General features: G+C 45.9%; 5 protein-coding genes, 1 long non-coding RNA gene and 1 pseudogene across 6 annotated transcripts; 4 read left to right on the forward strand and 3 right to left on the reverse strand.

Annotated features, from left to right (window-relative positions):
* The first annotated feature begins 3,076 nt into the window (after nucleotides 1-3,076).
* Nucleotides 3,077-8,469, forward strand: LOC101782924. Its single transcript, XM_022829449.1, has 3 exons — nucleotides 3,077-3,997; nucleotides 7,958-8,072; nucleotides 8,180-8,469. Exons 1-3 carry the CDS (start codon nucleotides 3,542-3,544, stop codon nucleotides 8,224-8,226), a joined length of 618 nt encoding a protein of 205 aa, XP_022685184.1. The 5' UTR covers nucleotides 3,077-3,541; the 3' UTR covers nucleotides 8,227-8,469.
* Nucleotides 8,470-10,097: 1,628 nt separating this feature from the next.
* On the reverse strand, nucleotides 10,098-11,024 carry LOC111258254. The gene is made up of 2 exons (XR_002678903.1): nucleotides 10,729-11,024; nucleotides 10,098-10,561 (listed from the first exon to the last, which is right to left on the reverse strand). It is a non-coding gene; the product is annotated as an uncharacterized LOC111258254 (long non-coding RNA).
* A 2,968-nt stretch (nucleotides 11,025-13,992) lies between these two features.
* On the forward strand, nucleotides 13,993-16,902 carry LOC101783603 (disease resistance protein RPM1). Its single transcript, XM_004979967.2, has one exon. It carries the CDS (start codon nucleotides 13,993-13,995, stop codon nucleotides 16,900-16,902), a length of 2,910 nt encoding a protein of 969 aa, XP_004980024.1.
* A 12,705-nt stretch (nucleotides 16,903-29,607) lies between these two features.
* Nucleotides 29,608-30,954, forward strand: LOC101752811 (serpin-Z1). Its single transcript, XM_004980852.2, has 2 exons — nucleotides 29,608-29,961; nucleotides 30,050-30,954. The coding sequence occupies exons 1-2, from the start codon at nucleotides 29,608-29,610 to the stop codon at nucleotides 30,842-30,844; spliced, it is 1,149 nt and encodes a 382-aa protein (XP_004980909.1). The 3' UTR covers nucleotides 30,845-30,954.
* Nucleotides 30,955-40,884: 9,930 nt separating this feature from the next.
* Nucleotides 40,885-48,240, reverse strand: LOC101784000. The gene is made up of 20 exons (XM_004979968.4): nucleotides 48,012-48,240; nucleotides 47,059-47,231; nucleotides 46,791-46,961; nucleotides 45,985-46,095; nucleotides 45,822-45,899; nucleotides 45,236-45,426; nucleotides 45,106-45,166; nucleotides 44,859-44,933; nucleotides 44,699-44,776; nucleotides 44,558-44,620; nucleotides 44,402-44,485; nucleotides 43,975-44,135; nucleotides 43,830-43,869; nucleotides 43,599-43,739; nucleotides 43,350-43,469; nucleotides 43,047-43,265; nucleotides 41,906-42,752; nucleotides 41,598-41,803; nucleotides 41,374-41,509; nucleotides 40,885-41,275 (listed from the first exon to the last, which is right to left on the reverse strand). Exons 1-20 carry the CDS (start codon nucleotides 48,184-48,186, stop codon nucleotides 41,118-41,120), a joined length of 3,288 nt encoding a protein of 1,095 aa, XP_004980025.1. The 5' UTR covers nucleotides 48,187-48,240; the 3' UTR covers nucleotides 40,885-41,117.
* A 3,821-nt stretch (nucleotides 48,241-52,061) lies between these two features.
* On the forward strand, nucleotides 52,062-55,479 carry LOC101784412 (ATP-citrate synthase alpha chain protein 2). Its single transcript, XM_004979969.2, has 11 exons — nucleotides 52,062-52,263; nucleotides 52,914-53,090; nucleotides 53,185-53,427; nucleotides 53,536-53,587; nucleotides 53,695-53,809; nucleotides 53,892-53,973; nucleotides 54,134-54,229; nucleotides 54,357-54,458; nucleotides 54,565-54,681; nucleotides 54,762-54,878; nucleotides 55,057-55,479. The coding sequence occupies exons 1-11, from the start codon at nucleotides 52,165-52,167 to the stop codon at nucleotides 55,126-55,128; spliced, it is 1,272 nt and encodes a 423-aa protein (XP_004980026.1). The 5' UTR covers nucleotides 52,062-52,164; the 3' UTR covers nucleotides 55,129-55,479.
* A 3,603-nt stretch (nucleotides 55,480-59,082) lies between these two features.
* On the reverse strand, nucleotides 59,083-59,590 carry LOC111258200 (annotated as a pseudogene).
* Between the last annotated feature and the right edge of the window lie 7,698 nt (nucleotides 59,591-67,288).

Here is a 67,288-nt window from a genome sequence, read left to right on the forward strand (position 1 = left end):
GGCTTTATAGATTCGTCTCGCCGTTTAGCCCTCCACTTATGTAATGGGTTTTGTAAATAGTCTACATTTAATACTCCTAATTAGTATCTAAACATTTGATGAGACACGTGCTAAAAATAACCAAAGGGAACCAAACGCCTAGTAAAGAAGATTATAAAGGACTACGCCAATTCTGCAGCAACCTCATAGCAGAGTGCAGCCAAGTGAGTAGTCATTACCAATTCTGTTAACTTGTGCAAGAGATGTATACTAAAAAAGATTATAAAGGACTTCGCCAAATCTGCATCAACCCCAAAGCAGAGTGCAGCCTAGTGAGTAGTCATTACCAATTTCCCCTGTATTTGTATACATGTGCTCTGTTAACTTGTGCAAGAGATGAATAGCATCAGCCATCTCTTATTTCATTTTTCTCCACTAGTTATTTGTATCCTATATAAGATTTCTGAACAGAAACTGTCATATGTAATATAAGTTTCTTCTATTGGAGTTTCTTTTTTGAACGAACAACTGTCAAATGTCGTTGAGTATCCACTTGGTATGCTCTGTATCCCACTATGTTTGGAATTGCTAGAGTGATGTCAATGAGAGATGTGAATGAGTATCCAAAGTCCAAAGGATGTCAATGAGAGATGTGATGGTGGCACTGAAAAAAAGGTTATAAAGCATTATGCCGAACCGGCATCAGCCACAATGCAGAGTGCCGCCCAATGTTCAGATGTGCTCGCTCAAGTTATACATCTGCTGTGTTCACTTCTGCAAAGTAGAACAGCACCAGCTATCTTGTACTTCATATTTCTTCACTAGTTATTTGCTCAAATGGTGAAATGGAGTTCACTTCGTATCCTCTGTCTTTCCCTATTGAGTATTGTCAGTATGAATAACGAGTAATGTCAGAGAGCGCACCTGCCACTGAATAACTGAGAATATTGTTTGCCCTAGCCCTTGTTCTCTTCCTACAAAACTCCCAACTTTGGCACTATGCAAAAAGAAGATTCCCCATCACATCAAACTTGCGGTACATGCATGGAGTACTAAATGTAGACGAAATCAAAAACTAATTGCACAGTTTTATTGTACTTTGCGAGACGAATCTTTTGAGCCTAATTAGTCAATATTTGGACAATAATTCACAAATACAAACGAAACGCTACAGTGTTGCTACAGTAATTTGGCACCTCCCAAATTCGCAAAGTAAACAAGGGCCTAGACTTGAATCGGGTCCAAGCTCCACGATTCTGACCGGGGCGGCGGCGGCGGCGGACAGAAACGAGCCGGAAGTGCCGACCAAGACCAAGCAGGGGCCCATATTTGGATCGCGATCCAATTTAGTAGGTATTTGTAAAATAAAGGGGTCTCTATGAAAATATTCGATCCAAACTAGGGAGGTATATGTAAAATACGGGAACCAAATTGAGAATAAGTGGATCGCGAACCGGGGACTCTTCTGCACTGCAGAGCATTCGGGGGCGGTGGACTTGGCATCCGGCGCCGCCACGCCGCCGGCCACCGCTGACCTTGCCGCCGTGCGTACCGCGCTCCCATCCATCGATACAATGCCAGCATGCCGAGTCCTCGATCCGCTCGCTCGGCTCCGGCCACCATCCTCTGACTAGGATCGCTCATTGCACTTGCAAGGTACCCTCCAGCCCCTTACTCTCCCTCCCATGAATGCCGTCGTCTCTCTCGCCGGTTTGTATGTGCGCTGATGACTGCTGCCGGCATCAGGCGGCACTCCAGGTGCTCGATGCTTTGCCCACAGGGCACACTGAGTCCGGTTCTGACCAATCCTAGAATGAAGAAGGGGGAGACAGAGACCCTACCTGGGGCTTACCTGTCACCCTAACCACCGCCAGCCCTCCATCGATGCCGCACGGGTAGCAAGGGCAAGCCGCTGGCTCGCTAGGATCTCGGCGGTCAGTCGCTGTGGGGGTCCAAGGGCACCGTCGCAAGGCCGTTCGACGGCGCCGCACTCACCCTCGGGTGAGCGCGTGCGCCGGCGAAGGGCCCTGCGGCGGCGCCACCATCCTCTCCGGCCACCATGGCCAACCCGGTCGCAAGAACGGCCACCATCTCTGTCTCACTGAATCTCGTTGCTACGGGGCTCGAACGGAGAGAGGCAGAGGGGAAAGAAAAAGAAAGGGAATAAAGAGGAGATCCCCACCGGCATCGCACCCTCGCCGTCACCAGCGGCCGCCGCCGCCTGCCAAGGGCCTCGCTGCCGCAGATTGCAGCGTTCAGAGAAAAAGCAGGGGAGAAATGGGGAGGAGGCCGGCGCCCGGCTTTGTGCGGGCGAAATCACCGGCCAGCCGTCCGATCCATCGGACGGCCAGGATCGCGCCGCGGGGTGAAGAAACCCTAGGGGACGCACCAAGATGGGCTAGCCTGTGGCGGCCTACGGCGCAAGGCGGACTGGATAGATGGGCCGGCCTGCGATGGCCTGCCACATGGGCGCCGCGCGCAAGCGCAGCTGCTGGGCGCGCGAGAGCGGGCGCAGCGCCCTGCCTGGGCCGCGAGGACCTCGTCCAGGCAAGATGGGCCGCACAGGTGGCGACAGAAAGCCACGGGCCGCGCGAAAGCGAGCGCGCAGAGTCATGCTGGGCCGCGATGCATGCGTGCGCAAGAATTGGCCCTCGGGTCAAAAGAACAGCAGACTTTTTTTTGTTTTAGTTCATTATTTTCAGAAGTGTATTTTGAAGTTTTTTAGCCTAATTTTATTTAGTTTTCATCTCTATCCAATTTGAACCAACGATATAATTGTTTAAAGAGTAGATGAGTACAGTAATACTCTACTTCTGAATAATATTATTTTTCATGAAATTATTCATTTTTCCGCTGCAAAGTTAAGTTTATTATCTTCTAGTTAAATTCAAACCAACGGGAGAATTATTATCTTCTCCCGTTAAATTCAAATCTTCTAGTTAAATTCAAACCAAATTTAAGTTTATTATCTTCTAGTTAAATTAATCATGAAGAGTAGTTGAGTTTTTCAGAAAATTTAGTATTATTATTTTCTGACCAAAGTTGATGATAGCAATATTATAATTTTTATTCATGAGTTTTTTATGCATTAGTTCTATTTCTGCCCAACGGTCATATAGAATTATTATAGAAGATCATTATATGTTTTAATTTTGACCAATGTTAAATTAAAGCACGCAAGATTTATTTTATAATATTCTCACACATTCTGAATTTTATTTTCAGGAGCAAATGCTTTAACTTATATCTCATCCATCAGGCCCCTCGGTGGACGAAATTGCAGCTCATGGAGAGAGATGGCGCTTGCGTTGTCCGAGATAGACTCCTGCACTGACGACTCCGTGCCCCGTTGCACCACCTAAGCCTGTCAGGGGAGAGAGTGAGAGTGCTGATGATTTCACTATTCAACAGAATAATCACGCTCCACTTGTTTCAGTTTATCAGCTTGAGAAGGCAAAAAGGGACAAGTCGAACAGAAAATGCATGATGGTGATCTAGTTATCCATAGTGGAAACCATTAGGGGAGCAATCCCAGAGTGCAGCTCTGCCACTTGAGTATCTCATGAGAGTGGAGGGTCAGTTTACTGGTTCTTCAAAGGCTTACGTAAATACTCTGATAAAGAGGTTAGTGTCTGAGAAGTATACTGGTGGAGAAGTTAGAGAGCACATTCTGAGGCTGACTAACATAGCAGCCAAGTTGAAGCCCATGGAGATGGCACTTCCAGAGGCCTTCGTAGTCCATGTGATTTTTGCATCATGTCCCAAAGAGTTTGAGACATTTACTGTGAATTATAATTCACAGCTAGAGTACTGGGGCATTGAGAAGCTCATTGCTATGTGCGTCCAGGAAGAGGATAGGATCAAGGCTGCATGTGGTGATTCTATCAATCACGTGAAGCAGGGCAAAAAAAGGAGTTTCTACACCAAGAAGTCCAAACCACCAGTGAAACCTCACTGGGATAGCTCCTCCTCTTCTAGGTCACATGGAAAGGCTCCAATGGATGATAACCATGATCACTGTGGCGGAACCGCCTAAATTAACTTGGCTAAAGCACACTTAAGTCGCCTAAACGCGATCATGTACTTTAAACAAGTCAACTTGGTCGTCCGTCGGATTTCCTCCGATAAAACCACGTAACGCAGGATCGAGAAAGCAAAACTCACACGATGGTGAGTGGTTACAGAGATTACAACAGTCCATCCAGATTAAACAAAGTGCATCGATTTATTACAACATAAAGTTCAGAAATTCAAACATAGTTTGTAGAGTGTTCAAGCAGCGGAAATAAAACGAACGGAAACTAAACGTCGATGCACGATATCATGAAGAAGCCGATCATGACATCACTGACCCCTGTCCTCGCCGTCCGAGGAGGGATCCCACTCGACCGTCCAACCCGGAGGGAGCTGGGTAGACCAAGCAGAACTAGCAGCGAACTCAGGAACATCATCCTCACCTGAAAAGAGGTGCCACAACAAGGCTGAGCAACTATGCTCAACAAGACTTAACCGACCTGTGGTACTAATCCACTAACACCTAGACATGCAAGCTTTTTGGCTCTGGGTTTTGTTTTGCCAAAAGCGACTAGTGTAGGTCCTTACTTTCAACATTTTAGCCACCAGTTCTACTGTTGTTCATCATTCTAAGTTAGCAGCTATACTAAACAAGCATAGTTTTCCAAGCAATTAATAACAAGTAACAATATTATATCATCATCATCTTTCATTCTTACTCAGTGTAGCATAGCGATCAAGTAGTCCCACACTGTGAGAGGCAGACGAATCGATTCGAATTTATTAACCATGCATGGCGAACCTAATCCCACGACATCCGCGCACCACGAAGGGTCGCTTCACTTGTCAGCCGTCCCCATCGATCCCTAGGTACGTGTCAGGTCCAAACTTCCTTTGGCATGCAATGCTCCACAGTCCCGGTCTCTACCGTACTATGACCGCCATTGCACCCACATGATGCACCATGGGAACGACGTTCCAAGGACAGCAGGGGTATAAGCCACGTCCCAGTTCAATCAGGTACTAGGCTTCCCCATCCCATACTAGGTATGAGATTAGTACTTTCAAACACTTGATCACGAACACCATCACCTTTCGACCTTAGTCCAATTTCAAGTAGACAGACGGGGCAAACCACCGAGTACCAACATAAGCCCAGCCCCGTCCATCATCCTTATAGTTGCAACGAAAAGAAAATCATTCAACTCCTATAACTCGCGAGTGACAGGAAATCACTCGACTTTTACCGAGTCCTATTTAGCATTGCAACTACTCGACTTCTTATACTAGTGTTCAGATCAAGGGGCACTATATTCATGCATCTATGGTTTCAATCAATTCCTATAAACGTAAATGCATAATCAAAACAACCAATATATTGCAAGTATTTAAACATAGGAATTTATGATCCGGGGCTTGCCTTCACACTCGGAGTTAGCGAACTGGTCCTCGGCTTGCTCTAGCACGGGCTCGACTTCGGCGTGGTGTAGATCCGCTACAACTTCCTCTTCGGGCGTCGGGTGCAGCTCGTATGTACCGTCGGCGATGTTAACTTCTACATGAAATGCAGGTGCAAAAGATTCAATCATGCAAAACCAAGAGTCTGAAAGGCATTTCATATATTATTCCTTTTTATCTTTCTCTAAAAAGGAAAGAGGTTTTCATTAACTTTCAAACCAAGTCTCATAATTTTCCTGTGAACTACACCTCATTCCTGAATTATTCCAAGTGGTTTCATATTTTTATCATCTCTGGATTTATCATTATGCAAAAAGAAAAATCTACCCGTAGATTTCAATTAATAAACTAAAACAGTAACTTAAATGTCTAAGCTAGGCTCTAAACCATTTTTCTAAGCTTTTATTCTCTGAAACAAACACTTGAGAGTTGGATTTACCTTTTTAGCATTTTTCTGTGATTTGCTATGATTTAAACTAGCTTAAACAAGGATTAAATCATATAACATTAATTCTAACAGAGACATGTGTAAACTTATTTTTATATGAAACTACACAGAATATTGAGTCTAACAAAATTTATCTTGCATTTTTAGCATTTTTCTACACTTTTCTATGCCTTTTTAAACTTTCAGCCTTTTTAGATCTAGGAAAAAAAAGAAAACCGAGGCAATCTTCAAATCTAGCCCTCCAGTCTATGGGTTAAATGCGTAGGGGCCCCTGGATCTTGCGCCTACACCCCTGGACAAAAACCCACCTCAAACATAAATCCCACGATTTTCCCCATAACCCCCTGACTTTCTTTTCCACTCGCAACTAGACCCCTGGCCTTCTTCTTCCTCTGGAACAGAACGCACAGCACAGCAAAATAGACAGGCTTGGCCGGCGTTCGGGATTGGGCCAGCGGCGGTAGGGGGAGGGCAGCGGGGCAGCTTGGGGGCGAGGAGGGGCTGCGCAGCAGGGCCAACGGCTCCCAGAAGCAGGTCCAGAGACGCGGATCGGGGCGGCGCAGAAGGGGCTCCGCGGGCGGCGAGGAACGCCGTCGACATGAGCGGGAACGAGCGCGGAAAGTTGACCCCAGAGGAAATCGAGCGCGAGCATGATGATCAGTGTCTTACCGCGGTTCCGTTTGAGTGGTTGGTTGACGACGAGGATGACTGGAAGATGGTGTTCCGCGGTGAGGCAGTGGGGGTGGCGGGTGGAGTTCCTGGAGTTGGGGAAAGTGGGATTCCGGGCGATGGGGTGGATGGCAGGCGACGAGGAGTGTCCGAGGGTGTGGCTGAGGAAGTGGAGGAGCCTCAGGCGTGGGCTATTAGACAGAGGCGGAGGGAGCTGGCCAGATTTCGTCGGGGAACGGGAACCTCTCGAGCTGCCGGTTTGGGGCAAGAACTTTCTGTTGGAGGGCACGGGGGCTTGGAAAGGAGGCAGGAGACTTGAGGAGGGTGGTTTGGAGGATGGGGCGCTAGTACGCTGCTGCGGGGTGGACCGGCCACGGCGGGCACCATTGGCGGATAGGGGAGGCGACTTGGCGGGCGTGCTTGCAGGCGGGCGCCGCAGGCGAAGCAGGCATGCACGGGTGAACGGCTCCATCAGGGCGCTGCAGGCGAGGCCGAGGAGCTGTTGCGTCTTGTCTCGGGCGTACGTTGGCGAGCACGGCGGCGGTGGCGTGCCAGAGCGTCGCAGGGCGCGTGCGGATAGAGCAGCGGCAGGGGGGCAACTTGACGGGGCAGCGACGAGGAGCACGTGCCACGGGGCGGCCGGCGAGGGGAGCGCGGCGCACGCGTGCTCGGCGTGAGCTCTGGTGCGGGATTTGCAGGATCGGACGATAGGGCAATCTTCGAGCGCGATCTTCTCCAGATTTTTGAACTGCACAACCCCTACTCCTTTTACAAAAGTTGTAGGCCTAGGACCTAAGTTCAATTCTTGTAATTGTCTTGATTTCAAATTCGAAGCCGAATTGAAGATAAAACGCTTCAAAGTTTGGCAAAATCCGAAACTTTCAGACTTGAACACTTCAGCCATTTTTGACAGTGTTGACCATTTTAGCTGCGTTTGACCTCATTTTTGAAAACCTTTTGTGCAGATTTTGGCCTAAGCCCAAAAATCAAAGTTGTTAAGGACTCGTAGCACTAAAACTTTCATAAAAGGTTTGTCGTGAGCATACATTCGAAAATGTGAGAAAAAGGGCTCCAAAGTTCTGACTTTCTTTGATCTGCACCTTTCGGCCCAGATTTGTAATTCGATATTTTGACCCTTTTTCCGATCAGTTTCAAGCAAAATGCTAATTACAAAAGTTGTTAGAATTTGTGAGTTATACAACCCTTAGTTAGGCATATTTTTAAGTTCTTAAGACAAAAATTGAGTTATGGCTTAAACACATGTTTAGCTCGTGAGGGGCAAAAGGGGTCATTTTACTTGGGTGCAAGGCTGTTCATTGGTTCCATTAAGCTCTAATGACTTCACTTAAGCTCAAAGAAGGTAAATTTTGGCTCATTTGCTACAATCACCATCAGAAAGCAAGTCAGAAGAAGCAAGTAGATAAGCACACTTGCTTTTGGTGCCATCAGAAGGGATACTATCAAAAGGACTGTGTGATTTTTCTGAGGCATCTAGCTAAGAATGGTGAGGATCTTATTACATTTGTAGATGAATTCTTGTATTTAAGTTATGCAAAATCAACTCGGTGGATTGACTCAGGTGCAACTATTCATGTTGCAAATTCATTACAGGGATTCCATACGAGGAGGATCTTGCAAAGAGGAGAAAGAACCATTAGAGTTGCTAATGGTGTTGAAGCTGAAGTTGAAACCATAGGAGAACTCCCATTAGAATTACTTAATGGTTTTGTACTTCATCTTCAAGATGTTCTATTTGTACCCTCGTTGCGAAAAAACTTGATTAGCGTCTCTCGCTTAGATAGCGATGGATTTTCATGTCATTTTGGTGATGGACAATGTTAGATTCAATATAATAATGTGTGTTGGTCTTGTCTTCTAACAAGACAAGCTTTATTTGTTATCACCTTGTGACAGTGAAAATGTTGTAAGCATTGAGAATATGAGTGACTCCTCGTATAAGAATAAGCGAAAGAGAATTGAAAAAGCCTTATCGAAATTATGGCACTGTCATTTAGACCATATTTTGAGGGGAGAATAGAACGATTGATTAAAGAATCAATTCTTCTGCCGTTAGAATTTTTCGATTTAGAGCAATGCATTGATTGCATTAAAGGAAAATATGTCAAGAAAATTATGAAAGATGCCAAATGAAGCACAGAAATTTTAGAGATAATTCACACAGACATCTGTGGATCATTTCCTGTGACATCTTATGATTCATTCATAACATTCACATATGATTATTCATGTTATGGCTACATTTATCCAAATAAAGAATGCTCAAAGGCGTTGGATAAATTCAAGATATTTAAAGTTGAAGTTGAGAATTAACTTAATTTAAAGATTAAAGTAGTAAGATCCGACCGTGTGGGGGGGAGTACTACAATCGACATACCCCATATGGCTAAGTCCCTGGACCTTTTGCGAGGTTCCTGTAGGAAAATGGCATAGTTGCCCAGTATTCTACATCGGGCGAGCCTTAGCAGAACGGAGTAGCTGAGAGATGCAACTGTACCCTGATGGATATGGTGAGAAGCATGATGAGTTACTCCAGATTACCGATTAATTTGTGGATGGAGGCATTAAAAAGCACCATTCATATTCTTAATCGAGTTCCGAGTAAGTCGGTGTCTAGGACACTGTAAGAGTTGTGGACTGGAAGAGAACCCTCACTAAACTACATGCGCGTGTGAGGGTGCCCAACTGAGGCTAAAGTATTTAACCCAAGTCTTGGGAAACTATATCCAAAGACAATCATTTGCCATTTTATTGGCTACCCAGAAAAGTCAAAGGGTTTTCGTTTCTACTGTCCAGACAAACACACAAAATTTGTAGAAACAAGACACGCTGTCTATTTAGAGGACAAGATGGTTAGGGGGAGCAAGGTAGCCTTGAGGAGAAGTGGGTATATATGCCCAATCAAGAAATCGAGCGATGACCTTCACGTACTAACACACGAAACCTGAGAGATCTGCTTCGCTCAAGTATAGGTTATAGCCCTCTCGATCCGTGGCGTACCAGTCAATTTGACCTGCTAATTGACAAGGATAATCAAATCGTTAAATTCGAGAGCGAATCGCCTGGTATTCCGATTAGCTCTATAGAGTTGTGACGGTCGGGTAGCCGATACAGTAAAAGACAATCGTCTAGATCAGCCGATGTATGCGTAACTAATGCAGAGGAAACGATAAAACGTAACCTAAATAGTGCTACACAGACAACACCTGAAACAGATCTAATTGGCTATATAATAGTTGATCAATAGAAGAACAGGGTAAGGAGCCGATCTAAACTTATTTTAAGCTGGATAACTGTGATAAAAGCTAAAACAACAAAATTTAAATGAATAAACTTGCAGATCTAGCGAATATCGATAACTTGACGAATAAATCTAGATGAAACAACAGTGATGCGCCGGAAGTTAAAGCCTAGAAATTACTCGAAAACTCGTAACTTACAACTCGGTCGGAGATCAAGATGATGCAACCCTACTGACTTGAAAAAACTCGTGAAGAAAAGAGCTTTGGCGAAGTCGTCGACTTGAAAGTAAATTGCAAATAAAGTAGATTTGTTTTGATTATGCATGTACATTTTCTTTGAGACCTTGCAGGGCCTCTATTTATATCCTAAACTCATAACTCCTAGTCCTAGTTGATTATGGCAAAATACAAGACTTGACGCCAAAGAGATAAACTTTCTAAATACAACAACTCGTACAAGAATCGGAAACGAATCTGGTCTCCCTTAACCAATTCTACATCCATCTGCATGTAATGTGTTGCCAACCAAGACTCCTTTAACTTTTAAACGGCCGAACTTGAATCGGCCAAAACCTTTCTGCCCTCATCGGCTAGATCTCCACTGCCTCCATCGGCAGGACCCTTCTACTCTCATCGGCTAGATCTCTCTGCTCTCATCGGCTGGATTCTTCTGCCCTCATCAGCTGATTTCACTAGCCGTTGCTCCTTTACCATGTACTGGTGCCTCTACTTCCTTTTAACATCAGTTTTGACGCATGCAAAAAAAACGGTGTCAACACTCTTATCATGATCATGTCTTGTGCCATCTCCTCAAGCGGAGATGACGTAGAAGGTACGCATGCTCGCATCTGTCCCTAGACAAAGAAGCAATTGAAATGATGGAATTATTATCAGGCATACCCGGCATCATGTTGGCCGGAGAAGAAGGTGACTGTAGTGACACACAGCTGTCGACCACCATCCTGTTCTCCTTCAGTGCATCCAAGTTACATACCGCCGCCCGATTCATTGCCTTCATCATCGTATCTTCATCTGCTGCAGCAATAGCATCAACACAAGATACAACATTAGCGCGAAGACTACGACGCTTACCATCAATAGTAGTAATACATTGCAAAGTATAAGTTGAGGGTAAGTGTGTTCATCACACAAGAATGGGCTTGATATCTGCATATATATTCGGATGCTTAGCAAATAGGTCCTTTTGTAATGGCCATCACTTTAGGTATATATGCCATTCCACCACTTTATATATAGTGGTTGGGCATCTACAATACGGACCGAAGGCCATCCCTTCAGGAATATATGCTCTTCCACTTTAGATAATGGCAGGGAATCGGCTAATGAACAAAATTCCATAAGGGGAGTTCTTCAATCTCACGTTTTCCTAGTTCTGTACGTTGATAGCAATCAGCACCTAAAGTTGGTAGGTAGCATTCCTAGTACTAGTAAATTCTAATACAAGATACAAGGAAAAACTACATATCATTGTCAAGAAACATGTCATGTTGGAGTTGCTACATAGTACCTTATATTTCACCATGACATATTTTTAATTTAGTGGTACTACCCGGCTAGCAAAATCTAGAGTTCCTGAAGATCTATCAAGTCTTGTACTGATAAGTTGTAACTACATTACTACTAAAATTTGTTCATTGTTTTAATATGTTCTGCAGTTTACTAGTTATGTTACACATATATATGTCAAGTATATTTTCTCCACACAGTAAGTTTTGTGCAGGTTACTACTATGCTTTATTATTATTGGTAGTGACTCCACACTGTACTAGTTTATTTGTTATATATAGGGAGGATAATTAGCACATAAACTAGTCCATCAACCCGTGCTCCTAGGCCGAAATCCTAGGAGACATAAGTATTAGCTGTTCATTGGTAAATTTAGAACATACAACTATTCAAAATTATTTATCTTTGCTCTCTCTCTATCTCTCTTTATCTTTGTTCCCTCTCCCTCCCCATTTGCAATCTAGGAAAATTGTAAGCACTCCATCTTTATGAAAAACTACTACTACAAAGATAATTGTTTACAAGGGAAAATTGACCGTAGTGGTGCAGGCTGAGATTGCTGTTTACGCCATTGTACTAACTAAAAGTGCAATCTAGGATCTACAATCCTTTTTCTGATGAAATACAAAAGGAGAGTTAATAAGAATTAGAGTTTCAACGTAATTGTATGGATGAAAAAAATTGCAGCAACTAATAAAAAGTTAAAAGCCAAAATTTAGATTCATACCGACGACGCACAGGCTGCAACAAGAGCTGGTATAATTTAAGCAAAGGTTTCAGCTAAACATATATGATGATACACGAAGGTGCGATTCATAGGGCAACGGCGAAGGCAGAGCAGCAGCAGCGCAAGGACGGCAGCAGAGCCGAGCCGCCTCTAGCACTCGCGTGGAGAAAGAATACTGGATAAGGGCGTGGTGGACTAGCGTGGAGAAAGGATAATGATGCGTGAGACCGGAACAGATAAGCAAGTAATAAAAGAGAAAAAAAAAGAAGGGAGAAAGAAAAGTAGAGGAAGTGAAGGGAAAAAGAATAGAGAAATTATTAGTTTGATATATAATTAAATTCATTAGTCATTTTGTTTTAAAAATTCTAATTAATTCAAATTTATAAGCAAATGTCAAGCATTCAATTCATCTATTCAAACAATCCACATAGTCAACAACATATAGGACATTTGGTCTCTCACAGCCATCTGTAAAGATACATGAGAAGCTATTTTAGCAAACATTTTCCAAAATAGCTTCAACTCCACCAGAGAAGCTGCTCCACCAGAACAGCCATATCCGCAACCGTTTCAGCCACAGCCACAGTCCTGCTAAACGAGCCTTGATATACTTAGGGCCTGTTTGTTTCCACCCTCCTAAAACCTTAGCTCCTAAAAAGTGACTAAAAACTGCCTAAAGTGCCAAACACTCCTCCTAAAAAGTGACTAAAATCTTTTAGGAGCCTCAAAAATTTTAGTCCCCCCACCCCCTCCTAAAGCCTCCTAAAACCAGATCTGACTCCCACTACCCCTCATTTATTACCCTCTCTCTCCCGCCCGACTCCTGCCCGCTGCCGCCGCCGCCCATCTCCTGCCACCCGACTCCCGCCCGCCGCCGCCGCCCATCTCCTACCGCCCGACTCCCGCCTGCCGCCGCCGCCGCCCATCTCCTGCCAACCGCCGCCACCGCCCGCCGCCGCCGCCCATCTCCCGCCGCCGCCCAGCACCCTCAACACACCCACGCACACAGGCACGAGCCGGCAACGCATGGCTGGCCGTGGCCTTGGCCGGCGGCGGGGAATGGCAAGGCGCGGCCGGTGATGGGCGTAGGAGCACCGGGGCTTCACCACGACCCCGTTTTGGCTGCTTATTGGGGACGAGGAGGCCGGGGAGGTGGTGTTCGGCGGCGGCGGCCGAGCTTGGGCCGGCGACAATGGCGGCCGCAGGATCTGACATCCCCGGCGTCAGGAGCTACGGCGGCGGACAAGGAGTGGTCGAGGGGGGAGAGGAGGGGGTCAGGAAGCCGTGGGAGGCGGCGATTTGAAGATGGTGGAGCGGAGGTCGGGGATTTGGCCGGCGGACGGGCTCTGCTCAGCTCGGTGTTTCCTCGGCTGGAGGAGGAAGAAGAGATGAGTGAGAGAGAGAGAGAGAGAGAGAGGAACAGGGGTAGCGGGTTGGCCGGGATTCGAGGGGAGGGGATGGCGCCAGCGGGAGGAGGGGAGGGGCAGTCCGGGGCCGGTGGCGGGCGGGCCAAGCGCCAACAACAGGGGCATGCAGGGGCATGGGGAAGGGCATCTTGGGTATTTTACCACTTTATTATTGCCTTTAGTCACTTTTAGGAGGTGGAACCAAACATACTTTTAGGAGATGCCTAAAAACTGCCTAAAATCTTTTAGGAGCTAAAACTTTAGGAGGGTGGAAACAAAACAGGCCCTTAGAGAGGACGTTGAGATACATGGTATCAGATGGCTAAAATCTAAGCTGGGGCCTTGAAAGGTGCGGCACGATACCATTTTAGGCTATAAATACTTGACATAGCTACAATGCCAATCCGTAGTTAAGGTCATATAGTCCCTTTTGAGTAAATAAATCAATATCTATCACACAGTGCATGCGCATTAGCTTGCAACTCAATTAAGTTGTCGGCAGCTATGGAGGCAACGGCGCTGAGTTTGGCCAAGCTCACCCTCGATACGCTGCTGCCGGTGGCCAAGAACGCCCTGGCCGATGAAGCCGTACTCCTGCTCGGCGTCCACGAGGAGGTGTCCTTCATCACCAACGAGCTGGAGATGATGCAAGCCTTCCTGCGGGCGGCTGGCGCAGATCACCGGGCCAGCAACGAGGTCGCCAAGATATGGGTGAAGCAGGTCCGTGACCTGGCGTACGACGTTGAGGATTGCCTCCAGGAGTACCTTGCCCTCGACCTCGGCTCTGTGGGATGCGACATGCCGCCTTGTGCACGGTGGCTCAGGGCGTGTGCAGTACCGTCTCCCGGTCGGATGAGAACTCAGCACCAAATCGCCGTCCGGATAAAGCAAGTAAAAGGCAGGGTGGAAGAGATTAGCAAAAGAAACCTCCGCTACAGTATCGTCGTCCAGCCGGCCGGCCCTGCTGCCGTCCACGACATCACCATCGAGCACCAAGTTCTGGATGCCGAGAAATTTGCGGCCGGCATCGCCACCGAGGAGTCGGACCTCGTAGGGCGTGACCAGCATCGGGCGGAGCTGGTTGACCGCCTCGTGAGCTTGCCCAGCAGCGAGCCGCTCCAGGTGTTCGCTCTCTGGGGTAGTGGTGGCGTCGGCAAGACGGTGCTCGCCAGGGATGTGCTGAGAAGCCCGAAACTCAGGCAGGCATTCCAGCTCCGACCTTGGGTCACCGTGCCACACCCCTTCATCATGGCTGAGTTCATCTCGAGCTTGGCCAGCCAGCTAGAAATAATGGAGGAGTCGCGCTCACTGGTGTTCACCAAAGTCGTGCGCCACCTTCGTGACAGGAAGTACGCGATGGTTGTGGACGACGTGTTGACCATTGCCGAGTGGGAGAAGATGAAGCAGGCTTTCCCGGACAGCAGCACGGGGAGCTGTATCGTCGTGACAACGAGGGACGAGGTTGTCGCCAAGCACTGTTCGACGTCGTCCAGGCATGTGCGCAAGCTCGACTGTCTCTCACACACGGAGTCTTTCCAGCTCCTCTGCAAGAAGGTGCAACTACAGGAGGCCGGGCCATTGATGCCCATGGTGGATGCCATCCTCAAGAGATGCTGTGGGCTGCCTCTTGCGGTCGCCGCCGTTGGGAAGCTGCTGGCTACAATGAAGACGCCGGCGGAGTGGAAGAAGCTGCATGACCACCTCGGGTCAGAGCTGAAGGGCAACCCGCGCCTTGAAGAGATAACTAATGTCCTCACATCCAGCTATGAGGGGCTGCCGTATCACCTCAAGTCATGCTTCCTCTACCTCAGCATCTTTCCCAAGTATCGTGAGCTTCGCCAAACCCGGGTGTCATGGCGATGGATGGCCGAGGGGCTCGTGCCGGAGAGTAGTTCAGGCGGCATGGACCCCGAGGACAACGGGGAGAACTACTTCAACCAGCTTATCAGCAGGAGCATGATCCAACCAGCCACCACCTGGGTCAACCTCAACGACAGGATCAACACGGCCCAGGTTCATGACATGATGCGAGAGATCATCCTGGCTAAGGCCGCTGAGGAGAACCAGCTGTTCGTTCTCAACGCCCGCCTTCCGTCGAGGCTCCCACGGGAGAAGATCCGGCACTTGGTACTTACCAGCGACTGCCGCTGGCCGGCTGGCAGCGACGTTCTAGAGGGCATTAGCAACATGTGGCAAGTCCGGTCACTGACCGTTAATGGAGAGTGCCCACCGCGCCTAATTATTCCCTCCAAGATGAAGATGCTCCGAGTCCTCGACCTGGAGGACAGCATCAATGCCACGGATGAGCACCTCTCGGGTATCGGCGAGCTTCGCCAACTCAAGTATCTGGGGCTCAAAAAGACAGCCATCACCAAGCTACCGGAGTCGGTGGGAAGGCTCAAGTTCTTACAGTCACTGGACCTCCGAGGCACCAAGGTCACCACAATCCCACAAGGGGTTACGAAGCTTGAGAGGTTGCGGCACCTTATGGCCGGAAACGGCATGCTGCATGATGACGACAACACCATCAGCTCCTTGCCATCCAGGCCATCATGCTTCGCCTGGAGGGCAATCAGCAGCATTGATGCCAGAAAATTAGCCTCGACGACGACATTTTGGCCACAAGTAGTCGGGAGTACGGCCGTGACTATCGGGCAACACAGCGGTGTAAGGCTTCCTGATGGCTTTGGAAGGCTAAAAAGCATGCATAATCTTGGCACGGTGGATGTCGGGAAAGATGGCCACCGCATATTCAAGGAGATAAGCAAGTTGGCTGGCCTGTGGAGCCTTGAAATAACTGAGCTCACCAACAGAGATGGCCCCGAATTCTGCCACATGATCGATGAGCTCGTCAGTCTTAGAGACCTGGAAGTGCGCTCTAGGGCAGGCAGGAGCGGGTTACTTCATTGCCTAAGCATGATAGAATCGCCCCCGCTGAATCTGATCACTCTTCGCCTATGTGGTCATCTTGGCAGGCTTCCCTCGTGGATTGGGCACCTCCAATACGTCACCAAGATCAAGCTGTTGGCCACAGAGCTGGAGCAAGATGCGATTGAGATGCTCGGTGATCTCCCAAACCTGACTGGTCTACATCTGTGGAGGATGTCCTACATAGGGCAAGAACTGCGCCTTGGCACTGGAAAATTTGCCAAGCTCAAGCTCATTGACATCAACCGCCTGGAAGACCTGGTGTCATTGGTAATCGAAGGAGCATCGACGCCGCAGCTCGAATGGCTGTGGCTCAAACAGTGCTGTAGGTTGAGTGACGATGAGAACGGCGTTGTTGGCGTGCCACTCCTGCACCGATTGAGAGAACTTCAGATCATGTTCTGTGGTGACAAGCCCAAGCTTGTGGACCTGCTACAGAAACAGCTAGGAGACCACCAAAATCGCCCACTCTTTGAGTGTTTTTGATATGTAAAGAACTAGCAAGGTGCCCCGCGCTATTGCGCGGGTAGCTAGTTTTTTTTATATACTACATTTAGCTCGAATCTTACTTGAACTGAATTTATTCAAACAATCTTATTTTAATTCTTATTGCTTGGTCTACATCGTTTAGACCAAGTATCAACTTCTTTTATCAACATATTTTTTGTGGTGCAAATATATATTCATGATGAAAGGGATTTTTTTAGATTAAGAAAAAATATCCGGCCTCGATCATCCACAGGTGGATGTCTATAGCCAAAACATACCCCAACTTACATAACTCACAGCCCTAGGCTAACACCAATGCCATAAGCGTCAAAACACGAAAAGTTTCTAACTGAAGCAGCCAAACAGAGTTCGCGATGGAGCCTGGCTGAGTCCGGTTGTATCTGGAGCAAACTTCAAACTCCAGATCGACTCCACCTTGACCTCTCACTAAATAGACCCAGCAGACCTACTGTTTCACAACCGACACAATCTGAAACAGAACAAAACTCATGTTGCACATCCAACAGAACTGGACACAAGCTTCATTCGCCACCCTTGCAAAACAGAAACAGTCTGGACTCTTAAAAAACCGTCTGTAGATGGGCACCTAGCAGAACCTGTCAAACACCAATTATTGTCCCAGATTTGCTGCCCTTCAACAACTTTTTCAAAATGCTGACCAGGAACATTCGGAAGCAATCATTTTATGCTGGAAGTCTTCTTCTGAAATTCCAACCATACTTGTTGAAAAATTCCAGTACAGTAGCCTCCAACCTTCTACAATTATTCTTCAGAGCAGTTTTCTCCTCCTCTTTAGAGAGCATTGACCATGCCCTTGTCCAGAAGGTCCCCCTGAAAAGTACCTGCAAAAATGAGTTAGAACTGGTTCCTTTAAAAACCACATCATTTCTACTCAACCAAATTGCCCAACAAAGAGCCAAAGCTCCTACAAGTATATGTTTCCTATATGTTAGAGGAAACCCTCTAATCCAAGAACCCAGCATGTTAGGCACATTAATAGGTGGTTGAATTCCAAAAGCAAAATATACTGTATTCCATATGCATCTAGCCATATGACAGTCAAAAAATAAATGTTGCACTGTCTCCTCAGAATTACAAAAGGAGCACCTTGTACTTCCTTGCTAGTTTCTTTTAGCAAGATTAACCTTTGTTAGAATGACTCCCTTTTTCAGATACCATAAGAACACCTTGATCTTAAGTGGTATTTTTAACTTCCAGGCTACACTCAAATGGGGTGATCCTTCCCTTTTCATGATCAACTTGTACATTGACTTAACTGTGAATTCATAGTTTTTATTGAGATTTGAGATTCCAAAGGAACCTATCTTTTTGTTCATCTAAACTATACAATGCCACTTCAGCCACTAACTATAGCCACTCTGTTAGTTTGTCCCCCGTCAAAGCTCTTCTAAAGGCGATGTTCAGAGGTACCGTACTACAAACTCTGGCAACTGTATCATTCTTTCTTCTAACAATATTATACAGGGATGGAAATCTTTCTTTCAAAGGTACACTTCCCACCCACTTGTCCTCCCAGAATCTAGTTTGTTTCCCATTGTGAATTTTAAAATTTCCCATTGACAAGAATTGATCTTTAATCTCTATGAGACCAGCCCAGAAATGTGAATCTCCCTGCGTTTTTGAGACTTGTGTTAGGGATTTATTGGTTAAATATTTCCTTCTTAATAACCTTTGACACACCCCATCCCCATTCAGAAGTTTAAATAACCACTTGTTTAACAAGCATTTATTTTATACTTCTAGATTAGAAATTCCCAACCTTCCCATATCTTTTGGTACACATAATATACTTCATTTGGTTAATCTATATTTCTTCTTATGCTCATCACATTGTCAAAAAAATCTAGATCTGTAGTAGTTCAGTCTCTTTAGAACACCTTTAGGTATTCTGAAAAAAGACATCATAAACATTGGTAAGCTAGAGAGAACCGAGTTTATCAGCACTAACCTACCACCTACAGACAGGAGTTTGCTCTTCCAACTAGCTAGTTTTTTCTAAAATCTCTCTTCCACCATGTTCCAATCCTTATTAGAGATTCTATGTTGGTTCATAGGAATTCCAAGATATTTAAAAGGTAGGGATCCCTCCTTACACCCAAAGATTTGTACATATTCCCTCACCTTGTCCTTTGCTTCTCCAAAGCAATATAATTCACTCTTATGGAAGTTAATTTTAAGACTAGATAGCTTTTCAAAGGTACTTAGTACCAACTTCAAGTTTTTCGCCTATTCTATACTATTTTCCATGAAGAGAATTGTATCATCTGCATATTGGAGGATAGATAATCCCCCATCAACTAGATGGGGCACTAGGCCCTTTATCTGCTCATGTTCTCTAGCCCTTGAAATTAGAACTATTAACATATCAACCACCAAATTAAAAAGGACCGGGGATAAAGGATCCCCTTGCCTTAATCCTTTTTTTGTTTGAAAGAAGTGTCCTATATCCTCATTCACTTTAACCCCTACACTTCCTCCACTAACTATGATCTCGATCCAATTGCACCATCTAGATGAGAAACCTTTCATTCTTAGAGATGTTGAAGGAATGACCAGTTAACCTTATCATTGGCTTTCTCGAAATCCAGTTTGAGAATAATCCCATCATGGTTTTTCCTATGCAGTTCATGCATTGTTTCATACAAGATAACCACTCCTTCCATTATATATCTCCCCAGCAAGAAGGCCGTCTGTGATGGACTGATAACTTTATTAGCCACCATGGTGAGTCTGTTAGCAATCACCTTTGTAAAGATATTGAAACTAACATTTAGCAAATAAATTAGTCTATATTGTTGGATCATTTTAACTTCCTTTAGTTTTGGGATTGGAGTAATGCATGCTCATTGACTTATGCCTTTTCGAGCAATACATACTCTGTTCTTCTGGGATGTTAATTCCATGTCCATTTCACTATATTCTCATTGGGATTATCGCTTCTTTGTGCATGCAGTTCAAACAGGGTTCTGTAGGCCTGATCCAGACTGCGAGACCGCGGGGTGCAAGATTAAGTGTGCTCTCCCAAACGTACAGTTTTGCCGATATGATTGAGGCTCAGCATTCAGTCCTTTTTTCTTCATGTTTTAAGACATTTCCTTATTATGGTGTTTGTAGTCTATGTACTACCTTGTACACTGTGAGGTTGTATACATCCATGATCCATGGGTGTAGAAGCTGGAATTTTTCCCTTATCTAAAAAAAAACTGGCATCGCCGGCGGCGGCGCACGGTGGTGTCTAAGGGGGTGTTTGGATACAAGGTACTAAACTTTAGGAGGGGTCACATCGGATGTTCGGATGCTAATTAGGAGGACTAAACATGAGCTAATTATAAAACTAACTGCAGAACCCCTATACTAATTCGCGAGATGAATCTATTAAGCCTAATTAATCCATCATTAGCAAATGGTTACTGTAGCACCACATTGTCAAATCATGGACTAATTAGGCTTAATAGATTCATCTCTCAAATTAGACTCCATCTGTGTAATTAGTTTTGTAATTAGATTATATTTAATACTTCTAATCAGTATCTAAACATCCGATGTGACATGTCATAAATTTTATGACCTCGCGTCCAAACAGGCCCTAAGGCTCGCCGGACGCCGTGGTCAGAGTCCACGACGGTGAGTGGCTGCTCGTCCGCCTGCTACTGCATTTTCCGTCACATCCAATCTACTGTTCGTTGCGAAGGGACGACCAACAAGTCGCCAGTGCTGGACGCTAGCTTTGGCTAATCCCAGTGGTGGATTTCGATGTTTCCAAGACAGCCACGTCATCGAGAAGAAGATGAAAATCATGCAATGCATGCATATATGGAACTTAATTCTTGTTCGTTCATTGTTGCGCAATGAAGCCGTTATATATAGGCAGGTACCTACCTACAGAAAGAACGACACTGCTGAGAGATTGCCATGCGCAATCCAAATGCCACCTCTGCAAGTTGAGGTGATCGATCAGCAGTACTGTAGGCCATTTCTCTGTCAGCTCTAGCAACTGGTTTTCATCGATCTGTAGTCCATGCAAGAGCAACTCTAGTAACACTTTCAAGTTCGCTGTAGTGCTACTGGCTTTTGAAAGCAATCTCAGAATTGGGATGCCAAATCATTAATTTGGCAGAGGAGGCATTCATGACCAGAAGAGAGATATCGAACGATTAAGGTGAATACGTACATGATACATGAATGAGAGAGATAATAGAAGATATATAGTGTCATATTTATTTATTTGGCTTAATCTATTCTACGTGATATCGTTGGATGAGTGTTACACTCGGCGAACGCTTTGCCGAGTGCTTTTTGCCTTTGCCGAGTGCCCCTGGAACCCTGGCACATGTGTCCGGTAGTGAACCATGGCACATGTCAAGAAGCAGCGCACAGGTCTTGTTCTGGTTGCAGCTCTCCTCGTGGCCATGGTCTTCTTGTCTTGCAAAGCAGCAGGTCATTACACTGGAGCCAATCTCCCAAAAATCAATCGAAACAAAAGGGAGGAGGGTCTTACTAGATGTGTTGTTGATCCTACTTTGCTCCTTGAGTAGTTCTGAGGCCAAGCAAGCAGGTTAATTTTGTAGAGGCACAAGGGAGGTACGAAATCGAACCAGATGTCTCGTTTACTAGGATACCCTTTTAACCTTCCATGAGAAGTAAATCGATACCTTGACCCCAGTATTATAATGAAAAGATGCCAAATATATTATACCTTGAACATACACTACAGGATACAGGAGCTTTACCGAGTGCCCGGGATACAGGAGCTTTACCGAGTGCCAGAAACACTCGACAAGTTTAAGGTTTTCGGTAGTGATAGCGTACATGCCAACTTTTGACAGATTATTAATTCTTGCGATGCTCCCTAGACGACTAAAAAGCCCATGCATAGCTAGAGCAGCGAGGCACATACACGACCGAGTTTATGGCTGCCCAGCGAAACCCAAGAGCAACCCGTCGCTGCCGCCGCCGCCGCTATTTATCCCATGGCCGCCGGCGGGGGTGGGAAATAGAAGGTGCAGCAGCACTCGTGAGGTGTGACATGGTTTTCGCAGGTGCCGCGGAAATATTTGTACCCTTGCTTCTTGCCCTCGCGGGCGCACATGAACTTGCACTCAACCTTGTCCCTGGTCTCCTTGCATCGTCGCACAGGATGGCACAACGACTCGGCTGCACACAACACACATGCATGCCAGCAAGCTCTCAAGATTTCAACATATCATTAATTTTTAACACATCATTACATTGCATTATATACGCGTACCTTCGTCTCCGCTGCAAGACGTGATCATGATTAAGAGCAATATAATGCAAATAGCAGCAGCAGCAGCAGCTGCTGCTGTGTCCATCATCTTCAACGGAGACGCCATGGCGACCTCGATCGGTCGGAGAAGAAGAAGAAGAAGTTAATAGCAATGAGCTAGCCTCGCTCTATCTTGTGTGTGTATATAGCCTAGGCACTGCCTGCCACATCCCATCAAGTATCAATATACATTCTTTGGCTCTCAGCAGATTTGAATGAAATAGATATCATATCCAAGAGAATAGATTTTGGATGCATATAAATATCGCAATGCGAATTAAACGAAATATGAGGATATCCGGTAGAATAGATTGAGCCAAATAAATACACTATATATCTTCTATTATCTCTCCCATATATGTATCATCTACGTATTTATGTCAATCTCTTTCATGGGTGTGTCATGTTTATCCTGGTTGGTAGGGAACAAATTTCCCGAAAAATCATCCGGGGTAAAGCAATCGAGATAAAAGGGGGTTCTTCAGTCCTGGTTGATTCAACCGGGACTAAAACCCCCATTTTATCCCTGTTGATAAAACCAGCTGGGACTAAAGGGGTTTACCAACCAGGACTAAAACTCAATTCTTAGGAAATCGCGAATCAGATCAACCAAGACTAAAGGGGGCCCTTAAGTCCCGGTTGATTTTTCCAACAAGGACTAAAGTCCTACTTAAAATTTTAGGCACGCGCCCCTTTAGTTAGCCTGCATAGCACCTGTAATTTCATGCATCACGTGTGTACCCCTTTAGTTAACCTTTAATAGTTGAGACTTTTTTATAATGAAATCAAACTAGTATTTATACAATTACTATATATACAATTCTTAGCATACTATATATACAAATCTTAGCGTATTATATATACATAAATCAAACTATGTCTATGATCTTCCCATCGAGGTGTTGCTCGGAGCGTCTAATTTTCATCCATCATAATAAAATTCTCCTCGTAGATTTACCACCTCGTCCACCAGGAATCCAATGAAAGATTCACATATTGCCGTTACTCTTTCCTTCCTCAGGAGTCTCTATTGAATATTCATCATCTGTAATTTAGAAATATACATGCGAATTTTAGACAAACAATTAAATATTAATAGTTTTATTTTACATACTTTATATTCATGCAGCGTCATCTTGGAGGTCTTGGGTCCTACAAAAGTGTGCCTGTGCTCACAGACGTAATAGCTACATAGATTATTCCCAAGTTTTTATCTTAAGCACTTCATTGGGGAAAAACAAGTTATGAAATATTCGTGCTATAGAATATTGTACAAAATGTGCAAACCTTATACGTACTGGAAATCTGTGTTCCATGTAAATTTTTCTTTGTATGGATCTTTATGTGTCTTGATGAATTCTCTCCATGCGCTGCAGATTAAAATAATGAAAGATATAGTGTTAGGTAAAAACTTAGGACATAAACTTTTGCATAGAGATAAAGGTCCAAAATTATTACAAGTCTGGCATGTCTTGCATGTCTTGGTACGCTGCCAGATCTTTCCTCAACGAATCAAAGACAATGATGTGGCTTCCTTCAGAATCAATTATAATGATGATCTAGTGGTAACTATGTACGTAAATGTTCATATATATTAGAGCTAACTTTCATTAATCAGGTAAGAAAAAAGAAAAAAATAGACAGTATACACACACTTACCCTAGGCACTCGGCGAAATCCCAAAAACACTCGGCAAAGTCTTTGCCGAGTGTAATACTCGACACACCGCACACGGCAAAAATTCTCTCGGCAAACAAAACTTTGCCGATTGTTTTTTGTCAGGCACTCGGCAAAATGTTTGACGAGTGCCCAAAAAACACTCAGCAACATTTTTCTGAAAAAAATAAAAAAAAGCACGTCGCCGGCCACCACCAGCCGCCGGCCGGCACCACCACCACCACAGCACCACAGCCCCACACCGGCCACCACCACCACCACCACGACAGCCCCACAGCCCCAAGCCGGCCTCGACCGTGCTGCCGGCCACTTGAAGACCGCTGCCGCTCCCGGCCTTGACCGCACCACCACCACCAGCAACGCCACCGGCAGGAGCTCGGTCGGTTCTCCGTCGCCCAGCTCGACCTCGGAGGCAGCGGATCTGGGAGGCACCACCGGCTGGCCCACCATGGAAGCCGCCACCCAGCAACGTCCTGCTCCACTTCCTGCCACCGGTGGCCCGTCCAGATCTAGGGATGGGGGACGCGGTGGAGGCCGAATCCGGGAGGAGGGGCACGGTGGCGGCCGAATCCGGGGAGGGTCGGGGTGGGGCGGCAGAGATGGAGGGGAGGGGGCTGGATCCGGGAAGAGGCCGGGGCCGGGGCGGTGCCGGTGATGGGAGGGGGCCGGGGCGGCGCCGGGATAACAGAGGGGGCGGCGGGAGAAGGTGGGGAGGGAGGAGGGAGAAGGAGGACGCCACCGGAGGGGGCAGCGGGAGGGAGGAGGAAGGAAGGAGAAGGAGGACGCTCCTCAGCTGACGCAGGGTGGCGTGTTGGTGATGTGAATATGTGATGACGTTCGTTGTCTTTGATAATACACTTGTTGTAATCATCAAGCAACGTGTATGCGTACTCCGTCCAAAAAAGAATGCAAAACTCTCGCGCTTCATGAGAAGCCAAATAGTTTCATGAGAAGCCAAATAGTTTCAAATTTGATCAAATTCCATTAAAAGTAGCAGCCGAAACTCACTCTTGAAAAAGTGGCATCAAATAGTACGTGACATCCAATTTGCACACGAAGATTGTCACGGGTGTATCGATTCAAATCACGATCTGTGGTTACCGGATTTATGCCTCCCTTGCACCATTATATAACCCGGGCCAATGGATTAGCCATGCATGAACTAAGATCTCCATGGCGATTGTCAAGAAGCGTAGTGCTCTGTCGTCGCTAGCGGTTCTCATGGTGATGGCCATGGTCATGGCCTTCTTCTTCTCATCTTGTCGTGCCGCAGGTACTTGATGCTCTGATGACAATGATGTGTATGTTCATTTGGGTGTGCCGTCAGACCACTGACACGCCATCGTGCCGTGCGATGAGACGACGTGCTTCGAGTACTGCCAGAAGTACAATTACAAGAGCTTCCAGACCGCCCTTGTTCACTTCCTACAAAACTTCCAACTTTAGCACTATGCAAAAAGAAGATTCCCCATCACATCAAACTTGCGGTACATGCATGGAGTACTAAATGTAGACGAAATCAAAAACTAATTGCACAGTTTTATTGTACTTTGCGAGACGAATCTTTTGAGCCTAATTAGTCAATATTTGGACAATAATTCACAAATACAAACAAAACGCTACAGTGTTGCTACAGTAATTTGGCACCTCCTAAATTCGCTAAGTAAACAAGGGCCTACTGCACTCCCGGGAAGGTCTACCCCATCTGCTGCTGCAGAGTGCCGGATGCATGAACCACGTCACTCTGCCGCCGCTGCCATCGCCATGAGCAGGAGAAAATGGTCTGATGTCTGGTCTCATTTCAAGGCATCGATTTGTATCGTGCTAGATAGCTTCTTATCTCGATCTTTCCATTGATGAGCAAAACAATAACGGAGAGGATTATTATATAGTGATTTAGTTAGTCCATGGAAGCATGTGTGATGATGTGATGGTATCTGCAATGTTTCTACCAACTTTTTTTTTCCCCTTGTTCGTTCTTATTCGTTGGCATGTGGTTGCTCTGAATTCCGGACATATTACTGCCGAGTGTAAACTAAGGGCCTGTTTGGTTTCACTTGCTTATGCATAAGCAACTTAAAATAAGTAAATAAGTTGCTTATGAAACCAATCACTCTTGCTTATGAAGTTGCTTATGGGGTTGCTTATGCATAAGCAAATAAGCAACTCTTGGGTTGCTTATGGTTGCTTATGGGGACTAAAAGGTGCACTTTACACCTCCTGCCCTCATTCAATGCACCATACCCCTCTCTCTCTCTCCCCTCTCCCGTTACCACTCGGGCATGGCGCCGCTCCCGCCCGCCGGCTGCCTCTGCGCCTGCCGCCGCCGCTCCCGCCCGCCGGCTGCCTCTGCGCCTGCCGCCGCCGCTCCCGCCCGCCACTGCCTCTGCGCCGCCCGCCTCCGCACCCGCCCGCCGCCGCTCTCGGCCGCGGCCCGCCCGCCCGCCGCCCGCCTCCGCGCCGCTTGCCACCCCGCGCTCCGTTGGGCGCTCTCTGGCGCCGCCGACCCCTGGGTCGCCGCGCATGGGAACCTGGAACGCCGGGATCGGGTGTGTGCAGGAAGAAGAAGGGTGGGGAGGCAAATTGGAGGGGTAGCAACACAAGGGGCAAATATGACAATGTACATCTCATTCAATGCTCATAAGCAAGGGTATCCAAACAGCTTAGACTAAAAATAAGCAACTTCAAATAAGTAACTTTAAGCAACTTTAAGTTGCTTATAATAAGCAACTCAAACCAAACAGGCCTTTAGTTTTTCCTGGTACGCATTCATAAAGATGAATGACTGGTCTGTCTGATGGAAGGATCGTTTCAAATGTAATTTTAATGCGAAATCTTATCTTATTTGCAGTCAAAACTGAGTCTCTCAAAAGTAGTAACCAGTAAATCACATCCAAACATGGTATGGCTTTAGTATGGTATCAATGCATTTTTGACGCGGAGGGATAAGATATAGAATTAAATCAGGGATCTTGATTGATTTCGTGCCTGCCTTGTATTGTACCTCTATTTCTATATAACCGATGCAACCTGGGCCACAGGAGGAGCAAATGCATCCAAATCCAAAACACCAGAACAAAGGCTTCGTATCGCTTGGTCACCATGGCACCTGTCAAGAAGGGCACCGGTGTCCCGATGTTCATGGCTCTTGTCATCGTCATGGCCATGGTCTTCTCATCTGCTTGTCATGCTGCAACTGCAAGTAATGCATGCTCATTGACTTATGCCTCTTCGAGCAATACATACTCTGTTCTTCTGGGATGTTAATTCCATGTCCATTTCACTATATTCACATTGGGATTATCGCTTCTTTGTGCATGCAGTTCAAACAGGGTTCTGTAGGCCTGATCCATACTGCGAGACCGCGGGGTGCAAGATTAAGTGTGCTCTCCCAAACGTACAGTTTTGCCGATCTGATGGTCAGGGGATGTACTGCTGCTGCGGTGATGGTGGTACACCCTTGGCGGTGAATACTGAATAGTAGCAACCATGAGTAGTAGTAGCTCCTGCATGTAATGATTTGGTAATGAACAAAGTGCATATGCATGCATTATTGGTGTCATGCTTAATGCAAAATTGCAAACCCAATAATAAACTTGCATTGTGTCATTTGGAGCGGTCCCAAACCAGGATCTCCACACAGTCACCAACACGTTTTATTTGGAACTTTTCCTCCATGGACCCAGAATAAATTCTTACATTTCTCTCCACTCTATCCTCTTCTAGTCTTCTCCTTTCTCTCTCGAACGCTCAGAATTGGGGGGCGGGGGGCGTCCTGGTGCGGCTGGCGGGGCACGGGGTGTAATCAGGGGCGGATCCAAAACGGAGCTGCACCTCGGGCTAAGTTGCTGAATCAGCACCAAAACAGTCTAATCTTACCTCATAAACCTCCTTTTATGAGGCTAAATACCACATATGTTAAAGGGACTACATGGGCTCGCCCCGGGCTACAGCCCGGGCAGCCCGGGCCCTAGATCCGCCCCTGGGTGTAATGTAAGCCGCGTATGAGCTTTGGGCGTGTGCTACCACGGTGAGGTTGAGGGGCAGTGCGGGGAAGTCGGGAGGCGAGGCCTGGGCCAGCCACGGCGAGCTTGAGGTGTGGCGCGGGGAGAGGTCGGGGCCGGTGTGGTGCAGCCATGGCGAGTTCTGGTGCGGCGGTCTGTGTGATGAAGAAACAGACATAGAGGAGACTACGGGCGGCGTCTCTTCTTCTATGCCCAGACATCATCCTCAGCTCTAAGCCTCTAGCTGTGAGTTAACTGACGGAATCAACGTGAGGGGCGTAGAGGGGATGGAAGAATTAAAACAGTGGCACTGAAGGGATTACTATAATTTTGATGACATATAAGGGATCCTTATTAAAGTTTTAATGGCATTGAAGAAATCTTCTCTAGATTATTTTGGATACACAAGAATTTAAGAACCATGCTTCCGAAGAATTAAGGATCTGCATTAACATATCTGAATCCAAAAAGGGATATGAAAGTTTAGCGTTGAGATACCAAAGCATTAAACAGCACAGCCGCCTACTGCATCCTCCAGGACTTGATCTGGTTGCTACATAAACAGCACAGCCGCGGCATCAGAGTAACACAACAAAGCAGAAAGGGAACATCATATCTAGCCCCCGGCCGCAGCAATGGTACTTGTCAGTAGGAGGGTTTTGTACCCTATGGCTCTTGTACACATGGCTGCTATGGCCATGTCTACATTGTTCTTCACCTCTGATGCGGGTATGCATTCAACTTTCATTTTGTAATCCTTATTTAATTACCTGCGAAAAATGGGCACACGGTGGTAATCGAACATGCAAATTCAATTAAAATATTTTGGAACAATTTTTTTAGAACATGTATATGCATCATTGTTCAATATGTGGGTGGTACTAACATGGATTATTACAATGTGCAGCTGAGGAGAGCTTGCTCTGTTTCAAAGACGAAAACTGCATCGACAAGTGCCGTGACTGGACTCCGGCTCCGGAGCAATCTTACTGCAATTTCACAGATGGAACGACGCGGTGCTGCTGCGGCCAGCAAGCAGATATCCGCAGCAGTGGCGGCATCAGGCGGCGCGGCAGCGAGATCACAATTACTGGTGGCGGCGGACGTGGTGGCCAACTCCCTGGCCGCGGCCATGGCCGTGGTGGTCGTTTTCCCCGGAGGTGGCCAAGGAAACGGCGGCATCGGTGCCCCAAGTGGTGGCGGCCGTGGTGGCCGACTGCCCGGTCTCGTGGCCATGGCAGTGGTGGTGTTCCCGGAAGTGGCCGCGGTGGTGGAGGGGGCAGCCGTGGCGGAGGCGTTGGGCCGCGGCCGCGGTGGCGGCGGTCGATAAAAATGTTCACCACTGACCTATGACAGTTGATAAAAATGATAAGTTATTAATTTCAAACACTCAATGGAAAAAAAAAAGCCAAATAGAAAAGATTTTTGTTGCCCTATAGCCTATGGGCCTTTAGTGCGGAAGGTACACGTCATGACTCGAGCTTATCGATGACGAACTCAACCATCGACGCGGAGTCTTGCGATGAATTTTGGCATCAAGAAACCCCATATATAGCGTCACATCAACGCGACGCGGCACAACTCGAGGTGTCCAACGCATCGCGACCCGGCCGGCGCGTCACGGTCTCACGCGCATCACATTCGCCACCATCCCAAGCCAGCGCGCCGCCGCCGCCGCCGCCGCCGCCCGCCATGGCGGCCGCCTTCTCCCTGCGCGTGCTCAGCCACATCGCCTCCAACGGCGGCTCCCGCGCCAACCTGGCTGTCTCCCCGCTCTCCCTCCACGCGGCGCTGGTGCTCCTCGGCGCGGGCGCGCGGGGCGCCACGCTCGACCAGATCGTCGGCTTCCTCGGCCCCGCCGGCGCCGCGCTCGCGTCGCACGCCGCGCTGCACATGCTCGCTGCTGATCACAGTGCCGGCGGGCCCACGGTGCGGTTCGCCAACGGCATCTGGGTCGATGCGGCGCTGCGGCTCAAGGACGCCTACGCCCGCGCCGCCGTCGAGCACTACCGCGCCGAAGCACGCCCGGCGCCCTTCAAGTCCATGGTGAGCTCACCCAGCAATTGGCAAGTGCCTTCTCTCTCTGCCACTGCTACGTCGGAAATCTTCATAATCGTCTGGTTTATTGGTCCAGCCAGAGGACGTGAGACTCCAGATCAACCAGTGGGTCGCGAGCGCGACGGCCGGCCGGATCAAGGACCTCCTCCCCCCAGGCTCCATCGACAGTGGCACGCCGGCGGTTCTCGCCAACGCGCTCTACTTCAAGGGTGCCTGGGAACGCAAGTTCGACACCTCGCTCACGCAGGACGGCGCCTTCTACCTGCTCACCGGCGGCCACGTCCGCGTTCCGTTCATGTCGAGCACCAGCAAGCAGCGCATCGTCAGCCGCCCCGGCTACAAGGTCCTGCGGCTCCCCTACGCGCGTGGCCGCGACCACCGGGCGTTCTCCATGTACGTCTACCTCCCCGACGCGCACGACGGCCTTCCGGGCCTGCTGCACAAGCTGAGCTCCGACCCGGCGGCGTCGCTCGAGAGCTCCGCGTCTCTGATGGCCAAGGTCCCCGTGCGCGCGCTCAGGGTGCCCAGGTTCACCGTGTCGTACAAGACTAAGGCCGCGGCGATGCTGCAGGACCTCGGGCTGGCCCTGCCGTTTGACCCCATCCGCGCCGACTTCGGCGACATGGTGGAGTCGCCGCCGGAGCCCCTCTTCGTGTCGGAAGTCTACCACGAGTGCTTCGTCGAGGTGAACGAGGAGGGCACCGAGGCCGCCGCGGCGACCGCCGCCGTTATGGCCTGTCGTTGTTGCGCGCGCCCGCCTCCGCCGGAGGACTTCGTCGCCGACCACCCGTTCATGTTTTTGATCCAGGAGGACTTCACCGGCGTGGTGGTGTTCGCCGGGCAAGTGGTCGACCCTTCGCTTTCACGCTAAATTTTCGACACGGAAATAAAGTGTTCGTTCTTGCAATTTGTAGTTGGCTCCTCCAAACTTTTAGAAAATGTTAGCATGAGCTAGAGGTTGGGTCATGTTGGATTATTGTAAACCAGGTGCACTAGTATTCTACCAAAGTATACATAATTTATTTTTTTCCCATCGATAAATATGCACACCAAATAGACAAATTAATGCATAAATATGTACACTTGATAGAATACTTGATTTTTATAGACATTTTTCCATGGATAAATATGTATACTAGATTTTTTTGCAAGCATAAACATGTATACTTGATTTTGATCGGCATGAATTTTTTGAAACTACTTTTGAATACAAAATCTACTCCGTATCATTTTCATGCCACCGGAAAAGCTATAGACACCGCATTGGAATTAAGAGCCCTGCGAATTGGATATGATCAAATCACATTATTAAATTTAGTATTTGGGGTTTAGGAGCCAGAATATGATCAAATCCTGGCAGGCGAGATATGCCAACATTGATGTGTGGAAGGACATTAATCCTAAACGATTTCACTCTATACAAAACTAGCACCCGAAACAGAAGAGTTGCAGGCCCAAGTACGGTTGACATGTTGAGGGTTGTGCGTGCCTTCAATCTGATATCTTGTGCGGTTCGTTCAAAAAAATTAATAAGAAAGATGATCCAAATCTTATAAAAATGCTGCAGGTGCAAGTACTTTTGACACTATCCTGGACTGTGAACAATCTTTGAGCTTGGATATCAAAATCCGGCAAGTGAGAGGACATGCATGAATATAATCCTGAATAATTATTGACTTGGCAGCAGCGATTTTTTTTATTTCATTCTATATATAAACATGCGGTCTCACGATCATCCGAAGCAGAAGAGCTATAGGTTGTACAGGCACAAGGAAATCTCCTCCTCCTCGTGGTGTCAAGAAGACACTAGTACTAGTGTTGATACGATGAGGGCCATGAACTCGATAGCCGTCTGCATCATTCTCCTGGTCATGTCTTGCGCCCTGACATGCACCTATGGCGCCGGTACACCCTGAAGAAGAAGAAGCTACACTCTATTTTATTTTACTACTCTGTATTTTCTTTCTGTTCCCCAAATTGATGACTAACAACAATTCGTCTGCCGACTTGCATGTGTAGGTGAAGAATCGCCGATATGCATCCGTACGACTATATTTTGTGGTGTCAAGAAGTGTATGAAATCATGCCAATCCATGTACGGCGACAGGTTCATCAGGGCCGAGTGCCAACGGGTTATGACATTTTTTCAGGCTTGCTGCTGCCACTTGGACGCCCCCGGCGGCAGCGGCGGCCCGCCTACCCAGCCCATGCCGCCCAAGCCACCCAGTAGGGGGTGACCGCGGCATGCTTGAGCCTGCGATTGAACCATATAAAGATGGTTAAAAATTAAGAGCTTCGTGAATGTTACCGATCGACTTTCTATAGCTCTTGCATGTAATAATTCGCGCCATCAGCTTGATGCAACTCGAATTCAAGAACATGTTTGTAATATCTCATAGATCATGTGACTTGTGGTGTCTATTAATTCCATGCCCATATATACTTGCAGACAAGTATATATTCCGTATGGTATTTGCACGGGCCATTTACTTAATTTGTCTTTGAAATTACAATTTCACGGCTTAATTTGTCTGAAACCTAGGACAAACTTGCCAGATATAGGATATCTTGACTTATGACAAACTTAGTAATGATTTTTTTTATGGAAGGGGTATAGAGTATGTTGCAATGGGTGAGATTTTGGTCTTAGTTGATGTCAAAGTTTAAAATTGTTGGAGGAACAAAAGGTTTGACATGTGGAGGAGAGGTATGTGTTTTTCCCATTGAATGCACACGTATATGTACAATCCCTAAACATAATAACAGCAGAAGAAGCAAGTCTACGAGCTAATCCCGATGGTGTGAAAGGCGCAACCATTCGAGTGTTCACGGCCTAGAAAAAAATTCAACCATTCGAGTGTTCACGGCCTAGAAAAACACAACTTTGTGTAAAGGGAAACTATAGGTCCCATTTGATAGGGCTTCTCAAAATGCTTCTCCACCAATTTTTTGTGAAATCCTACCAAAGAGGCAATTTTAAAACGGCTTCACCATCAAAGTCGGGGAGAAGCCGCAAAATGGCTTACACTAAAGAGAAGAAGCTAAAAAAAGTGGCTTCACCAGCTTCTCCTCTTTCTCCAAGCATTAAGTGATCATAAAATTACCCATATTGCCATTAAGAAGCTGTTTTACCAAACATTTTGCAAAACAACCTCAGCTCCACTAGAGAAGTCACTCCACCAAAGAAGGTGGAGCCAAAGCCGTTTTGGAAGCAGCCGAAGCTCTACCAAACGGTATGTACACTACTACAAATCATTATAGTCTCAGAAGCCAAAGCATGACGATCCAATTTTTAGATTTCTTACATGTTTTTTTTCCACACCATTTATTATTTGGATCATCTTCCACATGAAGCGCTCCATTTCTATGGTCGCATTGCATCAAGGAAGAAGAATGTAGATATAGATACAGATACAGATACAGATATAGAAGTAGAGAAAAAGACAAGTAGACATAGAAGTAGAGACGGAGAAGATATAGAGAATTTTATAGATATGGAAGTAGAAATGGAGATGAGATAGATTTTTTGAACTATATTAGAGATAGTGTCCTACGATGATTTTGCGCTTAGTGCTAACAATTTTATCATTTTGTCATAGTCGCATAATATGTCCATATCAATGAGAAATAGTGTTAAATAGGGTATGAATTTAGGCATCCAATGCTTGCAAAATTACACAGGTTCAAATGTGTAGACACCGATCATATTAATTTCCCCTGTGAATGAACGTAGTACGCATTGATTTTTCCTCTTTTCCAAAGAAAGCTTATTTGTCTAACTGACTCATCACACTCAATAAACTAATAAAGGTTAATCTCATGCTTTAAATTTCCGTGAATTGCTTGGAGGATGTAATGACAAAAGTCTCCATGTATATATCTCTCTAAGGTAGGCCCAATCAATCAAAATCTTTAATAAGCTGCCAGTATCCTCTCATAGTACAGGAGTGACATACAAAGCAGCAATTGAAAGATACCTAAAATTCTATGTGAGATGAACTCATAACAAGGTTTAGCTTCAATTCTTCACTGTACTTGGGACAACAATACAAAGCAAACTAACATTAATTAATTCGTTACTAGCAGTGAAAGAGTTGTCTGGATTAATACCCTACCAGATTTTCTTCAACGTAACGTCCACTACGCATACTATATAAGTCAGTATGCGAAGCAGCAAAAGGACATGCTCAAGTAATCTCCTCGTCTGAGGCACCCATGAAGAGTACTAGTGTTGATACGATGAGTGCCACCATGCACTCGATCCTTGCTTCTGCCTGCATCATTCTCGTGATCATGTCTTGCGCCCTGACGACATCCACCTATGCTGGTACACACCTGAACATCAAGCTACTTCATTTCATTTTTGCTCCTCAGATTCAGTAATTGTTTGTTCTTCTACCGACATTGTAGCTATAGGAGAGACGTGCTATGGTACAAGATGCGTAAAAGAGACGTGCGATCTGTCGTGCCGAACCAGATTCGATGAGACGTACGCCGGATCCGCCTGCAAGAGTACCATTCATCCTTTCCAGGAATGCTGCTGCTACTATGAGGAGACCCCCTTCGGCCCCCCTCCTCCCCTGACACCAAACCCTACCTGGCAGCAGGGATGACTGCAGCAGTTGCTGGTGAAGGATTTCTGGCATGCTTATTCCGCCTTATTACTGCGATCGAATCATGTGCGGATGGTTAAAATTCAAGAATTTCCTTCTTGTAAACGAACAACTTTTGCTAGCTCTTGCATGTAAGAATAATGCACGCATCAGTCTGATGCAACTCCAGTTCATGAACATGCTATATCATGTCTCATGGATCATAGACTTGCAGACAAGTATATATGGTGTTTGCATGGGCCATCTACTTGATTTGCCTATAAAATTACAGTTTCGTAGCTTCCTGAATTTGTTTGTGTCCTAGAACAAACTTAGGATCTTCTCAAAAAAAAAATATAGAACAAACTGAGGATTGTTTTACTTCGGACAAACATAGAAATGCTTACATTTTGGGACAGAGGGGGTATATCTAGTATATTGTGACACGGACCTTGTTGAAATATAAAAGCAAAAGCAAATAAAGGGTGATATTCTGGCCTTAGTTATGTTGATGTTGAAGTGAAATTGCTGGAGGCAAAAAAGATCTGACAAAAAAGATCTGACGTGAAAGTTGATATAGATACATATATATATAGATATAGAAGGGATATAGATATTTTTTTTAATAGTAGAGATAGAGAGATAAAGATATAGAATTAGAGATATATAGTTTTAAATAGTAGAGATAGAGATATATAAATAGATATAGAAGGGATATATATTTTTAAATAGTAGAGATAGAGAAGAGAAAAACAGACAAGAATCTGTCAGAATGAAACGCTAGCAATATAATTAATGTATAGGAAACATAATGAATTCGAGAATCTTTCAGATTATTTTGTCCTGCTTCTGTATAAAGAACCAACGACTGATGAGCCTGTAAAGGAACACTACACTACACACATCTCATATAGCTAGCTATGGCACGCAACACAAGAAGCATTGTGCACTCGATGGCTGCCGCTGTTCTCAATGCTCCCGTGTTGGTCGTAAGGAATCTGTGCTCGTAGCCTAAGAGAAGGAATATTACCCAGATACGTGAAGCGCAATGTACTAGCAAGGTAAAAAACCCTAACATACGCTGCCTTCCTGCCGATCCACCCTACCACTGTATTATGACAGGTGCTGCTGCCAATGACAAAAACATAGGCGCCCGGCCGGCCATTCCTGTATAAAAATAATGGTGTATTATTCTGTTTCATGCATGATATTTAAAAGGGATACCGATATTGTATTGCAAAATCTTGGATGTTAATTCATCCAGGAATAATAAGTTTTTATGCTGGTGATTTTTGTTAACATTACTTCCGCGGGATAACAACAGTGAAAAATATGAAGCTATGTAAAAACTAAAAATGGCAATTTGTTTGCCTAGGTTTCATGAAGTGAGGCCTGCAACACCCAAATCTGTTATCGAGTAAGATCTATATATCTTTATATCTATCTATATTCATACAGATACAGGAGTGGAGCCTTTATCGTCTAGCCTGTGTCGCCGTCGCCTCTTCTCGCGGCTCCCTGCGCCCATCGGCGCCCTCGCTGTGCCCCTATCGTCTCCGCCCTCGACTCCAAGCGTTGGCCGACCGGGCACCTGTGCCCCTGTCGTCTCCGCGCTGGCCGACCGTGTGTGTATGGGGTCCTGCCTCACCGTCGTCGTCCTGATACTGGCTGCCTTGCTGCGGGCTCACATGAGAACATTGTGGAGCCACAAGGAGCCACTTCTTTTTACTGCCGCTCCATCAAGCGGCTCCTCTCAGCGTATTTTCCGAAGCTTCCCGGTCGGAGCCCTTTCCTGCTTTCCCGTTTGGTAGGACTCAGCAGAAGCCGCTAAAGGATCCCGAGCTGGAGCGCTCCAAAAGAGACCCTAAATGAAGTACAGGTGCGGTGTCGCGTGAGTTGGATACACAGTGTCATACTTATTCGCATCTTACAAGATGTCGAGCCTTTGCCATTGAGATATGAAAGCATTAATGCAAGGGAGCTAGATTACCATGCCTCACACCGTACTGATACAAGACAAATTGCACATAGCAACTGTTTTGCAAACATAGTTTATTTGCACAGTCGATTAATTCAACAATTAACTGATGGTGAAATTAGCATTATTGATGCACGCTGACGCTTCAACTCACATGCCTGCTTCATCTGCGCGCCTTTTAACTTGCTTAAGCTCCTCCAGCACCTCTGCCATGTTGGGTCTCTCCTCCACGTCCTCCATGAGGCACCTGACAGCAAGCTCCCCAATCCTGTCGAGGCACTCCATGTAAACTTGAGACTGAGCACTGCCATGATCAGCTGGCAAGATGTCACTGTCGTACATCCCTCTCTTGTTCCCGCCGTCGCGCTTCCAGGGCTTGACGAACTCTATAGGGAGGCTCTTATCACCATCATACCTCGCCGTCTTCCGGGTGATGAGCTCCACGAGCACCACGCCGAAGCTGTAGACGTCGCTCGTCTCCGTGAAACGCCCAGTCTTCATGTACACCGGGTCTAGGTAGCTGATATCCGCTACCACGGACCTGGAGTACATTCCCATGGCCAACAGCTTGGACGACCCGAAGTCGGAGACCTTGGGCTTGAGGTCGTTGTCGAGGAGGATGTTGGCAGACTTGACGTCGCCGACGTGGTCCCCAACGGAAGCCTCTACGACGTGCCCCATTTATGAAATTATTAATTTCCTTTTTACAAGAGGTATTACCAAATTGTAACTAGAGAGGTACCAAATTTTGCTACCTCCCTAAGTAAAAAAAGGACACTGCTTTGAAAGATGAGGAAACTATATGTTTGTAGGCATCATCATGCTTGTGAGGTTTAATTAAGAAAAATAAACCTAAATAGAGATGCATGCGTCATAGATATTTCAGCAAAAAAAAAATAGAAACATCTTCATTTTAGTAACTAAACTGAAATACCAATTGATAAGAACTTGGGAGACGAAAGTTAATTAGTAGTTAATTACTCGCCAACTATCGCGACTGCATATCCTGGAATTATGGGCTGACATCCCTTTTCACTTTTACCATCACCTCTGTGCCCAAATTTGCATTTGCACGTGTAATTACCTTCCGTGTCGTGGCAAATACTACCACTGCCGCAATGATATTTTTTCTCGTACAATGAAGAATTGTTTTTCCGAAGTTCGCACTCGTTAATATCTGCATAATATGGATATATATACACACACTGTTAAAAGTTTGTCCCTCGGAACGTTCAAAGCAATTGCTTTTGTCAGCCATTTACAGCGATACTATTTTACCATTCATTAATCATCCATGTTGTCCAAGATTATTAGTAATATCATTAATTATACTCACTCCATTAGTAGTTCGATTTAGGTTCATCATTCCTTTGAACCTCAGTGTCAATTTGATCTCTAATTTTTAAAGTAGATTTCCAAAATATCCTTGGTGGTGTCACAGCTGGGAAACCCCTTTAGTACCGGTTCCCAACCCCCTTTAGTACTGGTTGTGCAACCGGCATTGCTACTTTAGTACTAAAGGGAGGGCCGTTTAGTACCGGGTGAAATAACTAGTACTAAATGGGTATTAAAAAAATAAATCACCCCACCCGAGCCCGAGCCCTGTCGGCTCGAGTTTGGCCCCCGCCGCCCCTCTCGCCCAGACCCCGCTGCCCTCCCGCCACCACCACCCTCCCACTGCCCTCCCGCCCGGGCCCCACCGCCGCTCCTTGCCCAGCCCCGCCGCCCTCCCGCAGACGCTCCTTGCCCGGCCCCGCCACCCTCCCACCGACGCACCACGGCGCCTTCGGCCACTAGCGCCTTACCTCCCCGCACCCGCAGATGGGTATCTCGCCTTCGGGCCGTCAGGTGTGAGGCTCACTCGCCGGCACAAGGCTGAGAGTGAGAGTGGGAGGGAGGGAGTGAGAGAGGAGGGAGATCGGCGGGCCAAGAGTGAGAGAGGGAGGGGGAGCGGATAAGGAGAAAGGGGAGCGGGAATGGGCCGGAGGAGTGGATGGAGCTCCTTTAGTACCGGTTAGGAGCTTCAACCAATATTAAAGGTCATTATTTAGTACCAAGTGGAGCCTCCACCCGGTACTAAAGGGGATCACGGGGCGCACCTTGGGAACTAACCGTTAAACCTATTAGGTCAAAAATCAACTGGTACTATGAGCTAGGACCAATGCTTAGTTTTCTAGTAGGGTGTTTTGATATTGCTTAGACGATTAGCATCGTGTTCCAATTCAAGGCGGCGATCTATCTCAATTTTAGATAGATTATAGATGTTTTAGATTTTCCATAGTGAGTAATCTAGAATGAACTAGACTTCTACTTTTTGAAGTATATTGCAATTGCCTCGTTGTAGATGTTTCATGCTAACTGAATGAATTGTGGAGTTGATCGAAAACTGCATGAATCTATGATTTGGAATGTGTACGGTAAGCTATTGTCGGATAACCTCTCCGAGCTGTCAACAACAGGTAAAATAGATGCAAAGAAAACGGATATAATTGAAGCTACATGCAAAATAAATGTGGGCTAACTTTTGCATCCGTCGTTGATGTAGGGGTTGCCCTCGTACCCCTCCGAGCAGTTGCATAGGTACCCAGGCTCCTGTGTAGCATTGACACAATAGCTATGGGTGCTAACACAAGCGGAAGCTTATGCACCGCCATCCTCTGTCATTATCTGGCAAGACCCACCACTCCTGATGGCCCAGTCAAGCACCATAGGGACATTTATATCATCAAATAACAATCCACTCCGGATCAGAAAAGTATTTTTTCCAACACCAGTGAGGTCTTTCCTGCTGAAGTTGTACCTAAAAACATATACAAGATCAGATTGCTCTGGAAAAATGCATGCCGCGCCATTTCAGGTTACACGTCATTACGAAAGCTACAAGTTTTTTTTATAACACCCCGTTCTCCAAAGCCGTACCGCCCAACCCTTCCGAGGGGTGGGCACGCGTACATATAGCACCCTACTTACATTTTCGTCTTCGCTTCGTGTAAAAAGGTTAACCCGAGACGCTATGATTGGTTGACAAAGGATTATAAGTTGGCTCTACCCTTGCTCAACTAGCAATGTGGTACTAAACATGCGCACCTACGCTAATGGGCCACACTAGACCAACCAAATTGGGTCGGGTGTCACACTTTTTTCCACAATTATGCAAAAAGAGAACAAAAGGGAGTAGTTTTGACATGACTGAGTCTCTACCCTTCTATGGTGTCTGATGGCTGAGCCAGTTTTAGGATAAAAAAACTCGACCTGTAGGGGGTTAGCCTCCAGGCAATGCATTAAGAAGAAGATCTTCTCACGCAGGTCCAGTAAATCCTTAGTACCAAGTGAAGCTCCCCTCTGGTACTAAAGGTGCCCATGGGGGCCTTCTCGAGTACTATCCATTAGACCCGGTACTATGCTAACATTAGTATCGGGCTAAAAGTGACCGGTACTTAAACTTCGGAATGAGAGGTCCTTTTTCTAGTAGTGAGAGCGGTCTTTCTCTTTGGCGTTTGTTTGGATAGGAGTGGATTGAAGTGGAATGGGAGGGATTGGAGGGAAAATTTGTTCATTTAAGACTCCATCCCCTTTGTTCCACTCAATATTCTTCTATCAAACAGATAAACCCTTGGGTATTTTTATATACACTCATGGTGCATGACACAACTCTTGATAATGTAGCAAGTATTATGTGACGAAACATAATTAGCACTATGGCATATAGATAACTGTGCTATGGCATATAGATAACTGCACCATCATGTTGGTTACCTACTCACAAAATTTTAATTTAAAATTCAACTTGTATGCAAAAAATAAAAAAGATAAATCTCATTAGGGGTATATTGGATCAAATAAAATAATTTAGGGGTAAATTATGGCTAAATTTTGTTGAGGGGTTAGATGGACAAAGCATATAGGCGAGGGTAGTAAAATGTATTTTTTTTTTCCTTTGTTTTTTGTCGACGGAAAAACGGCTTGCGGACGAAGGACTTTGGGCTGCTTGTGGTTGGCGGGCCGTTTCGGGCCTGTTTAGATGTATACGCATACGCTGGGCCGCTGCTGGATCACCCCAAGATGCATTACATACAGTCCTCTAGTTTGGGCCTTCTTAGCTGGCTGGCCCGCATTAGAGAAAGAATTCGTCAAATTATCCCATTTTTTGGGCAAGATCAGATTGACAAATTTTAGCTGCTGAGAATGAGAGATCAAAATATTAACGTAAAAAATGGCCGTACACGCTGACAGAATGCCCACACTTAAGTGCATAAAAAATAAAATAAAAAATCGGCGAACTGATAGCTTGGTGTCACAGTCGTGCAATGCTTTGCCATTCACAAAATTGTAAAAATAAAATGAAAGAAATTGCTCCAGCACATGCATATCCTGCCAAAAAAAAACACGCCTTAGCTCCTGGCTACAAATTAAGTGCTTAAACATTTTTCCATCCACAATTCCACAGATGAAATATAAGAGCAAAATGTCACCCTCGCAGAGGAACAGCACTCAAGACGCCAAAAAAAAAATAAATGTTAACGGAAAAGATACGTATAAACACTAGAAAAAATCTGCACATGTTTCCTGTCCTCTTAAGCTTGTCGATGAATTTGGGCCAAATGTTCATATTCAGGAAATGCCTCTGCGATCCGCTCGACTAGGCTGCCCGGCAACGTTTGGGCCTGCAAAGCGGGCTGGTTCTGCACCAGACAGAGGATCACTTGTTGCACGTCCACTTCATCCAGAGAACCTGCACTTGCTCAAAGAGAGAAAAATATATGGTCACAAAACCATCCCATTTTTTTTAGGTAAAAGAACATACAAATAAAAACAATGCAAGAAGTTTACCCAATTCAATGTCTTGGGTTTCCTCATCCAGATCTCCTTCCTCGACAACCTCGATCGACTCACCCGCAGCCGCCAGCGCATATCGTTCAAGGAATTCTTCCTCCGTCTCTTCTCGCACATCATCATCCTCCGAATCCTAATTGCATTGTTTATTTTATCTTTCGTAGTACGCTTAAGCGTGACAGGAAAAGATAGAAAGAATAATTCTAGATTATGTTTGTTACCTCATCGTCATCGTCAGTATCTTCCTCCTCTTCCTCATCATCAAGATCTTCAGCGCCATCGTCGTCGTCGTCATTATCCCCATCCTCTTGAACTTCCTTCAGCTGAATGCAAGATTCCATCAATGATACATAGCAGTCTTGCAACAGTTTAGTACCACCCATGGAAAGGACCAGGAGACGCTCGATCACAGTCGATAACGTTAGCACTGCATGAAGGTAGCAAACAGTGAAAAGCTGACCAACTTTGTAAGATGACAGAAAATATCAACAAGATTAAACATAGCAGTGATCTGTACATAGCTACTTACAAGCTAATTTGATCTCAGATTCAGATGACAGGCCAGGACTGAATGAGCTGCTTGAGACTTGTGCCAATGCAGATGCCCAGATTGCATAACCATTACCATCATAGTTGTTCAAGACTTGTTCAATGACATCTGGATAGCAAATGTAGCATGACGAAATTGCCAGCAAAAGTGGTTTCCATATCCCAGCAGGACTGTCAGATATAGACTTGAAATGGGAAAATGCTGCTTGCGCAAAGGATACAGCAACAGTCTTTCTAGCATCTTCTGTTCCAAGGGAGAAATTTGGAGCATGCAGTAGCGTATGGATGCATGAGCATGCCCTCCATGTGGCAGATGGGTAGGCTGCAATGGCCCTCGTGACAAAATTAGAAACCCGACCAATGATTGAACTCTGTGAACCATTTTCAGACTGCGAAGGAAGCATTTTTAGGAAGAAACCGGTGAGGTCAAATCTTTGGTGGAAATTGACAGCTTCTTTAATTGTATTGAAAACTTCCTGATCCTCCATCTCCTCCCAGGAGTCCCAGTTAGCAATAGTGTCAGCCCATACAACTACTAGTTCAAAGACCTTCATACTTGCAGTTTCTTCCATGCAAGTCACAGACCTCATGACAAACTCAAGTAACACAGAAGCATCATTTACGCATGACGGAGGCGGCAATGCAGAACAAGAGTTCTCCTGAACTGGCAATAACCAAGCTTTTTGTAGCAGCAACGAAAATGTTTGAGCAATAGCAGACTGGCCTGACTGCCAGACCCTCTTTTCATGTTTCTTGTTTTCATCTGGCGCAGAGCTCTCCCAAGCTTGAGCCATCGCTACCAGTGAAGCAAAACCCTGTTCAACAACCTAAATAGCACATACATTTAATAGTGTGGTTGGGATTTCCTTCAGTAGTTCCACATGAATGGTTGATGGTATTAATTATTCCACTGAAAGAAGTTTACAAGTTGGATTCAGATTCTTCTCTCCGATTTTAGTTTGAATGAGTATAGCTAAACCGTAATTTCCAGAAGGCATGTAGTAATTTTATTTATATGGAAGTAATAATTGGTCAAATGATTAAAAGCAAGCAATGATGATTTAACCTGCTTGCACAAAGTATCAAAATATTGGACACATAGAAGATGGATGCACTATTACCTGAGGCCAGGGCTCTGGAACAGGGGGCAGGAGCTTCATTATGGTATTGGCAATGTTAGACACAATTTCAGGAATATGAGGCATAATTTTTTCTTGCCCACCCTCAACTATAGTGCCCAGAAGCTTAAACAGAAGAGCAGACTCATTTTCATCTCCAGTACTTATTCTTTTCACAACCGTTTGCAAAAGAACGAGCCAGTCAGGTGGAGCATAACTGTTCTGCCAAATGCACAGAGAAAATACCTCAGTTTACATTTCCAGGGGCAGGTGGACCACATTGAAAAATACAACGTTGACTGTTACCTCAATGAGTTCTGCAATAGCACCAGAAGCAGAGGCATAAACTGGATAGCAAGTTATATCCTCCACATCCTCCATGGTCAACGCCTTCATTAAGGAATGATAAATACTCTTGCTCATGGCCTACAGGTAAGCAAATAAAAATTAGAAAGTCAAATATACAATGTACAAGAATATACATATTACATGAAACCTTTTACTCTGATACAGTATTTCCTATGAGATGAAGAAATTAAGAAACAAGGAAGTAACCTCTGGTAGGCATATCGCAAGCTGTCCAATAACCCAATTAGCTGTTGAAATCAGATATGGGCTGCATGGATCCAACGAATACAATGGAAGAATCCGATTCCTGATCAATGTAACTGTTAAATCTTTCTTCTCAGTCAGAAACTGCAAGACGGATACTGAAATGAATCAGCATTTATTATAAAATAGATTTGCCAAATAAGATAGCCTATGAATGTAATGTACAAGTCTTACATCTTGGAGGCCTCCATATGCCATTAAAACGCCAAAATAACTGAAATGAATGATAGTGAAATCAACTATTTAGTACATCAGGAGTTCAGGAAAAGCTGCATTTCTGTAATTCTTTGTTTTACGATAAAATTTATTATGTTCTTACTTCCGCACAGCAATTGATGATGCATTTTCACCATGGGAAGGTATAGGAAACTTTGATAGGAATGGGATGACCAATAACTCCCCAATGGAGCTCCTTTCTGATTTTCCTTTACTTTTATCACCTTTCTTGCGCTTGGATGCTGCAGATGCGACTGGTGGACCCTGAAACCAAAAAAAAAGGTGCGAGTAAATGAGTGGAACATCTGCACATTTTGTATTAATTCAACAAGCTACCTGGTTCAATAATAAAAATAAAGATGAGTATGAACTGGGAAGTTTGTGCATATAGCCATAAAAAGCACTCGATACAGAATGAGTAAGTCATGGACTACAGTATAGCAATTCAATATCTAAAAATATTTTTGCTCAGCATGAACTCAACAGTACAGTGTGTTCAATAAACTAGAAGAAAGAAAAAGAATCACAACCTTTGACAGCGCTATAACACCAAGTAAATTGATTGCACTTTTCCTGGCAGTGAATAAATCCTCAGTCCATCCTGAAATTTCATCCTGCCAATAAATAAATCAGTTGACAGCATGAACACCGCAAACAAAACTACAAATGCTGAATCCTGCACTTACAAGTTCAGAAGGAAGATTCTTTTGCACATACTCATCAGTATCCTCCTCCCACTCTGCTATATCCTAAATATAGACAAAAATTAGACCAAAAAAAGTATATAATGGGCATGTGTTATTTATGAAAAAAAATATGTAGCTAACCTTCTCATTCAATGCTAATGCTGGAAAAATTGCTGAATCCAGAAGTGAAGAAAAATGTGGCGAAACAAGTCGCCATCCCTGCAAACAAGAGAGCAGATGGACACCAAGTTCCAACATATGAGAGTATTATCAATGCCAACTACTTAGTGCAGATACTTACCGGTCCTGTTTCCAATACTCGAGAAATCACATCAAATGCTAATGAAAAAATCCGATTGGGGAGAGAGTCGAGTTTCTGCAATCATTTGGGTATCTTAGGATCTCATCCAATAATAATTAACAAAACTCATTACAGTGCCCATTGCAGCACTCATGAATCAAGAACGTCAGTATGGGGCTGTGGGCTCAGAATGCTAGCCTACATTTTGTTGCAAAAATAAGTGAATTCCATAAGATATCGAACTTACACTTAAATTGATGCTCTGTTTTGATATTTTGATTGCACAGTTGACAATGTGAGGCATCTGGCTGAGAACATTGGTGCGTAAGTATTATGGAAAATATGCAAGAAAAGAAAACAAAGGCTAAACTACATACTCATCTGCATGTTTCCGGTGACGAGTAACAAGTGCACAAAATATGATAAGACATCTCTTTGCAATCTTGAGCCTCACCAAAGCTCCATCTTCAGGAAGGCTATTAAAGTTCAAAGAATCTAGTATGCGCAACATGTCTTTGCAAAAGGAAGGCAAAATTTGCTTCATCCTAGATGGCATGTATGACCTCACCTGCAAGAATATAACAATCAGATATACCCATGAGAAAAGGTTAGTATTTAACAAGCATGCATGCCACAAAAATTGATTAGCTGCAGCATTACAACAATGTCAAAGCACAGAAAGGTGAGTAATGCACTCAAAAAATGCAAAAGAGCATAGCCAAACCCAATATATCAATCCTACAATACCCCCTTAAACAGGCATGAAAGCTAAACTATTCGACCCACCATTTCATTGATTCAGCTCCCTAGATTTCAACAGCTGATAATCTTAAAAGTATTTCTGCAGGTGATACTTATCTTGCTGAAAGCAATTTTTAGATTTTCTTCTTCACCTTTATTCAAGAAAATGTTGCAATGATATGGCTAATACATAAAGAATATGAAATAAAAAAAGGGGCTTACAGTGAAATACATGCATTTGCATGTGATGAGTAATAGCTGCTCATATTCCATTCTAGCCTCATCGGGTGACAACAGAACCTATTGCACACACCATAAATGTTTAAAACAAAACGATCAAGCTGACATGACATTTAACAAAAAAGAGAGTGCACAAACATAATACCTTGTCAGCAAAGTGATGGAATGTCACTTGCAATGGTACAAGAATCTCAGCTGCAATTTGCTCTAACTGTTGTGGAACAGGCTCTTTTGCAACTTTTGGATTCAAGAAATACTGTAAGATGACACATAAATTAGAAAAAAAAGAAATATGGAACCTATTAAACCACTATGTGTGAAATCTAGAACACCAATGAATATAACTGAAATAAATTGGAGTGGTGCTTCAGTAGAAGTCTGATAGTGGCATACTAACAACTTGCTAGTGAATTGAAATGCTAACTGATGAGTATAGAATCTCAAACAGCATATACCAGGAAATTAGAATAATAGTGAGTTCCAAAAGGAAAGAATAATCCGGCGGGGAGAGCCAGACGAGCGGCGGATCCGGTGGAGGACAAGAGCACGCAAGTGCAACATGCGTGGAAAAAAAGAATCCTAGGGCAGATTGAGAAGAAATCTAACCCTAGTTTGGCTCTGTACCATGTTAGGAATAGCACTTGTATTCATAACAGGGGCATTAGGCCCATATATATACAGGTACAGGGAGGGGGAAATATACACAAAAACACCTAATAGAAAAGGAAAGTAGCAACAGTACATATACATCTAACAGGATCAAATTCATTTCATTATTTTGTTACAGCAAAGATAGTGACTTTACCCAGGACAAGAAATTTGTAACTGTAAAGAATGCAAGGGCCACATTGTACAGACGTCAAAGTCACGCATTCACACTTTTGGAGAAACTGAAGGTGAAGTAGATGGTTTTCAGAAGCATGCCAGAATCATAGAAAGTGAGAGATATACCTGGAAGGGCCTAACAACAGATTGAAGTACTTTGAGAGCATTAATGGTATTCCACTCAGGATGCTGGCCTGGACTAATAAGATTGCTGCTCTGGATCACTAGTTTCAACTGGGGGGTAAGCTCAGGCCACAAGTTATTCTTGACAAAATCTTTTTCCACAACTGGTCGGAACTGTTCAGTAGAAATTGTAGATCACATAAGCCATTAGTAAAACAGCCTTACTAGTGAGGCATCCAATCGCAGGGCTCTTGAGGGATATAAGACTTACAGCTTCAATCAGCACTCGAAGAATTGCAGGTTCCACTCGAAGTAAAGCCTGGGCAAGTTGATCCCGGAATTCCTTGTACAGCTCAGACGAAGACAGGCTGCCCTCCATATTGCGCCGGGTGAAATTTTTCAAGTATGTTGCAGCAGCAACTCTTACCCCCTGGTCACCATCGCCTACAATGGCAACAAAAATACAAAAGAACATAATCAGTGAACTTTGAATAGACAAGAAGTAAATAGTACCAAACTTCGGCTTTCCTGGGAAAGGAATTTCTTTTTTTTCCAAAAAAGTGTTTGAGTCTCAGTCAATTCAATCATACCTGTGGGTTCAAACTCGGTCAGTTCATTCATGTTCATATCCATGCTTTGCCTAGATGCTAATTCATCTTTTAAGAAAAATAAGGAGGATTCTAGGTGCTGCGTGCTAATTCATCACAAATACATTGAACACTCAGAGCTATATCAATTCCCAACAGGGAAAAGCTACAATTTTTCCAGCGAGCAGTGAAACAAGAGAAAACTAGGATTCTTGGCGGCATCTAGACCGTTTGTGACACTAGGATTCCCAAATTGAACACCGCGCAGGTCAATTAAGGAGCTAGAGCTGGCCAATTAAGGAGAATTCTAGGCGCTCTGCTTGCCAATTTAAGCACAAATGCATCAAACAGTAACAGCTGCCCGTCGCAACGCCGGAGCCACGCATAGGTATGGATTCTCAAAGGGGAAAAAGCTATAATCTTTCCAGGGAACTACAGTGAAACAAGACAACAGCCCTTGCCGGCGGCTAGAGCGTGCGCACAAATTCCGCACGTACAGTAGCATCCCCAAAATTGAACTCCGCGCAGAGCAAGCGCAAGCTTTCGAAAAAAAAATCGCAGGGAACTAGAGCCGGCACGAGCGCAGAGCTACAATTGCAAGCGGTGGCCGGAGGAACGAAGAGGAGAGGACACATACCTGCGGCGACGGCGAGGATGGCGAGGGGGAAGCGCGGGTCCGCGGCGGCCCTGTCGAGCCCCGCGGCGGCGGCGTCCACCGACGCCTTGTCGGGGCTGAGCGTGGCGGCGAGGAGCCGCCGCAGCTCGTCGCCGGCCACGGCGGCGGCGGGGGCGGCGGAGGTCTCGATCTCCATGAGAACCCTAGGATTTTTTTCCCCTTTCCCTTTTTTTTTGACGAACTGAAGTGGCAAGTGGATGGAGGGAAAGAAGAGGAGGGGTGGTGTTTGCGCGGGAGAGCGTGGCGGGAAAATAGAACAACTGTTGGCCTGTTGCTATAGAAGTGGAGATAAAGCCATTAGCGCAGACAAATCAAAACTTTAGCATTCTCAAATTTATATTTTGCTGATTTTTTATTTCTCCGTGTTTCTAATTCTAAGATGAAATTCAAAAATCGTTTGACTAAGCCAAACGATATGGATGCATGAAAGAGTGTTTTTCTTTTTTGTTTTGCTTATAATGTTATGAGAAACACCATATTAGCCTATTAGGGAATTCTGCTAGTGTATAAAAGGAGAAATGTTTCTCCTCCTTTTATTTTTCTTGCATGGATGGGAGGAAAAATTGCCCACCCAGTAGGTTATTCCAGCCTTGTGGAAGAAGATTACTCGATCCATGGGCCTAATGGGCCGGTGTGAGAAAATTCGTGTAAAGCTTACTCGATCCATGGGCCGAGATTAGAAAATTCGCGTAAAAGCACTGCATTTTTTATTTTTTTATTTTTATTTTACAATTTTGTAGAAATAGATAGTCCGGTGGAAAATTTGCAAAAATAGACCTATGCCGTTGTTGGTGACGATAACGGGCTACCACTATCTCCACCGACTTTGGAAGCTTCCGCCAAATGAGGCAGTGGTAGCTGGGACTTGAGCACTAAGCACAGCAGCAGCGTGCGGCAAGCGGCCGCTTCCAGGTCTTGATCCATGCCCGAGGCAAAGCTGTTATTAAAACTCATGACCTTTTAGATGGAGAACACGTAGAAGGTGTTTGGTTCTTTAGTCCGGACTAAAATTTATGTCACATCGAATATTCAATTAGAAGGACTAAACATGAGTTAATTATAAAACTAATTACACAGATGAAGGCTAATTTACGAGATGAATCTATTAAACCTAATTAATCCTCATTAGCACATAATATTGTAGCATCACATTGTCAAATCATGGACTAATCAAGCTGAATAGGTTCGTCTCGCAAATTAGCCTCCAACTGTGAAATTAGTTTTGTAATTAATCTATGTTTAATACTTCTAATTAGTATCTAAACATTCGATGTGACTGAAATTTTAAAAACTCCTAAAGAACCAAATAGACCTAAGGCATGGAAAAAGGCGGTATTGAATTAATGGTGGTGCCTAAACTAGAGATAACAAGTGAACTCAACTTCTCCACCAATGACCAAATAGCAGTATTTTTTAGCATAAACCTGTGAAGCTGGCTTTTCGGAGAGATGTTTTTCCCAATACCCACTATGCCAAAATCGATTTGTAGTGGCACATGAAAATTAGCGTGCTGGCGGGTACAATTGGCACCCACCAGCACAGTGCTTCATAAGGCTGGTGGGGAAGCGTTTACCAGCACAGTGTCCACTGCGCTGGCGGACCACGTAAGCATCCGCCAGCACAGATTCGTACCACTGTGTTGGCGGCCAGCAGTGAGGTCCTCCTTCAATTATCTTATCTCCTCGTGCACAAGTCACCAGGCCCCGGCCCCCTCTCTCCCAACCCGGCCCCCTTTCTCCCTCCTATATCTTTTTTTCTCCTTCCTCCTCCATTCGTTGGATCCCTCTCCTCCCCCGACCGGCACAGGGCATAGCTGCGGGCCGTGATGTGGCGACAACACGGGGATGCGCGCGGCATCTGGCGGCGCGCAGGGTGCCGCGCCGAAGCATCCTTTCCCGCCACGCCGGTGATGGAGGAGAAAGCTCCACATCCACGACCACAGATAACAATAGAAGGGGAGGCTGATTCTTTCCGTCCATGGAGATGACGACTGGTGAGTTCTTCTTCGCACACTCCTTCTCTCTCTACAGGGGGCGGCCTCCCAGGCACGGCGGGGCAGATTTGCGAGTGGGGCAGGCGGGCGATGGCGGATCTGAGTCCGGCGGCGGCGGATCTGCGAGCAGGGTAGGCGGGCGACGGCGGCTTCGACGACGGCAGGAGTGGAGGGGCGATGGGAGGGGCTCCGACGACGGTGGGAGTGGAGGGGTGGCATGAGGGGCTCCGAAGGCGGCGGGAGTGGAGGGGTGGAGCGGCTCCAGTGGTTGGGCAGGCGTCGGCTGCTCCGCCAATGGCTGCCGCATCACCTTGCGCGCGCTGCCGTCGCTGGACCTGTGGGGCCTGCTCGACCCGCTCTCCCACATCGTCAAGCTCCGTGCGCTCGACCTCCAAGGGAACCGCCACAACGGCATGCTCGACGCGCTCCCGTACCTCGCCCGCGTTGACCTCGCTGACAATAGTTTGAGTGGGCCCATCCCGGCGGCGGCGCTCTTCGGGACTACGTGTAGCAGTGCGGGATGCAACAGCGGCACAGGGGTTCCCGGGCTCCGACGAGCACGAGCATGAGCGCGGGCAGCGGCGTACGGGCGACCGGCGCTGCAGTTTGGTGTGCGCGCGCGACGCGTGTTTGGTTTGGCGTGGTGTAGGTTGCGCGTGTGGCTACAATGCAAACAAACCAAGAAGAGCTGAGCGTGGCTGCCTAACAAACTGACACCAACCGACCGACCGGTGCGTCGTAACGCATGCAGATGCAGGCTACCAGCATTGCATCCATCATACGCCAAACCAAATTCATTCATTTCGGTCAGCAAAGCCCATCCGTCGGTCGCCGCACCTGCCACCAAACACCAAACTCATTCTTGCTTCACTTGCCAATCACCTCACTAAGGCGGGTGTGTTTAAATCCTTGATTAAAATTTAGCTATTATCACGTCAAATATTCGGATACTAATTAGGAGAATTAAACATGAGTTAATTATAAAACTAATTGTAGAAGTTCTGGGCTAATTCGCAAGACGAATCTATTAAGCCTGATTAATCCATCATTAGCAAATGGTTACTGTAGCACAACATATTATCAAATCATGGACTAGGCTTAATAGATTCATCTCGCGAATTAGCCTTCATCTATTAATTAGTTTTATAATTAGTCTATATTTAATACTCCGATGTGGGTTAAAAACCCCTAATATCCAAATAGGACCTAACCATTCAATTTCTCAAAAGTTAACATACTGATGACCATTACTCTGGACCTTGTTCCGCAGCATCTTTTATATTGGTCACAACACATGAGGCCTGCCATTTGACCCAACAAATAAACTACTCAACTCTTGTATAGCATATACTGCTAGAAGCCATCATTTGGTTCTGGTCAAACACTGCTTAATACCACCACGGTTAGCATACAGTACGACCATCTGGTCAAACACAAAGTTTAATGTTTGGTCGTAGTATTTGACAAAGATGCACACAATCTTTGTATGCTTGGTTTTTTCCTACTTTGGTCTCACAGGTCATCCACAACGACGACTCTTGTGATACTGAATAGAATTCCTTTTCCTTTTCAATTTTCCAAGAACCGAAATTTCCTCTCCCCCATTTTTTGGACTTTATAAGAGGGGAAACAAAACTGAAACTGATGGGTGCTGAGAGTATCCATTTTTATTTATAAGGCACGCACATTTCAAGTTTCAAACTTTACAATTTCTTAACCAATAATTTAACTATTAATTTTTTTATTTTATAATGTAAATTTTATATGATTCGATTATATTTTACCATGATTATAAGTTTATAACCATAACTAATATAACATAATGGTCAGAGTGCTATTTGGAAGATCATGTCAAGTTATACCGTACCTTGATGATCAATTATGAATTGAATACTGTAATATTTACCACTGCTGTGCTGCTTTATTAGTTTAATTGATGTCCCTTTCTGTCTTTACCACTACTTAGATCCCATCTAACACATCAAAACCTGCTCTCTACTATATAATAACCATCTCTTCTGTTCTTCCCCTGTCTGTCACTGCGTGCACCCCGGCCGGCACGCCCAGCGCCAGTCACCAACCCCGCCCACCATCCATCCCACTCCTCCCAGTCCAAACGCCATGGCGCGCAAGAAGATCCGGGAGTACGACTCCAAGCGCCTCCTCAAGGAGAACCTCAAGCGCCTCGCCGGCATCGACCTCACCATTCTCTCCGCCCAGGTCAGTGCCCCACTTCTCTCTCACATCCGCATCGATCAGAGATTTCCCTGATTCCGGGCCTGCTTGGATCTGTCTCCGTTTGGTTGTGATCCGACCTGCGGTGGTGTGAAGATCCGGTTTTTATGAGCGGCCGGAGGATCAAGCACCGGCATTTTTCTAGGATTTTAGCACTGAATGTTAGACGTTTACAGGATTTAATTTGGATAAAATGCGGTGCGTTAGAAAGGGGATCTCGGTAAAGATCTTGTGGAGATTCTGTTTATCTGGGCTGCAAGCTTTAGGAATTGTATTTTCATAAAGGTGCGATTTTTTATTTATCCAACCTATGTGGGCAATTGTTGCTGAAGTTCGATGGTGGTAGTTGTGATAGGTATACCGGTCTTGCGAAATTACTGGTTTCTTAGCTAGATCTGGTGAATGCTTAGCCGTGTGATTTGCTTGTTCAGGTCTGCTTAAGTTATTACTTATTTTGTAGCCTGGATCCTTAGGCCGGTGATAGTGACTCTCAGCTTTTTTTCAATCTTGATGTTTATGTAATTTAATTAACTGGTCTGAATTATAAAATTGTCCTCTGGGTGATTCTAGTCTTATTGTACTTCTGATTGGACAGTGACAAGTTGGACTGATTCTGGTTACTTGCTTATTGATAGATCACACAATCAACAGACTTCGCAGAGCTTCTGAGCCAGCAGCCATGGCTGTCAACCACAAAGTTGGTTGTGAAGCCCGATATGTTGTTTGGGAAGCGTGGCAAGAGTGGCCTTGTGGCTCTCAACCTGGATTTCGATCAAGTCAAGGAGTTTGTCAAGGAGCGGTTGGGAGTCGAGGTAGTTCAGCTATAGTTTTCCCCCCTTGAAGGAAACACTCATCATTTAGGGACTTGATGAACGGAACTGTTCTTGCTCTATTGGTGCTTTTCAGGTTGAGATGGGTGGCTGCAAGGCTCCAATCACGACCTTCATTGTTGAACCATTTGTGCCCCATGATCAAGAGTATTACCTATCGATTGTGTCAGAGAGGCTGGGCAGCACTATCAGCTTCTCAGAGTGTGGAGGAATTGAGATTGAAGAGAACTGGGACAAGGTTAAGACAGTTTTTCTTCCGACTGAGAAGCCAATGACACAGGATGCTTGTGCTCCCTTGATTGCCACCCTTCCATTGGAGGTACTTCATCCGTAACATTATTTATCTCCTTAGCTTGTGTGATTGATCTCATATTTGCATTTTATAAATCATAATTATTGCACTCTCTGTTTGGAAATTGGAAATTAGGCGCGTGGAAAAATTGGTGACTTCATTAAAGGAGTGTTTGCTGTCTTCCAAGGTACTATAGATTTGGAGAAAGTGCACGTCTCTTTTAGTAAATTAAAAGTTGTTCTTTATTTCAGTCTTTCTTGACTTGCCATTTTTAAAAGACTTCTCCTTTTGCAGACTTGGACTTCTCATTTCTTGAGATGAACCCATTTACCATGGTGAATGGAGAGCCATATCCTCTGGACATGAGAGGAGAACTAGATGACACAGCAGCTTTCAAGAACTTCAAGAAGTGCGCCCCGGATTTCCCAAGAACATGAATTCTTCTTGTGGCTTGTGGTTTTTGAATTTACTCTTACTTATCAATCGTGCAGGTGGGGAGCTATTGAATTTCCTCTACCATTTGGAAGAGTACTCAGCGCTACAGAAAGTTTCATCCATGAACTAGATGAGAAGGTACGTACTGATATCAGAGTTAATTTTATCTTTCTGTTTTGTTTTTAGATTCGCTTACCTATAGTTTTTACAGTTTTTAAGTTTTCATGAGAAATACTGGATCTGCAGTATATTTTCTTGGCTTATGCCTTAATTTGATATGCCACCCTTGTTATTTCAGACAAGCGCCTCTCTGAAGTTTACAGTTTTGAACCCAAAGGGGCGCATCTGGACAATGGTTGCTGGAGGTGGTGCTAGTGTCATATATGCTGATACTGTAAGATGAACTCCTATCTTAATTTTGATTTGAACTTGAGAACTTTTTAATGCCAATGCCTATTGCATTATTCACCTAAATTTGGCTTGCATATGAAATTAACTTTTTTCTCTCTCTCGTGTACCAGGTTGGAGATCTGGGATATGCTTCAGAGCTAGGAAACTATGCAGAGTATAGTGGTGCACCCAACGAGGAGGAGGTTCTGCACTATGCTAGAGTTGTACTTGATGTAAGCACTCACTACAACCTTAACCACACTGCTCCTAACTCCATCTTAGGACCATCTTCTTGTTGGGACTTTTAGGATCATCTGCTAACCATAACATTTAATGCAGTGCGCAACTGCTGATCCTGATGGTCGCAAGAGGGCACTTCTCATTGGAGGTGGCATAGCAAACTTCACTGATGTTGCTGCCACATTCAATGGCATCATCCGGGCCTTAAGAGAGAAGGTATATAGGACCACTCACTCTAGAATCATCGCCAATATCTGTCCACCTTACTGATTCTTCATCGCACGATTCACTTTCAGGAATCCAAGTTGAAGGCTTCAAGGATGCACATTTATGTTCGCCGAGGTGGCCCAAATTACCAAACTGGACTGGCTAAAATGCGTAAGCTTGGTGCAGAACTCGGTGTTCCAATTGAGGTATTGATCTAGTTACCCCCTAAGCATCGTACACAGAATCTCATGTCTCTATTGTCATCAGTTTGTTGTTCTGAAAGTAATCCTGAAAGAGAACATTCATCCGTTTGTTGTTGGTAGCTGTGAATCACTATCAACACAGTCCGCGTAGATGATCTGATTATGTTTTGAACAACCGCAGGTGTACGGGCCAGAAGCGACGATGACAGGAATCTGCAAACAAGCAATTGAATGCGTCATGGCTGCAGCATAGTCCGCAATTGAATGGGTAGTTTGGGATCTGCAAACACGCAACTGAATGTGTCATGGGCTCAACATAAATGAGGGATGGAGAGTGTAGTAGCAGTAGTTAACCACACATGATTGTTCTCTTTTTTCAGATATGTCGTTGTAGCGGGAGGAGCTGTTTGAATGAAACTTTTATAGGTCGTTACTGCAAAGAAATTACTATTGTGAGATGGAATAATTAAATTCGAGGTCTAGTTTATGTGTGTGTTTTATCATGAACACTGAGTTGAAATGGCCCTGTCAAGTGGATTCCGTTGTAATGTTCTTGTTGATTGCTGCCACATACACAGATTAGTACATTGAGCTTTTCGGGTGATGCACATTTTAATAGAATTAATTTGTCACCATGGTCAGAAGAACGCAATGCATCTCCCATGTGGCAAGTGTTAGAATAATTGGCTGTTGATCCATTATTTAATTGATCAAATAAATCCTAAGACCTATTAGTGGTGGTAGTTACAAATAGAATAAAACCAACGCTGGCGGCACCTCCAGGAACCCGGCGACGGCGTCCCCGCTGCCAACACTGGGCGCACTCCCGGTGCATCCTCTGACCGGCGGTGCAACTGATGGCCAGGCCATGCTCCAGGACGCGACTCCCCTGTCGCTTGGCAGCGGCGGTTTGGCGCCAACCACCATGAACCCGGCGGCAACACCAGATGCCACGTCCCCTGGCATCGCCAGCCTCTTCGTCACGCCGCCGGGGCCGGTCCTCCACACGCCTACACAACCACAGCAGTGTTGGGATCTAACCTCGGGAGCAGATAGATCACAACACGGTGAAGGGATGAAGGTCACTTATCCTCGGCAGTGATGGCACAAGACTTCACTTCATTAACTGTCTCATCAATGAATTGTCCCCATTACAGTAGGTGGTTCGCCTCCTTTTATAGTATCGCGAGAGGACATTTTTACAGATCGAGCATACCCCCTATTCAATCACTAAATTCTAGGTATATACTGTACAGAAGGGTAATTACACCTTACTACACAACACGTCGCTCAATTCCTGTTACACAATTACCCCCGCCCAACTGCCACATTCGCAAAATATGCTTTACAAAATGGTCGAATATGCTTTACAAAATGGTCGTTTTGATTGCTCGTCGGTCCCGCGATTTGCGCTCTCACAGCGCCCCGCAAATCGCGGCTTCCCAGTCGCTGCGCACACGCCGCAATCATCGCCGTGGTTAACCTAGCTTCGGCGTGCTTCATTCTCCCTTGACCTCGACCAAGCCGGCTGGACGGGTAAAGCTTTCATTGCTGGCATTTCCTTCCAACCTGCGTACAAAACGTTTGGAGAACATAGAATAGCCCTTGGTCATTCATTCAGCAAGTAGCCTGACTTCGGGCCATACTTATTCGAAGCCAACTCATCTTTTGGGTCTCGTCCGAAGCTATGGGATATTAATGCCTCGATCGAGCGAGCCTAGACCCTGACGGCTGACGCAGGCGAGGGGGGCGTATTTTGGGTGGATCCCAAACAAGCAGCAGGCAAGTTCTCCAGTTCCCGTTCCTCGTCGACGCACTTTTGATATGTCGGAATGAACGCTGTCCAGAAAGCACAACGGAATTTATGCAGGAAACTAGGCATGCTCACCCCTGTCGAACATGCTTTGTAGGAATACTTGGCAATGTACTCCGGGGCGCTGCCGGAGGATATCATTGCGGCGTTCTCGGCCATTTTCAACCTTGACGACAAGGCCATTATTGAGGATGCGGATAATGCCATGGCGGCCATGCTTGGAGACGGCGTCGGCGAGCTTGATGATCTGGCAGCGGTGCCGGTGGCCTAGTAGGGATGACGGCGCACCAGCGACCATTTTTTGAACCATGTCATTGCATCAACCTCTACATTACTGTGTCTGGGCTTGCTAGTGTTTGTGCGCAAGCCTCTATTATTTGCCTTGCTCATGCTTGTGCGCATGCTTTTGTTATCTGCCACAAGGCTCTTTGCTTCATTTCGGTCTACCCAGCGACTTCAAGTGCATTGTAACCTTAAGGGTCAGGCAGACCTTTACTATCTGCACTGCCGTCGTATTTGTTGCTATGATTGCCCTGCAAGTAAACGGTGTATCATTCAACCACCACCATCGCCAGCTTGCACCCCACCTGAGCTAACATGTAATTCTGATGATTGGCCTTGGCCTTGATACAGATATCCTGTGTTGGAATGTTCGTGGTTTAAACCAACAAACGCGCAAGGACGTAGTTCATCAATTTGTGGCAAATACATCATCAATTTGTGGCATACATCGTGTAGCATTGCGTGCTTTCAGGAAACAAAGCTCCATAACATTGACAGCCCTACGGCATCTTACCTAGGAGCTTACAAACTAAACAACTTTGCATTTGCGCCGGCCCCAGGTCCTCTGGAACTAGGGGGTCTTTTACTCCTTTGGGACGATAGTAACGTACAACTGATTGAGATCGTCAGAGGCGCGCATCACCTTTCGGCAACCGTTTCTTTAACAGAGGGCAACTCTTTCAGGTTGACGAATGTGTACGGTCCATTGTGATGGGGCCAAAAAAGAGCCTTCCTACAAGAAATGCTGTCGATCAGGCCTACCAATGGTACTCCATGGGTAATAATGGGGGACTTCAACCTCATCTACAAAGCCAGCGGTAAAAACAATATGAGATTGGATCATCGACTAATGAGCCTATTTAGAGACGCGCTAATCCAAGGTGAACTATCAGAGATCCCACTACAGAACCGTAGATTCACATGGAGCAATGAACATCAAAACCTGACCCTTGTGAAACTGGACCACATATTCTGCAATGCGAATGGCCATGATCTTTTTGTGAAACTGGACCGCGTATTCTGCAATGCGGAAGGCCATGATCTTTTTGCATCACATGTCTTACACGCCCTCTCGACGTCTCACTCAGATCACTACCCTGCTCCTGCCTAATCAAAGCGGCCCGAGATGTCCACGCACTTTCCGATTTGAGGACTCTTGATGAAACTTCCTCGCTTCAAGGAGATCGTTGCCTAAGCATGGAACACACCTTGCAATCCTCATGAACCTTTCCATCGCCTCTATTACAAGCTGATGCGAACCACCAGCGCACTAAAAGCCTGGAGCCAAAACATCGACCCGGATGCCAAGATGCAACTTCTCATGGCATCTGACTTAATACTCAGGCTTGACATGGCCCAAGAGCATAGAGCCCTCACCATAGGGGAAATCACACTATGCCAAAAACTAAAGCGGCGAATCCTTGGCCTTGCGGTCGTTGAAAGGGCAAGGAAGAAACAAGCCTTGCGCATAAAGAACCTCAAATTGGGAGATGCTAATACTAAATATTTTCATAGGAAAATAAATGGCTGAAGGAAAAAAGAATTACACTCAGAAGATTAAGCAGCACACACGATGGGCTTTCAACCATGATGACAAAGCAAAAATAATACAAGAGCACTATGCACCAGCGGCCCTCGAACTTGTGCCGATGTGTCATCTAGGTACACAAACTCTGAAAATACATTTTTGGGTCCCAAACTTGCTAATCATGCCAAATCGGTCCAAATCCTAGCAATTTGTATTAAAATACTAATTACACTATAATTAGGCCCCCTCTCTCTCCATCTCTCTCTCGAATGCCAGCCGGTTCCTCCCCACGCCACTGGCTCCGGCGTCCCCGTCTCCATCGCCGGCTCCCACCACCCCCTCCCTCCCTCCCTACTCCGGCCCCCTCCTGTCTTCCCAGGCGAGTTGCACCTGCCATCGCGATTTGCGCGCGCTGGGCCGCGGTCGCCGAAGAAGAAATTGAGCCAAAGATGCGTGGCAGGGGAGGAGGATGAGTTAGACGACACCGGGGGAGGAGGTCGGGTAGCGGTGCCATCCAGGAATGGGGAGGAGGCCCCACGCCCCGAGGTGCTAGCTGCTAACTAGCTCAGCCTGACCCCCATCGCCTAGGCCCTGAGCATGAACAGGCTGTGCGCGACCATGCCGTAGAGGAATCCCAGCGCGGTGTTGGATCCGACAAGCAACACGGCAGTGCAAAGCAGCATGACGAATGCCTCCACCTTTGAGGACATGGCCCTGGCCACGATGGCGAGCTCGACGCCGGCGAAGAGCAGCAGCATGCACCAGCCCGCCGAACCTGTACTACCCCACCAGCCCGCCGGCGCCGTGGTAGCACAGCATGGCTCCGAACCAGAACCCCTCCAGGTTCATGGTGCCCATCGTCACCAACATCGACGCTGCTGCCGCCGCCGCATCATTCTTCGGGAATAGGCCGCGCATCCACTTGCACACCGCCACCACGGAGTTGAATACGGACAACGGGATCTGTGGCACGGTGCCCTTTAGGAACCCCTGCCTCCACACCTGATGCGAGATGCGCACCACGCGCATCCACGATGGCCTTGCACGCAGCTCACGGACCACCACCGGGTGCCACGCCACGGCAAACGCCATGCCCAACACGAACATGATCACTGCCGACGGGATTGTCGGCACCGCGCACCTAATCATGGATCGTCAGCACGGGGAGGGAGGGAGGGGGCGACGGCCGACATGAGGAGAGGGAGGAGGTGGCGGCCGGCGACGCAGGGAGATGGAGGAGAGGGGCGCGGTGGGTGGTGCGGAGAGAGGGAGAGGGTGACAGCCGGCGCGGGGAGAGGGAGGAGCGGCGGCTGGCGACGTGGGGAGAGGGAGGAGAGGGGGGCAGCGGCTGGTGCGGAGAGAGGGAGGGCACGAATAGAGGGAGGAGGCTGAGTGGTGGCACCGGCCAGGAAGGGGGAGGAGGCCGAGCGGTGGCGCCGACCAGGAAGGGGGAGGCGGGCGGAGGTGCCTGGGAGAAAAAAAGAAGAAGATAAATGTGAGGTAAAAAAGAGAGAGGATGATAGGTGGGCCCTGTAGCTGACAGGTGGTGATTTAAGTTAGGTAATGGGATTTGGACCTCACATGAACCGATTAGCAAATTTGAGGACCCAAAAATGCATTTTCAGAGTTTGTGTATCTAGATGACACATCGACACAAGTTCGGGGGCCGCCGGTGCATTTAATTCTTATGAAAATGATGGGCTACCCTGGTCACAGATCACAGGATATCAATTGGAGTGTCTAAACTTACCCAGATTGGACCTACATGGCCTCGATGACTCCTTCTCTGAAATGGAGATCAAGCGTGCAATTGACGAACTACCTTCCGACAAGACACCTGGCCTAGATGGGTTCACAGGTGTCTTCTTTAAGACATGCTGGGACATAATAAAGGCCGATCTCATTGAGGCAGCAAATACTTTCCACAATCTTCACTGCACGTGTCTCCCGTTAATTAATAGGGCCAATATCGTTCTCATACCAAAAAAGGAAGGGGCTGAAGCAGTGTCTGATTTTAGGCCTATAAGCCTAATCCACTCACTTGTTAAGATAATTACCAAGGTCCTTGCCGTGCGTCTAGCACCTTATATGAAAGCCATCATATCACAATCACAATCGGCTTTCATAAAAAAAAGAAGCATCCACGACCATTCCTTGACAGTCCGCAATATGGCATGACGGTTCCACCTGCTCAAAATACTGGCACTCTTTCTCAAACTAGACATCGCGAAAGATTTTGACTCAGTGCGATGGGACTATCTACTCTTCCTCCTAGAGTGCATAGGTTTCCCCCAATGATGTCGTGATTGGATGGCATCTCTGTTCTACACATCGTCGTCTAGGGTCCTCCTGAATGGGATCCCAAACAGCCCCATGAAGCACCAACGAGGATTATGGTAGGGTGACCCACTATCACCACTTTTGTTTGTCATAGCCATTGAGCCACTTCATGCCCTCCTCGAAGTTGCCACAGAGTGATGTTTCCTCACCAAACTTAGAGGGAAATGTTTAAACCTGCGAACCTCCATGTATGCTGATGACACAACCATATTCCTAAATCTGACCAATGGCGATATCAGGGTGCTTGCTGACTGACTGACTGACCAGGTTTGGAGAGACGTCAGGTTTGAGAACAAAGTTTGAAAAATCGAGCATGGTGCCTATAAGCTACAAAGATCTCAATCTAGAGGATATTATTGGAGATCTGCCAGTAACAAGAGCAATTTTCCTGATTAGATATTTAGGGCCGCCATTCACGATGACACAGTTGAAAAGAGTAGGCTTCCAGTATTTTGTCGCTAAGGCCATTAGCAAGCTCACCGCGTGGAATGCGAGGAATATGACCATGGCAGCCCATCTAGCACTAACAAAATCAGTACTAACCTCGCAGGCGGTGTACCTCCTCTCAGCGCTTGATGCTCCCCAAGAAGTGATGAAGGACATTGACCACAAGCGGAAATTTTTTTCTGGACTGGGGCTGCGAAAATCACAGGTGGAAAATGCAAAGTCAATTGGGTGCGATCCGCAAGATCAACTAGGCACGGGGGACTGGGGATCCTAAACCTCACAAAGTTCGCAAGAGGATTGAGGCTAGGAGGAAAGGAAACCCGAAGCCAACGTGGCTTCGGACGCGGAGGTATCATTCCGGGACGCGAAGCCAAACAGATAGAGACGTGAAAAGCGTGATCCCCAAATGACCATCCTACAGAGCATATTCTGCGAATGTAGCAGTTGGGTGAGGGCAAATATATAATGAAAAGTGTATGATGTGACGAATGAGTTCCCCAAATGACCTTTATGTAAAGCATATTCCTGGAATGCAGTGGTTGAGTGAGGGTGTTTAGGGAATGTGAAAATGCCACTCAATGTGCTATAAAAGGGGGATTCATCCGGTTGTAAGAGACAGATTCACTGTTTAATGATAAGACGGCTTGTAAGAAGGGAAGATCTCATCCTTGATCGAAGTTAAGGAAGTCCCATATTCATCACTTGTCGCGTCTTCATTCTGTGTGAGGTGAAGACCCAACAATCATCTCGTTGATGAGAGTCAAGTCTTGAGTACAACCATTCTAAGCTTCAAGCCCATCCTCTCTAGACTATATACACTGTAAAATTACCCACACATTATGAAAAAAACCATAAAGTAACCCCAAATCATGTGCACCTAAGTCTGCATATAACAAACAAAATTAAGCGTAATTAATCTCGGAAATAGTAAATATTAACTTTATGTACGTACCGCCATGAATTCTTCCTTGGTCAGGTTCATTGTCCTGGCCTCTTCTTTTTTGACCCTCATCCTTTTGTATTCAGCATAGAAGTCGATGATGGCCTGAACCCGTGCCTCGTAGTGCATGTCCTTAACGAGCTTCTTGGCAGCTTGTTCAGTGACGGAGGCCGCCCTAGCCTCGAAGCCCTCCTGGCATCTATAAAAGTCCTGCATATAGACGGCAAGCATACAATTATTATTTCAAGAATGTCTAGCAAAGATGGTGTATTAAGCAATGTAGTGCTGCTAATACTTACCCACAGCTCGGCCTTCACCCGCTCCGCCTTGTTCGCAAATATCCTGTGGTCACGATCACCGACGTCGGCGGCGGCGACGTAGTGGTCCCACGTGTAGGCCGGCTCCTCCTGTCCGGCGAAGACCACTAGACCGGGGAAGTGTAGCCTACACAAAAGACCAATGATGCCGTTGACCTTGTGGTTGTGGGCACCCCCACTGAGCTTAGTCCAACTCCTGCACAAGTGATTAATATAAATTATTAGTTTCTATTGTAAATTTCAACATATCAAAAGTACAGAGAATATGTAAAGGAACTTACTTTGCCCCAGTGGGTTGAATCAATGGGCGTAAATGAAGAGGGATCGGTCGCCTCGGGAGGGACGGGGGACCTCGCAACCAGATCTTGGACTGCGAATCCCCTGCCTCCTTCCCTGCCTCCTCCCCTTCCTCCCTCTCCTGCTCCCGCTCCTGCTCCTCCTGTACCTCCGCCTCGTCACTAGAGGCATGCGTGGAAGGTACCTCCTCCTCCTCCGACGACGAAGGTACAGGCGACGGGGGCCTCACCCCTTTACCCTTTCCTCGACCCCTGCCCCGACCCTTGCCTCTAGCCAGGACCTGTGCCCCCTCCGTTTCCTCAACCTGTGCGTCACCCCTGCCTCCACCCCTCCCTCGACACCTTCCTCGACCTCTCGATGCGTCTGACCGTGTACCTGACCCTGAAGCTGCAGCTTTTAATTTTTCGTAAAGTGCTGCGATCTTCCTCGTACCGCCTACCATTGTTCAATTACCTGCATTTGCCAAGAGTAAACCAATCAACATAGATAAACAAAATATAATTACGAAGATGTGCAAAATAAAGTGAACATACTTCAAAAATAACATGGTATGACAAATAATAAATAAATTCGTACGGCCCATACATGTCTTAGAAATAATCGTCATGATCGGGATTAGCTGGATCATAAGTCTCATCATCATTGTCACGCGTGTCAATAAAATCATTCCCGTGCTCCGAAGGAGGAGCGTCATCATCAATGTCCTGTCCTAACTGTAACCGCTGAAGTAATTCTAACTCCTTCATATTATGAACCTCCTCTCCAGCGTCATCGTCAGCAACCCTTTCATTGTCTACTTCCATTCCGAAAGCGTCGGTTAAATCAATCTCAAAAATCCCTTCGAGCCCATCTTCTTGAAAAAAATCTCCATCATATGTGTTGGGGTCAATGTTGTTATCTTCATTGTTTGGTACAGGTAGTTTACCGTGTGGTGATACCTTGTACACAATATCCCAACCCTTAAGATGGTCGTCGGTTTGACACGGGTATGACAAATAATAAACTTGTGTGGCCTGTTGAGCCACAATATAGACATCATCTCCTTGTAAGACGGATGGTCGCCGAATTTCAACTAACCCAAGATTAGGTGCCCGTCTCACGACTGATGGATCAAACCAATGGCATTTGAATATGACTGGATTAAGAACTTTGCAACCATGAAAAGTTAGTTCGTATATTTCTTCAATTCTTCCGTAGTACTCGACAGTATCAAAGCCTGGCGTAAAAACTCCGGTATTTGTCGTTCTTCGATTGGGCCGACTCTGCTCATGGCTTGTTGTGTGAAAGCGATATCCATTTATGTCATAACCGATAAAAGATCTCACCCTGTAGGCGCAGCCATCGGCAACCTGTCTCAACTCGACATTCATAGACGCTTCTGTTTGGGCCTACAAGTTGAAGTAGGGTGGTTCGTTATATTATTCGCATGTACAAGCAACTTGTAACATCAACCTACGTACGAGCTAAATTGGACTGTACCTTATGTTTGAACCAAGAAATGAAATCGGACATTCCATTTCCCGCACCCTTTTTGAGAAGAGTCTCGGCTTCGTGTGGGGTATGTTCCCTTGATTTACGCTAGAAGTTACGATGGAATTCCCTGTACCAATGAGAAACATGAGAGTTGAACGCAGAATAGTGACTAATTGAGAACAAACTAGTTTGTTGAGAACTTACAGTATGTACGGCTCCACCTCGAATAGGTTGGTCAATACATACATCATGATAGTGCGCCACTCTTTATGTTTCAATTTCTTCTGTGTCGCACCACTTGCACTTTCAAGTTGTCCTCGAAAAAGGCTAAGGCTCGATTCAACTTCTGAGTCATTATAATGAGGGGGTGGATTATGCACGCTAGGAAAGATGTCAGCATAGTATTTTGTTGTGAAGTTTGACACCTCCTCCAGAATGTATGTCTCTGCAATGGATGATTCAATTTTGCATTTATTTTTACATTTAGTTCGAAGAACCTTTTGACATCTCTCAATTGAATAGCACCAACGGACCTGCACAGGCCCCCCCATTCATGCTTCATACGGGAGGTGCAAAATCATATGCTGCATCGGATTGAAGAAGCCAGGAGGAAAGATCTTCTCCAACTTACAGAGCAACACAGGCACCATCCTTTCCATTTCTACAACCACGGTCCGAGATAACTCCTTAGCACAAAGCTGGCGGAAGAAATTGCTCAACTCCACTAGCACCTGCCAGACATGCTCAGGGACATAGCCTCGAACCATCACCGGAAGTAGGCGCTCAAGCCATATGTGGTAATCATGACTTTTGAGCCCGTTGATTTGCATAGTAGCTAAGTTCACTCCCCTCTTCAGATTCGCTGCATTCCCATCAGGGAACATTAACGTTTGGAACCATTCTAATACCTCCCTCTTTTGGGCCCTCGTTAGAACGAAATCGGCCTTAGGCTTTCTCCACGACTTGCCGGCTCTGGGAGGCGTCATGTCTAGCTTTGGTCTGTTGCATAACCTTGCTTGATCCACTCTAGCCTTAACGTTATCCTTTGTCTTGTCAGGAATGTCCATGATTGTACCAAAAATTGACTTAGCGATGTTCTTTTCAGTGTGCATAACATCAATGTTATGTGGGAGAAGAAGGTCATCAAAATAGGGGAGATTCCACAAGCATGACTTCTGAGTCCAAGCATGTTGCTCGCCATATCCCACAAAACCACCATCATGATTATTGACCACAAGAGCGTCTAACTGAGCATGAACCGCGGCTAAAGTCAACATCTGCGGTGGGGGGTCATTAACTACGACATCTTTCATAAAGTTTCTAATATCTCGTCTGAAAGGATGGTCAGGAGGAAGGAATTGTTGATGTTTGTCGAATGAAGAATACTTGCCACCCTTCGTTAACCAAATGAACTTCAAAGAAGCCTTGCATACTTGGCATGGGAACTTCTCGTGAACACACTAGCCACAGAAAATACCATATGCCGGCAAGTCATGCAGGGAGTAGTGATACCAAACATGCATCTTGAAGTTTGTCCTTGTAGCACGGTCGTATGTCCATACCCCTTCCTCCAATGCACGGACCAAATCATCAATCAGAGGCTCCATGTACACACTCATATTATTCCCTGGGTGTCCTGGAATTATCAACGATAAAAATATGTTCTGTCGCTGAAATAGGACACCGGGGGGGAGATTGAGGGGGATAACAAACATAGGCCAACAGGTGTACGGGGCAGCCGTGATTCCATAAGGATTGAACCCATCTGTTGCGAGCGCAACACGTACATTACGAGCCTCTCGAGCTTTCTCATGATAAATCGCATCAAACTTTGTCCAGGCTTCACCATCGGATGGGTGTACTAGCTTGTCAGCATTGTATCGACGTTCGTTTTTGTGCCATGTCATTTGTTTCGCTGATTCTTCACACATGTAAAGCTGTTGGATCCTCGGTATGAAGGGAAGGTACCGTAGGATCTTCACAGGGATTGCAAGCTGCTTCTTCTGACCGTCACCAGAGTCTACCTCCAGGAACCTAGACGATTCGCACTTTACACAGTACTTTGCTTCCGCATATTCTTTCCTAAATAAGATGCATCCCTTCGGGCAAGCATGTATCTGCTCGTATGGCATCTTAAGTGCACGAAGAAGTTTTTGTGCCTCATACATAGACTTTGGCAAGATGTGACCCTCCGGGAGTAGGCTCCCAAAAACTGTCAACATAATATCGAAGGCGTCTCGACTCAAGCTAAACTAGGACTTCACGGCCATTAGACATGCAATGTCATCCAGTTGAGAGACCTTGGTATGCTCGTGAAGGGGTTGCTGTGCCGCAGATAACATGTCGTAATACGCCTTTGCAGTAGCCTCTGGCTCCTCCTCCCTACGAGCTTCATGATAGTCATCTAACATGTCTCCCACCCCGGCATCATCATCATATTCCTCGATGCATTGTCTGATGACCTCGTCCCTCCCACGATCGACCTCACCATGGTAGATCCATATGGTATAAGTCTGACGTAAATCCGTGCCTAACAAGATGTTTACCCATGTCTAACTTGGTTTGCCGATGCATGTTTCCACATTTGCTACACGGACACCAAGTATCTCTTCCCCCTTTGATCCTTGCAAATGCCCATTCCAAGAAAGCATCGGTCTTGTTTATCCATTCATCGGTCAACGAATTCTGACTAGATCGGCCCATGTACATCCACTGACGATCCTTCATCCTCTACCATATCAGCGAGTCATATAAAAACTCACGTTGCATCTACACGTTCCTATACTATCTATTAGGTGAAGATAGGTCCTAATCCCACATGAGGATGTGTAGGTGCGACGTGAGTTGATAGTCGACTCGCTGATCTGGTAGAGGCTGAGGGGGCGTCAGTGGATGTTCATGGAACGTCATGGCGCCGGCTTGTGCACGGCTGAATGGATAAACATGACTGATGCAATATTGGAATGGGCATTTGAT

Source organism: Setaria italica, chromosome VIII, assembly GCF_000263155.2.
Source record: "Setaria italica strain Yugu1 chromosome VIII, Setaria_italica_v2.0, whole genome shotgun sequence".
NCBI lineage: Eukaryota > Viridiplantae > Streptophyta > Magnoliopsida > Poales > Poaceae > Setaria > Setaria italica.

Bases quoted from the DNA above. Each gene is read 5' to 3' on its own strand.
- LOC101782924 (XM_022829449.1), top strand. From the start codon at position 3,542: ATGAGAGTGGAGGGTCAGTTTACTGGTTCTTCAAAGGCTTACGTAAAT. The intron at 3,998-7,957 runs TGTGGCGGAACC...TGCTACAATCAC, and splicing joins TGGATGATAACCATGATCAC to CATCAGAAAGCAAGTCAGAA. The intron at 8,073-8,179 runs GTGAGGATCTTA...AATTCATTACAG, and splicing joins GAGGCATCTAGCTAAGAATG to GGATTCCATACGAGGAGGAT.
- LOC101783603 (XM_004979967.2), top strand. From the start codon at position 13,993: ATGGAGGCAACGGCGCTGAGTTTGGCCAAGCTCACCCTCGATACGCTG.
- LOC101752811 (XM_004980852.2), top strand. From the start codon at position 29,608: ATGGCGGCCGCCTTCTCCCTGCGCGTGCTCAGCCACATCGCCTCCAAC. The intron at 29,962-30,049 runs GTGAGCTCACCC...TTATTGGTCCAG, and splicing joins CGGCGCCCTTCAAGTCCATG to CCAGAGGACGTGAGACTCCA.
- LOC101784000 (XM_004979968.4), bottom strand. From the start codon at position 48,186: ATGGAGATCGAGACCTCCGCCGCCCCCGCCGCCGCCGTGGCCGGCGAC. The intron at 46,096-46,790 runs GTATATCTCTCA...GTCATCTTACAG, and splicing joins CTGTTGTTAGGCCCTTCCAG to TATTTCTTGAATCCAAAAGT. The intron at 45,427-45,821 runs GTAAGCCCCTTT...ATATTCTTGCAG, and splicing joins GCAAATGCATGTATTTCACT to GTGAGGTCATACATGCCATC.
- LOC101784412 (XM_004979969.2), top strand. From the start codon at position 52,165: ATGGCGCGCAAGAAGATCCGGGAGTACGACTCCAAGCGCCTCCTCAAG. The intron at 53,974-54,133 runs GTACGTACTGAT...TTGTTATTTCAG, and splicing joins TCCATGAACTAGATGAGAAG to ACAAGCGCCTCTCTGAAGTT. The intron at 54,879-55,056 runs GTATTGATCTAG...GAACAACCGCAG, and splicing joins AACTCGGTGTTCCAATTGAG to GTGTACGGGCCAGAAGCGAC.